The sequence below is a fragment of the Lagopus muta genome, chromosome 2, assembly GCF_023343835.1.
Source record: "Lagopus muta isolate bLagMut1 chromosome 2, bLagMut1 primary, whole genome shotgun sequence".
NCBI classification, from domain to species: Eukaryota; Metazoa; Chordata; class Aves; order Galliformes; family Phasianidae; genus Lagopus; species Lagopus muta.
Genome location: NC_064434.1, coordinates 91,165,921 through 91,238,009, shown reverse-complemented (window position 1 = coordinate 91,238,009; position 72,089 = coordinate 91,165,921). Strand labels below are relative to the sequence as shown.

Below are 72,089 nucleotides of genomic sequence, written 5' to 3'. Positions count from 1 at the left end.
AGTGACTCCACCACCTTCCTGGGCAGCCTGTCCCATTGCCTCACTGCTCTTTCTCTGAAGAAATTTTTCCTAAAATCCAACTTGAACCTTCCCTGGTGCAGCTTAAGGCCATTGGGTGTTACTGTATCACTGTTACCTGGGAAAATAAGACAACACCCACCTCAGTGCATCCTTAATGGGAGAGAGCAGTAAGGTCTTTTCTGATCCTTTCAGTTACAGAATGCTATCAGTTTCTATCAGTTTAGAAACCGGAGCTATTTATCAGCTGATGAGGAGAACTGTATGACTGTATGCAATGTGCTGTGTAAGATTTTGTCTCCATCTCCTGTTGTTGTTTGCACAACCTTCCACAGCAGAAGCCTGAACATATGCTACAGAGCCCTCAGAAGAGAAAGGATGCCTTTCGATTCAGTTGCAGGTAAAGCTAGGAGAGCCAAGACTGTGGTTTTGCCATATGTCCAAGAAAAAAAAGCAGTACGACTCTGAACAGGAGAAGGTGGAAAAGTCTAGTACCCCAGCAGATCCATAGCTTCTCACACCTACCAGTAGCAGGTGTGAGCCCAGATGCACCTTTCCAAGAGGTGGGTGTGCTGACCCCAGTAGCTGCCTGCCTTTGCAATGTTCAGCCTTGTGTTACAGGCATGCAAAGCTCAAGCTTCTTCTATTCAACCACCATAGCTGCTAACCCCAGTTCCAGCACAGCCTGGAGCCACACCGTGACCTTCCACTTGCACTCTGGCTTAACTGTGATATTTCACTCAATCACAGCATTTCCTGGTTGCCTTTTATTAGTAGGGTGGTAAATGTTACATCACACTATCTTGTTCCAGAGTACAGACTTCCCTGGAGAGCCAAGTGTGCCCCAGCAGTGCTGTAAGAAACCTTTTCCCTTCATTTTCTGTGGGAAAATAATGTGTTTTTGTCTCAGCCAAGGGGGACGTATTTTATATCTGTGCACCAGGGGGAACTCATGGGCCTGGTGAGTTTTTTATTGAGCCCTGCTGGGAAGCCCTAAAATTTACAGTGAAGGAGAAGCATGCTCTGTGCACCTATGCAACCTGTCCTGCTCAGTGATGGCTCCTTTGGGTAAAACTGAAGCCATCCATCTGAGACTGCAGGAAAACTGTGAGGAGAGGTAGAATGAGTTCCCTGAAACATTCAAGCCCCACCTCTTTTGCTTAGAAAAATAAACTAGGCTGTGCAAATACTTTACTGATCACAAAATCTACTGGCAAAATTATTGTATTCTACATTTTGTGCAAAAGGGAAAATAAATGCTTGCAAAGACCTCAGTGTAGATTTTTATGTCAAATCCAATAAAGGGAAAAAAGCCATGAGCACTAGTCAGTATCTGAACTGATATGAAATAAAAAGCCATTTTTGTTAAAGATGGTTGACATAAACTACAGCAATTTTTAATAAATCCTTTTGTATAGGAACTGCTGAGTCACGGCCTGAACCTCTGATGGATCACCTGAGGCGAGCCATGAGTCAGCCAGAGGAGCACAGGTGAAGGCAATTCACCTGTGCTGCAGGAAGGGGTGGAGCCTGGCTCCAGCCCTCCTAGACCTATTTAAGAGCTGGCTACCAGCAGGGAAGGATCTCATCTGGAGATTGCCTTCACTGGTGTTTTGGTGAGTAAGCCCAGGATGGGGTAAGCCTTCTCTTTTGTTATCGTAGTCTGTTTTGCTTAACTTTCTTGATTATTTTGTGATTATAACATCCTAATATTCTCTGTTTATACTCATTTCAACCAGAAAGAGGTAACAAATTCAGTCTAAACTTAGGGGGATTGTTTTACAGGATGAAGAAAGGGAAATTGAAAGTAGAGCTGAAGGGCAAGACAGGATACATAAGAATACACCAAGAAACAGGGTAAGAGGTTTTCTACGGGGAAACAGCAGTGATAGAGTGAGAGAAAAGAAGAAAAATAGGGAACAAGGGCAAAGGAGAGGAAGAAAAAAAAAATAAGGAAAGCAGGATGAAAGGATTTTAAACAGAAAGGAACTAGAACTCAGAAGTGAGTTCTCACCGTGACTATCAAAGCAAAAGATACCAGCGTGCCCATCACTTTCATTTCATCTGCTGTATGGTCTCATAACCATCTTTGGTGTCCTCAAAGGACTCAGTTGTTTCTACCTAGTGCTCTAGATGTGCTAGACCAGGTAAGCACGATGAAAGCTCTTCCTGAGACTCCCAGGAGAGCATCAAGTTCCCTTTCTCCCAGACTACATAAGGAAAAACACCACAGGCCAGATCTGATGCTCATGGCACTGCCAGGAAATATTATTCCAGTCATAATCTATAGTCATTGGAGAAACAGTTCACCTCATGGGAAGGTAATACATATGAGGTGGGTGATTCTTAATGTGCATTTACTATTGTGGTGCCATTAAGGTTTTTCACAGAGACAGCATGCATTCTCCAGGAGAGCTCTGAAGGCTTTGCAGTAAGTGTGGGAAGATTCATTTCCTAAATGACTAAAATGCTTATTTCCCTCACGTGTTGTCTTTTTTGCATGAAAGTTGTATTTCAGATGTTCAAGTACATGTTACACTGTAAATACTATTTTCAATTATAATATTGTAGGTCAAATCCTTCTGGTTCTTCCAGCCATGACCTAACCAGCACCATCTTACAAGGCCTGGCTTAGATTACCATATGACTAATATTTAGCTGACTTGTTTCAAATCAGTAAGAAATATTTGTTTTGCCTTGTAAACTTAATTTTTTATTTTATTTATTTATTTATTTTTTTGAAAGCCCAGCACTCTACATCCTGAACCCATCTTTCTTTCTTTGAAGTAACAAACACTGTTTGCTCATGGGATCTGAAGTTCAGCATAATGGTATCAACTGAAGTGCTTCAGTTCCACTTCACTCAATCTGAAGATTTGAATTTGTTCTTATGAAACTTCTCAATTTTCCAGAAACTGTACTTTCCTGGTGGGTTCCAATTATATCTGTGTACTGCTTGACAGCCAGGCAGAAACACACCATCAAGGCAATGGCATTTGAACTACTTTGTGGCTAGCTTTGGCAGCAGGAAAAGTTCTTCATGTCCTAATTCATAAGTCATCCATTTTCTTTCTGGAAAGCTTCCTTTAAAAGACAAACTGACTTGGCATGATGATAAATGTTCACAAACTTAAATCACAGAAGGCAAAGTACCTTCTGAACTATTTTTTTCTTTCTCTTTTTTTTTTTTTTTTTTTTAACTCAAAAAGAAAAGCAGATGACCTTTGCAAAATTTCCAGTGGGGTAAGTAAGGTTCATATTCCTCAGTCAGAAACAGCTTCTCCTTTTGCTTTGAAAATAAGTGAATAGTTGGGCAGCTGAGAAAGGCTGATAGAACTTTCCCTTAGTGTATAGAAAGAGCATCTGACCCATTATGATACAAAGATCAAATGTTTAATTGTAATATTTATGCTATAACATAGCAACATAGAGTTCTTGTCTAGACTAGTTTCATGGCTTATTTTAAAAAAATAGGGGGAAGATACAAAAGTTTCAATAAAATTCTTACCTTTTATTTTTTTCCTGTGACTAACTCATGAATAGTAAACACATAATTAGCTACACAGGGAGGAGGGTGTTTTGATCATCAAGAATATTAAGAATATATTCTCTTGCTAAAGAAAAGGGTAAGACTTGTTCTCAGATACTGCTGACTCGAGGAAAGGATCTTATTATGTGCATGTTGCTTAGCTGTCTAGATGATCTATCATGGAATCAAAGCTCTCCCTGTGATTTTGAGCAGCTAGAGCTGGAGTGCCTTGTGAATTCACTAAGAGAGGAGTTTGCTTGCTCTGTTACTAGTATTCAACTCAGAGCCTCATGAAATCAACTGAATATGAGTCTTCCACAACACATGCCTATAAACTGTGGGGAATCCCTTTTGGGACACTGTATTTGTTGATTCAGGGCTAAGTGACTCAATTTGCTGTTTATTTAAACATTCCATTCACTAGTACATAGCCACATAAAACGTGGAATCACATTCTTATGAAAATCCTAGAGGCCAAGAGGCCACTGCCCCATACACTAGGTGTAGGTCTCACCTAGTCTGTACTTCTAGGCTAAGAGTACAGACTTTAAGGATAATTTACAACATTTTTAGTCTGACCCCAGGACCTTACAATCCACACTGGACACTCTCAACATAAAAGTCTTATGAGATCTAAGGTGGTGATACGCTTCTTAAAAAGCACATTTTATAATAGGAAGTAGAAAAAGAAAAGGAAGTGTCTTTATCTTTTTTTCTAAAGAAGACTCATTTACATTTTTAAGATAATGAAGAATTGTTGAAATGAATAAGTATAACAAATATTCACACCAGTGTCACATGGTATTTTATGACAGGCGCTTTATTATATGAGAAACTTTTTTCTCAGATGTTGCTTGTTTGTTTTTTTTTTTTTTGGCCAACATGTTTTTCTGCTTAGCTGTTTGAGACAGAGAAATTTCAGGTAGGTCTTATCCTATATGTTTTGGCAAATTTTCTGGTTGTGATGGGCTGTATGTTTTGGGAGGGCAGTCCAGCTTTATCACTGGAGAATGTAAAGCAAGTAGTTGAAGAAATGGAAGAAATCGGGATGCTCTCAGGGCTACTTTGCACATAGAGCACTTTGATAACATCTTTGCTAAAATCTAATGTGCAAGAAGTTGAACAGTTCCTGTGACAGCACCTTGCAGAACTGTATAAATTTTCAGTAAATGTTCTTCTTTTCTGACAGCCTCTAACAATTGTTTTTCTCTGAAAGACAGCAGGAGCCTGGTTCTGCTTATGCTCTCTGTACCATCAGCTTGCAATACTTGGTACCCATCATCTTTTCCATGATTGACTCAAGTTACTTAAATGCAAGAAAAAAAATTCCACTTAACCACAAAAAGTGGTTCTGCTTTCACTGTGATTATAAAGACAATGAATTTTGTGGTGTCCTTCCCAGAGCTGGGACTAGAACAGGTCACCATTTTCTTTAAAAATAAATATAGATAAGACCAAAGTTCTTTTCTTCATCAAATATGTTTTAGGTTCTTAGATGGGTCTGTTAATTCCAAGTAGCTGGTGCATTTCATTTCCTGCACCTCACTGTGGATCCATACAAAAGAAAAAGGTACATGGACACCAAGAAATATTTAGCAGCTAGGAACAAGGAGAGACTGAGTCTATTTGGAAATATCTGCCATTGGCAATGGTTCATGGTCTTGGCATATAGAAAAAGATTCAACTTGTTACAAAAATATTTGTATGTGAACTTACAAAACTGTTTTTTTTTTTTTTTTTTTCATACTTGGATTTATTTGTGGTATGCTGTCAATATTAAGATGTTACAATATTCCTTATGAGTCAAAAGTGCCTTTTTTCCTTTATATAGAAACTTCACTTCAAAAAATAATAATAAAAAAAAAGCTCTTACTACTGCAAAGATCAAGTGTCTATCTCTGGGAGACTGTTATGTTCCTTTTTCAGGAGCCAGGGCTTAACAATGCTGTAGGAAAAAAAAAAAAAAAAGAATCTATATGACAAATCTTGTAGTACAAGTTTTTGTGGTTAACCGAGAAACATGCCACGAGTCAAGCCTTTGGAAAGAGTTTAGTAATTAAAGACAAATGCTATGACATAATCATTTACACGCAGCAGAAAGATTTTTAGATTAAATCTGGCCTGACCCATTGCTCAGCAAGTGTTATCTGGGATTCTGAAAGTCATTCATTTATTTATGTACTAATTTGGCCCACATGTTTTATTAAAAACAAAAGCCTACATTTCTCAGAGGGGCAAGTTCCATTCCAACCCTGGTTAATGAGTTTGGTCAAGGAAGGAATGGACCTGTTCCAATGGGTGCTATATGGCGGTGCTCATAAAAACAACTGAGAATGTTTTGGCTTTAGAGTAACTTTCTTAACCAAAAATTTATGCTCTTTAATTGTATTTTTTCACGTAAATGAATGACCCCTGCTCAGCTGCATTATCAGTCATGCACTACTACTCTACGCAAACTCTAAAAGTTTAAATGACCTCTGCAAATGTGAAATTTTTGAGAACCAAGGCCGACTGCATTGAGTAAGTTGGTCCATAAAGGTAAGTCAGTGAAGAAATCAGCTAATTTGACTGCGGCATCTGGAAACTGTATGTACATATATACAATTTTTTTCCTTCAAGGAATATGTGTATACATATATATACAGACACTTATACATTTAGAAGTGTGTGTATATATGTATATGCATATATATGCATATACACAACAGACACACCTGTGCATATGTCTAGATATTATTGGATGCAGATCATAGAATCATCATATATTGGCTTTTTTTGGAAGGGACCTCAAATATCATCCAGTTCCAAATTCCTGCCCCAGGCGGGGTTGCTGACCACTAAATCAGGCACCAGATCAGGCTGCCCAGGGCCCTATCCAAACTCGCCATGAACACCTCCAGGGATTGAGCATCCATTGCCTTTCTGTACAGCCTGTCCTAGCAGCTTTCCACAGAGATGTTGTTCCATCAAGATTAAATCTGATTTTCTTGTATTGCAGTAAGTAAACAATGCAGACATACTGATAAAGAAACGCAGGAAAGATCACGGTAGGTTATCTTTTTGATCTGGTGTAGGGAGAAGTGGGGAAGTATAGCCAAAAGACAGATGTAGGCAAAGACTTGAATAGAAATAGAGAGCAAATCTCTGGTAGTGAAATACTGGGTTAATTTCTTCCTTCCTTCCCCACTCTGCTCTTCCATTTTGTCAGAAAGATAAGTGCTGTGGGCAAATGGTAAAGAAGGGATTGGAGAACAAAATAGAAGAGGAAGAAGGACTAAATTTGAAATTTCTGCAGGAAAACAGAGGCTTTTTCCAAATGGAAACGTATTCTCCAAAGTCTGATTTTTTTTGTAGCCAGAAAGTGACCACGCTCCTCTCATGCAGGGCAATGAATTTCTGAAGCAGTGTTGTAAGCAGCTGTCAGAAAGGAAAAGTTTGGCCTTATTTTAAGTTGGTCCTCAGACATGAAAAAAAGCTTCTATGGACCTACTCAGTTTGTGCCCACTCCCACAGAGGCATCAAGTGATGGAGCAGTATCAGTGTGCAGAGGCATGCAGCCAGTGTCACCTCTTGGAAAATCTGGGGCCTTGCAGAGTGTGTGATATCAATGCTTGTGTGAGAAGAGAAGCACTTCGGAGGAGAGAAAAATGGAAAAATGAACGTGTTGCTCCAGGTATAGGTGAAAGTGCTGCTGGACTTCTCCATAGCATTGAATCCAGCTGTTAATTCTGATTGGAAGTGAAAGGAAACCAGTGCCCTCTCCTCAGCTTTGCAAATCCTCATTGCACCAAGACTGGCACACCACCTGGAGCATGCTCTTACAAGTGTAGAACCAGGGGCTTTAGCCCTGCACATTAAAAAAGTAAGAAAGTGATTGCAATATAAGCTGGTATCATCTAGTGTGTGTTTTTCACCCTTTGTTCATCTAAATTTCAAATAGAGGTGAAAAAGAGTGGCTTTTTTTTAATTTGCTGGCACAAATATTTTTTAATTCAACACTTAGAACAAGTGAAATATGACTGAAAGATGCATTCACCATTAATAAGTGTTTGGCACTGGTATCTAAACAGCTTTTTTTTTTTTTTTTTTTTTTAATCTGTGCAAATTTAAACTTCACTTAAGCCTCACAAACCCAAGATTTAGAAGCTAATGAACAGTGACTGACAATAGGTAGATGGTCCCCTGAGCTTCGCCTGTTTGCTGTAGATAACAAAGGTTTGTGAGATTACTCTCAAAGTGCTTGCCTAAGCCTGGATATCTGCTGAGATACTTTATCCTTTTATGAGGGTGAATCCAGAGTGCACTGAGTAATGGATAATAAAATTAGTTTGAGGGAAAGAGCGAGGAGAAAAAAAAAAAGGAGATAAGCACAGTAAAATAAGCTCAAATGACTTCACTGTTCAGTAATGACTCCTACCAAATAACTGCATTGTAGTTTTATCTTTCCAACCAAGATTGTGTTAATGCTCTAAAATTAAATCTCTTGTGAAAGTTATCTGGAATTTCTCAAACAAGTTTTAAAGGGGTTTATTTTTTCATCAGAGGTCATGCCTCAAGAATTTGTAGGAATTCCGCCTGGAAAGTAATAATCAGTGGAAACTGGCAGTCAAAGCTAATTTATATTACTCTTCCAGATAAAAATTCCTTCCGTCTTAGACCTGCATTTCAAAAAAGATGATTATCACTCTTGAGAGAATACATCAGTGAAAAAAGAGAAGGAATGACTTAAGAGACGTCTCTCCTGCATCTGTAGATTTGGATTTTATGATTTTTTTTTTTTTTATAATCCTGCCGAAATGTGTGAAGGACAGACAAAAGAGTAGGAAGGGCAGGAGGAGAGGTATGAATGAGGAGGAACCAAAGGAAACTTAAGAAACCAGCTGGCATGTAACTCCCCAGTGGTTTCAGAATAATTGATCTCAAAGCAGGATGATGCTTCACCAAATAGAGAAGTCATAGCCCATGCTTTGCTATTTTTTTTTTTTTTATTGTTCTGTTCTACCGTGTCTGTCACTACTGTATCTGGCTTTCTGTCAAGATTCAGTTTAATAGGTTAACTGCTGCAAGAGGAAAAATAAAAACATCTCAACTCAGCTGATGTAGGAAAGGAGTTTAAGGGACTATGTACTTACAGAGTAAGAAAAGCAGGACACAGTAGGAAGTCAAGATGATAGCACCTTTGGCAATGACACCTGAGGTGACTACTACGTGCTGGTATTTGTGCTAAACCCTACTGGGACAGCAAAGCAGACTCTGCCCTCAAAGCGCCGTGGGCTGCTCTCAGCTTGGTTTAAAGGGATGTCAGCAAGATCTGCTATGAGTTCTCAGTCATCTGCTGTGCTGGTCAATGCAGAGATTTGGGCACAGTGGACACTGGGCTTGTGTCAGACTTGTTGCTGAAGCAGAAGCCAGCAGTCAGCAGCACTGCACCATGTGATCCAAGAGTAGAAACCCACACTGAGCAACCCCATGCAGGCAGAGCAGAGGTGGTTCACTCACTGGATCTCAGCCTGAGATACTGCCAAATGCTACACAGCCCTTATGCACATTACAAAACAATATGGTTTTGCTGTTCTCCCACAGAGTCATGCTAGATTAGAAATTTTCCTGTTCAAGCACAAAGCAGAACATTTGTGAATATAGGAAGCCTTCTATTTATTATAAATTCAATCTCTATTATTGTAATGTTTCAACAAGTTTTTTAACTTAAATCTGCCAGTGTCACACACACGTGTGTATTTATTTTTTTCACAGAATTCCAAATCATACTTTTGGTGCAAGGCCATCAATAACCCCATGTGCTTCAGAGAGTAGGTAATCCTTTAGGCGTAGAAACAGAAGACAGATTTGCTTCCAATTGTGAGCTCATTCCTAGGTCACTATTGAAAGCAGAGAGAGAAACGTGCTCCAAAATAAACAACATTTTGAACTCAAAAGCATTTTTCTTTTAGGGTGCCCAGCTATGCATAAAGGAATTCCTTCAAATTCTACTTAACTATTCTGAGGGCTTATTCATTTTTCTAGGGTACTGTGAACACATACTGACTCCATGACACTTCTTGAGTAGGAAGGTTTGAAAGAAATAAGTAACCAGATCTGTTATAGGTTTGTAGTTGAAGCTGCTCTGGGGGGCAGTGGTGGGGAACAAAATCAGCTCTGAACATTGGAAATATTAAAGAACTTGACTTAGGGAGCCAGACAAACCCAAAGAAGTGCCAGAGTTTCATTTTTACTAACCTCCATTTCTGCAGTAATTATCACGTAGCACGTAACACTGTGTAGACTTCTATTCATGGGCTTTGTGAATCTTTTTCCAATTACACGAGATGCAGTTTCAGGTAGGCTGCATGAAATCAATTAATGAAAACTCCAAATTAGTTACCCTTAAATAAATCAAATAATCTGTTAGCAGAAGTTTTTCTCCCAATCCTTTTGCATTTGTGCTCTATCACTCCTCTAATTCACTAGAATCATCTTTTGTTGGTGCCAAAGTTATTTCATCCAATATCTTTTCACATCCCTGAAAACACCCACCAAGACCTACCAGGACGATTGCTCATGCTGCTGAGTTTATTGCTGTTCCCTGTTTGGAGTTTGTATGTGTCTTCTAGTGCACCATAATTGACAGATTTGTAGAGTTGCCCTTGTTTGATCGTTCTGTCTCTTACGAAGAGAAAAGGCACACTTACTTGTGAAGGCCACACATGTGAGAAGTTCCATCTTGTGTGGTACCAGATGACAACTTCCTTGGGGGGACTGCTAAACAGAATGAGGGATTTCTCTGGCAGAGGAAATCTGACAAGAAAAATAATCTGTTTTCCAGTGACTCAACTTCCACTCAAAGACAAAACTGCCTTTCTGAAATCCAGGTCGGCAAATGATGAGTTATGCTTCTGATGTCAAGGTAGCTGACAGATGGGAGTGGGAGGAGATAAAGACTGTCACTGTGCCATGGAACAAATGGTTCTTTGACATTTACAGGACAACTTGTTCTGTCAGTTAAACTTCATTTTACCTCACTAGGAAAGAAAGCAAATAAGCATGACAAAAAGGCTCAATTCTCTCTGTACAGATTGTATGGATTCCCTAATTCACCATTTAGTTCCTAAGGCTTCTGATCTGCAAGTTCTCAAATTCACAATTTGTAACTCATTACACAAGTGCCCGTGAGAAAATAATTGTCTTGCTGATGGAATAGCACTCCACCTTCTACTGTCACAGTGCAAGCATCCCACCTGTCACACCAGGAAGCATGACAGCTGTCCAGCTGACCTTAGATCTGCTTCAACGGCTTTTATTGTAAGCTGATGTACATACATCTTAAAGCTTAGAAGCTTGTTCTACGGCACTTCTATAAGCTGGTAGCCCTTCCTGTGCATAATGACCTTTGCTTTGCTCTCACTTTGACCTGATGGTACCACTCCCACCATACCTCAGGCCTCAGCAAGAATTGCATTAGTCAAAATGTGAGCAGGAACAGTCAAAAACGGCATGAAGTTACTTGGTTTATGAGGAGGCAAAACAAATGTGTGGACAGGATCTGAAATCATCAGTGGAGGAGTCTGATAGAAAAAATAGATTAATTCAGGCTGAAGACCAGAACACTGTCTTATACAACTGGTTATAGTTGAAGTTGTTTTTCCTTAGAAATATCATGCTCCTCTATTTAAGTGAAAATTTGCGAGCTTGAAACAATGGATAGAATGAAAAGGTCAAGGAATAAGAAAAGTCATTCATACATTTATGTTTCAGAAAGCATAGTGTCACATTACCCCCCTGATTCCATCCTATTTAGGACCAAGAATGCTTATGGGGGTTGAAAGCTGTGTCCACTTCCTCCCAAATGAATGCAAAGGAAGCGTGTCTTACATGCACTTCCTCCCATCCATCCATCTGCCTTGGAGACAAGAAGCGGCCTCCATCCAACTCATGCAGTGATCTGCTCTTGAATATCTTTCAAAATGTGGTGCCAAATAAACAGTTTAACCAACCAAACAAACAAAAAAACAGCAAGTAGGGAAAGAAGTGATGGGGCTTCCCCACATAGAGATTTCTTAATTCCCAGCTCTCTGACCATACCCAACATCTGCATCTCAGCCATTGTAACTATCATCTCATGATCATTTTATAAGACTACAATTTCAGTTATTAAGATTAATAAAATAATAATGTAGTTATGGGGAAGAAACAAACCCTAATGACCTACATACATTAAATTCAATAAGTATGTCAAGGCTGATGGAACAAAACATGTTTAAACAGAAGCGCCCCTACTGCATCCCATTATCAGAGCTCGGACATAGTAGTAACATCAAAGTTTTCAGAGAGAGGGGATTTGACGAGATCATTCCCATGATGTCCTCATAAAGGAAGGTTTTGTAAGTGATTTCTTGGCTTGTTCATTTCATGGTAGAGACTCCCTGAACTGTCAGAAAGAGAATGGTTTTATTTTCATTCAGTGCCAGGCAAGAGAAATGGATCACTCTTGTCATGGCAGCATACATTTTCTGGAATTATTCTCCACACTATCTTCCTTTGACTTTTCTTCTTCAGGAGTAATTGCAATAGGTTTCTCCACTACAGTCAGCCTTCATTTTTTTGATCTTTCTCTTTAAACAGCTGTCAAGTCTCCTGTGAATCACTTCTATTGAAGATTAATAAGGTGCTGAAACGAGCTGCTCAGGGAGGTGGTTGACTCACCATCCCTAGAGGTTTTCAAGAAACATTCAGATGTAGTAAGAAGGGACATCGTTTAGTGGGTAAACACTGGTGATAGGTGGATGGCTGGACTAAATGATCTGGAGGTCGTACCCAGCCTTGGTGATTCCCTGATTCTATGATTACTGAAGTTAAAAACAATGATGTAATGAGACTGAGGAAACATATGTTGAATTTCCCAGTATATGGCAATCAAACGGGTTTAGCACCAGTTGTCCTTAAGAGGTTAAATGAAGAGTTCACTGATAGCTCACGATCTCCAAAGGTTTTTGCACTACACTGTGGCAGGTCAGGACTGTAGACTTCAGCCTGAATGCTTACGCTACCTACTACCCACCTACCTGATGGATAGATATTCTGCTGAGAATGGAAAAGAGGCCACCTGGTTCCATAGGTAGGCAAACACAAAGGCAGATTTGTACTTGTTTGAAACAGGCTCCCATTGTTACAAGCACTGAATGATCATAGAGGGGATTTAAGATGTTTGCTACTGTTAACAAACAATACAGCATTCTAAAGCTCGTTTGTATCGTTTCAACAGTTTCAGAGATGACAATATTTCCTCTGCTAACATTCTCCTTTGTTCAGCCTCTGTAGGAATACACTGAACTCTTAACTCTCCCTTCTTGCACTGCCCTCACGCTCTGTGGAGCAACTTTCAACACTTGTGCCTGCCTTACAACAGAAACCTGGAGAGTCAGTTGAACAACCTATAATATGTTATTTACTGCCAAAGTGCTCTCAGCATGGTCTCCCTTGGGGTGAGAGATATTCGTCCTGGGACCTCTGGACAATATATACATATATACATACACACACGGACTACACATATATGTATATGTGGGGACGCAATATACATACATACATATATGTGGGGACACTATATATATACAGACGTATATGTATACACATGTGTGTATGTGGGGACACTGTATGTATATATATATATATACACACACATGCGTGTGTGTGGGGACACACCACACATATGTATATATATATAAATATATATATAGACATATATGTGGGGACTCTATATGTCTATTTATATTTATATATATGTGGGGACTCTGTATATATATATAAATATATACAGGGACTCTATATATATATACATACGGGGGACTCTCTCTACATATATTCATATGCAGGGACACTATGTGTATATATATATATATATATATGTATACGGAGACTCTCTATACATACAGACATAGGAGGACTCTCTCTCTCTATACATACAGACATGGGGGGACACTCTGTCACTCTGTCTATACATAAAGACATGGGGGGGGACACTCTCTCTCTATACATACAGACATGGGGGGGACACTGTATATATACGCACACAGACATGGGATACACTATGTATATATATATACACACATATTATATACCCATATCTGGGGGGGGGGGGAGGGGGAATATACCCATATCTATGTGGGGGGACAACGACACTATATACCCATACCGATGGGGGGGGAGGGGGGGGGATGACACTATATACCCATATCCAGATGGGGGGGGGGGGATGACACTATATACCCATATCCAGATGGGGGGGACGCCGACACTATATACCCGTATCTATGTGTGTGTGTGGGGGGAGGGTGGGGGGGGGGGGGGAAACACGACACTATACACCCATTTCTATATGGGGGGGGGGGGGGGGGGGGGGGAACTATATACCCATTTCTATATGGGGGGAGCACACACACTATATACCCATATCTATGTGGGAGGGGACACACACACACTGTATACCCAAATCTAATGGGGGGGTGGGGACACACACACTATATACCCATATCTATGGGGGGGGGGGGGAAAACTATATACCCATATCTATAGGGGGGGGCACACACACTATATACCCATATCTAATGGGGACACACACACACACTATATACCCATATCTAATGGGGACACACACACAAGATACACCCATATCTATACGGGGGCGGGGGACAGATGGACACGACACACCCATATCTATAGGGGGTTGGGGGACGGACGGACATGATACACCCATATCTATGGGGGGGGGGAAATGACATTATATACCCATACCTATGTGGGGGGACGACAACACTATAAACCCATATCTATTTGGATGGGGGGGACACTATATACCCATACCTATATGGGGGGGGGGGGGGGGGGACACGGACGGACACGATACACCCATATCTATATGGGGACGGACGGACACGATACACCCATATCTATATGGGGACGGACGGACACGATACACCCATATCTATATGGGGACGGACACGATACACCCATATCTATATGGGGGGGGATGGACGGACACGATACACCCATATCTATATGGGGAGGAGAAGGACAGACACGATACACCCATATCTATATGGGGGGGGTGAGGGAAGGAAGGACACGATACACCCATATCTATATGGGGGGGGGGGGAAGGACGGACACGATACACCCATATCTATATGGGGGGGGGACGGGCAGACACGATACACCCATATCTATATGGGGTTTGGGGGACGGACACTGTATACCCATATCTATGGGGGGGGTGGGGGGGGGGAACAATACTATATACCCATACCTATGTGGGGGGACGACAACACTATATACCCATATCTATTTGGGTGGGGGGGGGGGACACACTATATACCCATATGTAGTTGGGGTTGGGGGAGGACACTATATACCCATACCTATATGGGGGGGGGGGGGGGGAGGGGGGGGGACGACACAGATGGACATGATACACCCACATCTATGGGGGGGGGACGACGACACGATACACCCACATCTATATGGGGGGGACGGACGGACACGATATATATATATGTGTGTGTGTATATATATATATACACACACACACGTACGTACATACATATATATATATACATATATATACATATATATATATATACACACACACACACACATTTAAAAACTACTGATACTATCCAGTCACAGATCTTGATTTGTGGAAGAGAACCAGGATGTGATGAGCAAATTACGGCTTCCACCAGTTAGTCTAACTTCTGCTTTCAGGCAGGATCTTTGAGATCTTGATTTTGTTTTCCCTAAAGTGGAAACATTTCCTTGCTGTCATACAGAAGAACAGAGAATGCTCTCCTTTCCTTTTTCTTTTCCATTCCCTTCCGCTAAAAAACTTCTGTGAGAAAATATGGAAATATCTTGGATGTTAGTGAATTGAAACAACTATAAGATGATGGTTCCGTTTCAGTTTCAGGATATTTTAGGCAAAGAAAACTACGAACATATTAGTGATGTACAATTTTTAACTCAGTTATACATACTACCATATAGTCTCAGCTGCATACACAGGTTGTCTAATCATAGAGAACTTTTCTAGAAGGCATTTCTGGAAAACCTGACTATAAGCAAAACAGTTTTTAAAGGAATGATGGACAGATAACTTTGTGCCACAAACACTTCAGATTATTGAGGATAAAGGATTGCAGAGGGGAATTACTATTAAGAATTTATTAATACAAAATCTTGTAGTTTGACCTATTAAAAGTACTCTGAGGATAGCTCATTGCTAATTCCAAAAATCTACAATATCTTGATAAACTAATGTCTTCCTATGTAAATATATAAATTAGAATCTAACCATTTTGTTTTCCTAAATAGAGAATTCATATTGCACTATTTTAAAAATAAACAAAACCCTAACTAAAAGATCCTGCTGTTTCCAAACTCATTATGAAGATACATGCTTCCAACTTTCAGCCTGATTATTGTTCCACTGAGAGGCTAATGTCTAGACATAAAAACAAAGAGGAAAAAATAAGCAAAAACAGGTTTCCTGAATGAAACCTTGTTTCAAATAATAACAGCTTGTGTATCTTTAATTAGTCCTACATAGGAAGAAACAAACAGGTGGCTGCAGCACATTATATTTATTTTGGAAGGATCATCATCTGATTTGAGCAAGTTATGAAACAAGCATGGTGGAAATCACTGCTTAAGGATGGCATGTCGAGTTAAGCAACTTTTAAACAAGTTTTGAGCTGAAAAGGATTTTCACCTTTAGTTTATTTCAAATTGAGTCTGTTTAAAATCTTGTTTTTTAAGAAGGCACCTGAACATTTCAGCCTCACGGAAATATTGCATCTGAATGCCTATCATAAGATATCATGTAATTTTTTGGGGGAGATTTAATCATGAAAGAAAGTTTCTGGCAGTAACCTAGCTGGATAGGCCACATGCTTTAATATCTCTTCTTTGTCATCCTCTCACTCATTCTTAGAGCTTAAGAAACACTTTGTAGTGCTTTGTCAAAATCCTGCTTAAACAAAGAAAGCTATAGACTGCTCCCTGAGGGACCCAGATCTGTTTTGTGTGAAGCTACTAATGAGCTAATGTGCTGTTACTGCTTGGGGATGCTGATATATACGCCCTGACATGGCTTCAGCTGAATGACAATGTGGACTGAAGCCTGCTTTACTGCCTTGACTGAAGGCTTTTTCAGCAGGGAGGCATATACATAATAGAGACGCTAATCTACTGTACTTCTGATCTCTCCTGAATGACTTTATTGCTACAGACAACAGTCTGGCCTGTTAATCCTTGCCTGTGCCCAAATAATGCTTGGCATTAGCCAGAATTGCTTTGAAGGGTATTAATTAGCATTATGTGAAGAACTGGACTGGTGACCCACCATTTATCCAATGAGAAAGTGGATTAAGATCATTAGAGTGAATGCACCTGCAGTAATAGATGGAAATGGTCAGTCACCACGCAAATTTAATTTTAATTATCATAATCAGAGCAGCAACATTCAAGACCTATCTGGACATTTTCCTGTGCAACCTACCCTAGGAGCCTGCTTTAGCAGGGGGTTGGACTCCGTGATCTCCTGAAGTCCCTTCCAATACCTACAGTTCTGTGGTTCTGTGAAGATTTATCACAATATTAATCGTCCAAAAGATATATATTAAAGAACCTAGGTCTTGCAAAAATCACCAAGTCATTTTTTCATTTGCCGTAGTTAGAACTAAGAATATTGCTCAACATCATAGACTCTTGGTGAGATAACAGACATAGAGGGAAGAGAAAAATCTTGTAAGATAAAGACAGCTCTACCACTATTTTTTTTTCCCCAAATGAAAAGTTTTTTTTCTTGCATCCTCACTCAAATATTTACAATCAAAATTCTTGAAGTACGGAGATCAGTAATTAGATTTTGATTAATCAAAGAATAAAGTACCTAGTGAAAAATGCAAGATTGTTGGGAAAGTAAAAGTTGTTCACATCTTTTCTTGGATGCTGGTATTGTCCCTGCAAACTCCTTATGCCACTCAATAATCGCACTACAGAAGCTCCTTTTGGAACTAATCATGCTCCAGCTGAATGTAGGTCACCGTTTCACCCATTTCTCCTGGTTGCGAGACTGTTCCGGAGCCCGTATTTAAGCTTCTTCTGAAAGCTTCCCTTATTCACGAATTGTTCCAGCTCACTTGCTTATGGGCCAAAAGTGTCCTTTTGTTTAAGTAATTGTTTCCTTTCCCCTTAATCCCCATGATTGGCTCACACAAATCAGTCATCTTTCTTCTTTTTCTGTGCAGGACAAACCGAGTATTTATCCCTCCTTCACAGGAGGCGCATGCTTGGTTTTGGTTAATTTCTCCAACACACAGATCAGAGCTGTGCAGTGTAGCTTTGTTGCTACCTCACCAGCACTTTCACTTCTGATAAAGAAAGGTTGAAAACTTCGCAGTATTTTTTAAAGGATACCGACAATTTCTCATGAACTGTAGAAATTTGTTCTCCAGCTTTATTGATTTTATTTTGTATAAGACGTAACAGGCATGTTTCTAATCAGACTAGTGTTTAACAGATAAACCATTTCCATCCTAAGCAATTTAATACTTACTTTGTTTTCAGTTTTACCCATCATTTACTCGGCGCCAGAAATTGAAAGACAAGTTTTGCTTACTGGTTCTGCAGCTCTCCAACAACAGCATTGATTCAAACAAGTTTGGGGCACAGATGAGTTACTGTAGTCACATAACAGAATAACTCAAGGCAAAGAATAAGTTTACAATTTGGAAGCTCAGAAGCTGAGCTTAAAAATTTACAAGAAAAAAAAATGGAAATTAAGACAAATAGATTCCAATCAGTCATTAATGCTCTTCAAAAAAAAAAAAAAAAAAACAATTAACTAAATAGTTTAATGATCTACATGCAATCCAGCACACTTTGCTTATGCAAAAAGCATTATCAATCTTCAATTTTGGGTTAAAATTTAAGTTATTTTCTTCTCACTCTTCTTTTAAGAGTTAGGGTAGATTTTCAATTGGATCTTGATAATGAATTAGTCATGTCCAGAAACTTGAAAAAAAAAAAGAAATGACAAAAAATAAATCTGTATTTCAAAAAGTGAAAGAAAAAGTAAGGTGCTTGCGGAAGGAAATCCTGTATCCCAAAATTTTTGTAGTGAAATACTTGGATGTTTTTTAAATCACTCCTGCCCTCTTCGGGATTAGAAGTCTGTATTAGCATATAGATTTATTATCTCTAATGAAGAGAGGGTAAAAGCAACCAAAAGTAATGGGATTCTGCACCCAACCTCTAACAATTATTTCCCCCCATATCAATATATCTGCAGCTAGTCACGTTTCTGAGAGTGGTTATGAAGCACCTGAGGCAGTGTTTCTGCCCAGTGGGGGATGCCCAGAGAGCCTGCCAAAAAACTCAGTTTTGATAAAAAAGGGTTTTTAACAGCATTATTGGCCCTGGTACATCCTCATCTTTATTGTCTTAGAGTTATCCATTTCAGATATGGCTTGAAAAATAAATAATGTTTCTCAGTCATTTGTAAAATTTTTCTATTTCAAGCCTCTTCCACTTAGTTCCTTCGTTCCCCATACATACTGCATGAAAACCTTAGGAGTCATAGATTTCTAGAACACTGTTTAGACCTCTGTTATTAGGGATATTTCAACACAGGAAGCTTTTTATAAATTTCAAAATGTTACATCTCCTGTCAAGATAGAAAGACACTTGCTGAAGATTCCCTTGTGCCTTTCATTTGTTCTCCAAGAAAGCACAAATTTCCCATCAAAAACTGAAATCAAAATCAAACCTAGGCCTGTTTCAGACTCATCCCTTGATGAGGTAAAGGATGCATACAGAATTAAGTTAAGCCCTCACTGGCCAATTTCAAAACATCAGTCCTTAACACCTCTGGAATGAAGGACTGAAAATAACAAGATGCACTTTCAATATGGTGCGGATCATCATCTGTGGTAATGCCTCCATAGTCACAGTGATTTCTTTTAAATGCTTACATTACACCACAACTTACTAACGCTACCTCCATCAGACAGGACTACAAGCAGTTAACTAGGAAAAAAAAGACCTTGTTCCACTGTTCTTACTGCTTTAAAGGTTTATCGCAGATGTGGAAACATTCTTTGTTTTAAAACGTATTGTTTCTCAGTAAAACTACTGAACAGGTTAAAACAACAAATAGCTTTGATCAGGCAATGGAGAAACCACCAAAATCCTAGAGTTAGCCCATTAATACTAAGTACAGACAAAAGATTACAACCCTTTTTACATTGCAAGTAATTATGATTAATTCTTATTTCCTTCTTAACTAGAAAAAAAATCTTACACTTAAACTTCTCATTTGGCTTCTATTTTGTAATGCTTTAACACGATAGAAAACGCAGCAACGATAGCAGAATAGCAAAATCCTAGGCTGCAGCAAGTGAGGATTTGCTCAAAACACAAAACACAAAACACAAAACACAAAACACAAAACACAAAACACAAAACACAAAACACAAAACACAAAACACAAAACACAAAACACTTCTTACCTTTACAAAGCCACAGATAGGCAAAAAAAACTTCAGTGAGATGCCCTTGCCTCCACTGCCAGCCCTTAAATGAGGTCTGGGAAGGGGTGGATCCTGGCTCCTCCAGGTGCAGTCACTCAGGTGCATTGCATACAGCTGAGCTCCCCTGGCTTGGCTCGGCGTTCCCAACAGGTTCTCAATCGCTGCTTCAAGCTGTGATTTAGCATTTCTGCTATGTGTTTGTAAAACAGATGTCAAAGAGAGCAAAAAACTGCTTCATGCTGACCCAAAGCTACAAAGATTATAATCTTATTTTTGCTGGGATTTACAGCAGAAATAAGAAGATGCAGCTAGAGAGGGAGCACAAATAAATTCATAATGCATTTCTAGTGACTATGTTATGAATAAATGGAAACGAGGACTTTTCGAAGTCTATCAGAGCAATGGACTCCTCAAATACTGTATTCATTTTAACCATTTCCCTCATTACACTGTTTACTCTGAAAAAAGTGTTTCATTTATCTCTGTCTTGGTATAGGAATTAAACCACAGAAGCACCAAGGCATTATGTGTAATGTTTTTGCTTCATTTACTGATGCTCACCAAGGACAGCACTCACACCACTGGGCTGGTAATGCTCAGAGGCTGGCAGCATTTCAAAGGTTTCACTGTTTATCTAACAATAGGTCACTAAACTATATTGATTTCTGCCTCCTGATCTTGTAAACTGAGCCATCTAGCTACCACCTAGAAGTGAAAGGATTCAGGATGTGTAGCTGTTACATGGCCTGACCTATGACTAAATGCAGTATCTATCTTAAGTGTCATTCTTTGGCACCTCACCTCAGGAGCCTCAAAGCCAGTATTTCTCTGATTTTGAAAACTGGGGCAATTTTACTCTCTGCTCTTTTACAAGTGAGTTGGGTCTGTGATCACCATTTGTAATACTCTTATTAGAAATACTTTTTGGTCAAATAATCCTTGAGTCAAGATGCTGTTTGGTAACTCATACTCTGTGTGTGTAAATCTGCTTTAGAATATAAGCCCTTAGAAACCACAGAATTTTATTTTCTGTACTGCCCCATTCCAATTCACAATTATGCTGAAAGTGCCACCATCAGAAGAAGCCAGCCATAGTTTAACAGCTATGAGCTTATTACACACTAAATTTCTAAAGCAATGGCTAGACGCTAGTTTTTTTCCCCATCATACCAAATTGTTACAGAAGCATGGTAAGGTACAGTGGCAAATCTAATTAATGTTTTTGAGGGAATATGTGGATTTGAAAGATAAACCCACGTAGTGGTTGGAAAGTAGTGTGTGCAATCAGCAAGTTTCAAGGGCAACACAATTTTATTTAGTCTAGAGCAAATACTTCCGATGTTTCAGAGAAATAGAATTAAGGTGACTTATTTTTATAATCAGCAGACAGATGCACCTGGACATGCTGAAATCCTTCCTTAGAGGTTCTGATTCCCATGAAGAAAGTAATTGAATCTGTACTAAGCAAACAAATCCACAGCTATCTATTACATCCAGGATTTTCAAGCAGAATTGAAAAGAAGTGACAGCTTCCAAACAGGAGCCTAAGAAGTACTCAGAACTAATAAAAGAAATTAACAGGTTGAAGGACAAGTGAACATCCTCTGAAGTACTACAAGATACTAACCACCACCCATCACAGGACTGGGCCTATCAGTTAGTGGCTTCTGCTGAGAATTCAATTGTGGTGCTTGCCATCTGTTTCTCCATTTGCTTTTTCTCCCTGTCATTATGACTGACTTCTCAAGCTCAGCTAGCACAGTACCCTTTCATCAACTACTGTGAGAACTCATCCAGAATTTCATATTTTTTCAGTCAAAAAAACCCACCAACCCAACACAACACACCTCCACTACCTACTTTATCATGCAGAATCTTAGCTTTCCAGATAAATTACTTCCCTTTTTGCTACCCATTTCATCAGCCTTTATTGCAACAGCAGATCTGTTTCTTTCTTTCCACATTTAGATTATAAACTTTTTTCTTCTCTCATCAAAATATCACTTCATTTTTTGCTACTCGATTTTTTTCCTTTCTCAGTGACTGACACCCTGATCTAAGTTTGGCTCATCAGACTGTGTGAGAAGAAAAAAAATAGAAGTCTTGACTGAAGGAGCTTGAGACTAAGAGTTCAGAAAAGGGTGCAAGTTAGTAAAAGTTATATAGAAGAAGAGGAAGCAAAGAAGGGATCAAACTGTGATTTTACCTCAGAATCACTCTCCAAAGTGAAAAAAATAAGAAAACCTAAACACAGACTGAGATTGATACCGAATAAACGTAACAATTACTATATATATATATATATATATATATATATATATATATATATATATATATATATATCTGCCACACAAGTATACCAACAGGCAAATTGTTTTAAAGCCACAAGGTTATGCTTTGGAGAGTGTATCAGCAATAAAAATGGAGAGAACACCCAATGTGTCAGTTCGTGGGGAAACTCAGCTTGTCCCACTGGTGTCTTAAGCTGTCAACAGGTACACTACAAACACACACAAATCATATGGACACCACATTTTATATATTGCCTTTTGCTGTCGCAGGGAAAAGTGAAATCACAATGAGGCTCCCCATCATGAATGAGGGGCATTGAAGTAGCCTGCACATTCCCTGGCAGTGCCACATGACATCATAGGATAGTTCAAGATGGATTTCATGTTGACGTAAGCCACTGTTTAATTTCAGGAGTACAGGTATCGAACAGCACTTAGACTTGCTTCATGGACATTAAAAGAAATGTTTACTTTTTCAGGCAATTACTTAACTTTCCCAATTATCCAGAAAAATGACCTCATTGTAGCATGGAAATGTGCATGGAAGGCCCTGTAAGTTACACAAACATGGCTTTTAAAAATAAATATGCATCAGGATTGAAACAGTTGAGCCTGAATGTAGGTATGTACACAGAGAAGGAAAGTGATCATCCCCATGGTTGATATCACCCAAGCCTTACAAAACATTTACAAAAACAGGTGTATCTTCTTGAAGGATTTATAACTGCATCTACCTTACTTGCAAGTGATCAGGCGGATGGAATAACACAGATAAAGATTTCACATTGTGTCAAATACAACCTATCCTTCCAATTTCCTGCTGCAATCAGACAGCTCTGTCTACACTGTGCTGGCCCTTTGCTCTGTATTACCTTACCACCATAAAAGTTTTGCTGAGAGCTATGTGATGCAGATAAAAGCAGATAAAAAAAAAATAAAATCTAGGCTTAGCCTCTAAACTGAACATAAAGAAATAACCCAGAGTTTTCCTTAAGCCCTTTTAACTTCAGAAATGCTGTAGATTGTATTTGGTCTTTCCTCACTGCAGGTTTAGCAGAAACACAGCTGTAATATTCCCTATTCAGAAGATACTTTAGCATCTCATACATTGTTTGAAAGGTTGGATAGAGCTTCTGCATTTACTATCAACATAAGAAAGATTTGGAAAACCCATTCCTGGACAAGGGATAGAAGCTATTCTAAAGTTAAGCAAATGTTCGTCTAAAATAAAAGGATCCCGTCTGCATGAGCTATCCTAAGGTCAAGAAATTGGCAGACATTTCCTAAAATTTTGTCCTTGCTTGTAACCCTCAATCCTCATTTCAGCTGTGTCCTTCCTTGTAAGTCTGGCAGGCTGAATCTGTGCCAATTAGGAAAAAAAAAAAAAGAAAAAGGCAAAGGCTGGAAGACCACCAGTGATGCTAACTACAAATTGCTTCTCCCACTCTTCAGCAGCCTAAAAAAACCACGTAGGAACATGCATGAGCAATACATGTCCGTGAAAAAAAATGGATTACGTGTCTATAGGATTCAGATCACTCCTATAGGCATTCATTTTTCCATGAGACATTGCAAATATTTTCCCAAATAAAATAATACCATGGAGGCTGAAGGGATAAACTCATGGGTGGCGCCGAAAAGTATGATGCAAAGACAAGCTTTCCCACTGCCACCTTCTAGTGCCTCTCTGTAAAATATTAAAAGGGAAAATATCATCAAAAGAAGTTTGCATCCAAGGTTTCAAGAGAACTGGTTAATATGCACACTTGTCCCAATAAATTGTTAAATGTGTTTGCAGTGAATTCGTAAATCACTGTGTGAGGCACTGAAATAACTGGCACTACTGTTTTGGCTCAGTTACCAGTTTTACATCAGGGACTTATTTTCCAGTTTTTTCCTCTAAGTTGCTGTAATCATGTGCTGTAGTTGAAACTAAATTGAATGGCACGCACAATAAATACGCTCCCTCACTGAGATCATGCAAGCACTATAAAACGTAAAAGAAAACAGTGGAAGACATTGAAGTGGTTCACACTGCGACCTTCTATAAACCAAGAAGAGGAAAAAAAGCAAAAAAACAGAATTTGTCAGATTTATCTGCTCCTTTTGGCTTAATAACAGACAGTACGTTTGCTTGTCTTGCGAGGACATCTATGGCGCAGAAAAAATCCCTACCTGAGCAGAACAGAAATCCCAGCTCAGATCCCTCTTTCAACCACTAACAGATGCAACGCAACTGTGTTGGTATTTCTGTTGTTTTAAATCCTGTATCTGAGTCAATGACCTTTCCACAAAAGAAGTCAGTGGAGTGAGCAGACACTGACATGCAAAGTAAGCAACATGTTTGGAGCCAAAAGACTCCTTCTGTACCTCAGCAGCACTCGTGCCTGTCACTGTTTTTTTATTGCTTGATCTTATGCCACGTGAAACCCACAAATCTTCAGAAAGCAAAATAACTGCAAATGCCAGAAGAGACATTAGCATCTCTCAGTCTCCTCCAAAAATAAACAGTTACAAATCAAAAGCTGATCTTACAGAGTTCCCTTATCAGTGTTTAAATACAATCAGGATCCTATAACCCATGGTTACCTGCTCTTGGTTGATATTAGTTCTTGTAATGACAACAGATGCGATGAGCAGGAGAGGGAAAAGTGAGCTGGATTTGCCCACACTACAGATTTGGTTTTTCATTCCAAACGTGCCTCCTGCCCTTCTACAGGACAAAGCCTCCACAACAAGCATGCCATACTGTGCTGTGCTGCATGGATTATCCAGACTCTGGTTGTTTAGACTGTAAGTTCCACAGGGCAAGTAAAGCTAATGCAAAGCAATAAGACTTTGACTGCTGTATCAGTGATAGGAAAAGGCCAGTTCTTCATATTTTCTGCCTTCTATGATGTTGCTGATATTTTTCCTTCAGCTGAGGCACAAATCACCTTCCTTCTCATAACATTAAATGCTGTTTGGAGAGCACTGTTTTTTATTTTAAAAAACCCATTCCCAATTTTATTTTCCAAAGGAAAACTCAACTATATTAAAAGTTGCTGGAACTTCATTTCTCTTCCTTGCTTATATAGATACACCCATTTCTCTATTCTCAGGATTATTTATTTTAATACATCTCAGATCGTAGTTCTATTAAAATGAATTCAGAGTCATAGAAAAAAAATAGATTGGAAGCTCAAACTCCTTGGGGCAGTGCCAGCTTTGAAGTGAGTCCAAGTTGGAAAACAGCAACTGGAAGAAAGCAACACACCCATAGCCTTCCCCAGCTCAATCAAACCCCATTCCCTCAGCAGCTCCTAGAACCTCCCATGCTGTAGTTTCCTAACCATCATGGCTTTCTTGACTTTCTCCTGTTTATCACTGTCATTACCGGTAGCTCAGGACCACACACAATTTTTCAGACACAGCTACTAGAATTAATCTAAGTCAAGTGGAATATCTCAGTTTGTGAAAGTTAAAAACTAACTTTTTCTACAGAAGTTCATGGAGTTCACGTTACACTTCCACCAGAAGCAAGCTACTGGTACTGTAAATTCTGGCAAATAACAGGTAAAATCTACAGTAACATCTGGATGAAGAAGTTTGTCTACAGTCTGGATCTAAACTCCTTTTAGAAGGGTCAGTTCTGGAGATGCTTTATGCTTACATCCACTTATTTTAAAGAAAGAAGAGAAAGAAGAGTTGCCCAGATTCCTCATTGTTCAGTATCAGCCCTGCACCTCCTCCATAAGGCACAAAATTTTCCAGGTGACTACAAAAGAACAGTTGTGTTTTTCTCAACAACAGACTTCAAGCTTTGCCCATAAATCTAGCAGAAGGCAAGTAAGAAACAGTATGGGCATAGATAAAATTTCCAGTGGAAATGTTAATCCGACTGAAGCTAATTCACGACTCAAAAATGATTCTCAACCTACGGGATGTAAACCTTTGGGCTAATTTTCAGGCAAGCACATCTTATGTTTGAATCACTCTCATTACAGCCAAAAGGAAAGGTCCCTGCTGGCTATCAGGGTCTTCCAAAGTCCTGCTACCTTGAACAGCCTGGGGAGTTGTTGCAGGGCTGAGATAAAAATGCCAGGAGAAGACAGTTAAATACGAACCAACACAGAAAATACATTTGCCCTCACCTGTTCATACCAGGAGCAACCACTGATGCGTGATGATGTAATAACAATAGTAATAATAATAATAATAAATTCTTTTTCAAGGAAGCATGCAAAGGAGAAGAGTAAGGGTACATTATTTGGTTATTCCCTGGTTCCATAATCTTTAAGAAGAACACCATGGGAGACAAATGAGTGGCACTGCAACTCTTGTCCTGAGGACTGAAACAACTAAATGGATCATTTGCACTGAAGTAATTTAGAAAATGGCTATAAATAACCCACGTGTTGATCTTTGGCTTCCTGCAGCCAGCGCCAGCATGAGAAATGACTCCAGGAATAATTCCAGAAAAAAGCCCTGTCCACTTGCTGACTTCCCTTCTGCCTTTTGCTTTCACATCTACTTTCAGATAAAATTGTTTCTTGTTGGAACATTCTAGTGTATTGAAATACAAAAAAAAAACTCATTACCGCTCTATTTCTCCTACTTTGAGAAAGGAAAAGAACCTTAATATTCTCTTCTTAGAGTACCTTTGCGTATGCTTTTTTAGTGAGTTTGTATGGAGTCTGGAAGAACATTTCCATTCTGCAGACCAACATTGCAGAAATCCTTATCATTTCATCTTTTGTGAATCCCATATTCTGCACTCCAGACCCACTGGCTGTGTATTTCTTCCATATGGCAAAACTGTATCTTTCTTCAAGCCAGGATAATATTTTCTAGCACCCTCTGCCCTAATAAACAACACTTGGAGTATCTTCATTGGTAGATCTATTGACTGAATGAAGCAAACTGCCTAGTCAATAGGAAAAAGTCCAATGGCAACAAAGAAAGTCAGGAAACACTGGACAGATCCAGCAAAAATTACTGGGGGGAAAATCAAATGCCTGTACGGAAAGTGTTGTAATTTAGTTTTATTCCAGGTCTAAAAGTGGAAAAACTTAAAGCTTCTTACTACTTTACAGTGGCGCCGTTCAGGGTCTGCCAATGTTTCCATTATGAACTGCAATTTTCAGGGGTTTATAACTCAGCCATAAAAATTTGCTTTGGGATGAAACTAGAAATAAAAGCTCTCCACCCAAAAACTAATTCTCCCCGCCCCTAGCCCCCCTAGCCCCCCCCCCTTTTTTTTTTTTTAAATGAGAGTTAAATTCAATTTATTCTTTTTTAAGCCACTTCTGTTAAGAAAATAGTAATTTTGTTAGTTTTTGTACTAATACAAAGCATAGATCAATATAGTAGTATCTGGGGTTGTAGTAAATGACAAACCAAAAACATGTGTGAATACCACTACAATGCAAGAAGGCAAAGGGCTTTTTTGGTTTGTGTTTAAAAAAAACACAAAGAGCACCATTCCTCAGAGACAGACAATAGTTACTCTGTGCAGTTCTGCAATGGTGAGACCTTATCCAGAACACTCTATGCAATTTGAGCATCATGTGTTAAAAAGAAGTTAAGAAGAAGAATAAAAAGGATGAACCTATGAAACATGACTTATGAGGAAAGTCCAAAGAACTTAGATTACATCTAGAAATAGAATAGCAAGGGATAAGTGCTAGCAGTTTCCTAATACATACACACACAAAAAAAAAAATGGTGAGGAGGATAGTAATCAGATGCTTTCCAGGTTCACTTTATATACAGTAATAAAAAATAAGTTTATCTGCAAGAAAGAAGTTTTAAGTTACGTCTGTAAATTTTTTTCATAAATACATGGTAGTGAAGTCATGCAGTGGAATCAGCCTCATCTTGACCTGGTCAGATTACTTAGCAAATATTTCTCTTGAGGCTGGATAATCATTTTGAAGCTGGTGGTGAAACATAGCACTCAAATATGGTTCACTCAAATATATACTACTAAGTTGTAAGACCAACTTAAAAAAACACATTATCCTTTTTACTAAAGATCATTTGGAGGGCTTTCATTCCCCCTTTCCTTTGTATTTCTTGAGTTTTTAGAGCATATTTTCAAAGTTTCCCTCTAATGATATAGAATAAAGACTGGACATATTAATAAGCAAAAATCTCACATAATCGCAAGTCTATAGCAGCTACAGCTTTATAAAAATACACCACAGAACCATGAAACTTGCCACAGAAAAAGCAAGAGTTTCTAGCTCTGCATTTATCCAATTACAGAATTGGCTTACTTCTTACAGTTTATTTATAGTATCATAGAATGGTTTGAATTGGAAGAAACCATGAAGACCACCTAATTCAAAACTCCCATGTATGTATGTGTAGGGACACCTCCCACTAGATCAGAATGTCCAAAGCCTTATCCAGCCTGGCCTTGAACAGTTCCAGAGATGGGAACTCTTCTCCATGGGCCTGCTCTCAGTCCACTCATCTCCCAAGCCTATATCTATGCTTGAGATTGTCCCAACTTGGTTCCACCTCTCCAGCCTGTCCAGATTCCTCTGAATGGCATCCCTCTCTCCAGCATGTAGACCACACCACTCAGCTTGGTATTTTCATTTGAGATTGCACTTAATCTCACTGCCTATGTCACTGACAAAATGTTGAGTAGTGTGAGTTTCAATAAAGACCCCTGAAGAACAACACTCATTGCTGGTTTCCATTTGGATACTGAGCCACTGACTTCAACTCTTTGAGTCTGAACTGATGCTGTTTATTCTGGGGAAAAGGAGGCTGAGGGGAGACCTCATTGCTCTCTTCCAGTATCCAAAAGATGATTACAGCAAGAGCAGGACTGGTCTCTTCTCTCTGGTGACAGGACAGGTGACTGGTGAGGGGAAATGGCTTTAAGTTGCGCCAGGGTAAGTTTAGGTTGGATATCAGGAAAAACTTATTTACAGAAAGGGTGCTTAAGCACTGGAATAGACTCCCCAGGGAGGTGGTTGAGTCACCATCCCTGTATGTGTTTGGACGTGGTGCTCAGGGACATGATTTAGTGGAGGGTTGTTAGAGTAACAGTAATATGGTTAGGTTGTGGTTGGACTTGATGATCTCTGAGGTCTTTTCCAACCTGAACAATTCCGTAATTTCATGATTCTATGACAGTGTCTTAGCAACTTCATCCACCAGTTCCCTCAGGTCCACAGTTGGATCTCATCAAGTCCCATGGATTTATTCATCTTCATATTCCCTAGATGGTCTCAAATCTGATCCTCTCCTGCAGATGGTGTTTCTTCAATCTGTATTTAGTACAGAATGAGAAACTGAATGGAGCAGTTTCTCTTTTCTTAGAGTTTGACTATAATTTTTCTTTGTTATGCTAAATTAGTATAATTACAAGTGTCTTTCAGGTAATGACAAGCAAATTTTTATATGAAGAATTATTTGCTACATAACCAAAACTCCAGACTCCTTCTGGAGCACCCTGTACTAGTTTGAACAGATTTTGCAAATATTTTTTCAGACTTTCGGGAAAGAATTAGGAATTTGTTCTGAGATTATTAGCAAGAAATATCTGCTGGCTTCTAGTCCTTTCAGTGGTAGCTTATCAAAAAGGCTGGGGACTTAATGGTAATCTGGATGCAGTGTAAAAACATTGATCGATAATTTAAATGATTATGAAGGTCTGAAAAGTTTCTGACTAGGTTTTATATTGCATGTTATTTTACACACATGAATTTTAAATATTACTGATTCTTTCCTAAGAAGAATATTTCCAAGTGATGCTTGGGAAACATATCATTACATTGTACCCTTCTCAAAAGCTTCTGATATTTTGTACTTCCTCTTTGGTCCTTGTAAGCATTAAGCCTTCTCTGAAATGAGTTTATAGGCCCCAGGGTCTTTCCTCTGCACCATCCCTGCTGTCCTACCTCACCCTCTCCAATTGCGTTCCACCAAACTGAGTCATACTTGTACCTCTAATATTTGCTTCCCAAGTTCTGACTGCTAACACAAAACACTATCCTGACTCAAAATATTACAAAAAACAAAAGCAATGACAAATACAAGCAAAGAACCCAAACAAACAAACAAAAACAACAACAAAAAAACTCTAGACACTACATATTCATTAATGACAATTAAAGAAGGATAACATCATTTTTCTTCCTTCCAATGCATTCTGCTGTAACAGCACATTACCCAGTACACTTCAGGTTGCAATATCAGATCCAAACACCCTCAGGACTGCAATGTTTTATCTCTCTGTCTGGCTTGTGTAGGTTAAGCCCTGCTTGTCATTGATGGAGCAAGCAAAGTCAGAAACTACTCAAAATAACCCAAGCTTGCAGTATGTGGCAGGCTCACACTGCTCTGATGCTGGCTAGACTTGTCATGCTGAAGCCATTCATAGCCTAACACATCTCTGTAGAAGAAAATTCTTGAGCAGTAGGCTCCTGCCATTTCCACACCAAAGTGAATTCACTGCTCTCACCAGGTGGATCTGGAGACCAGCTGGGCTCTGATCTGAAAACAGCTCTGGGAGGGGACCAGGTATCTTTTTCCATGCCAAAAACCTTGGTGCCCTCATCTGCCAAAAGCATACACTAAATTTATGCATGTGTCATCAAACATGTGAGGACGTAGTTTGGATTTATACAGTTATATTGCAGAATGGCACAAATATATATTATCAATATGAACTGTTGGTTCTTGGAGGTCAGAAGTAACTGCGCTGCCACACAACACTATCAGGAACATGCAGCTTCCAAGGTGGCCACAAATGCCTCCACAACAGAGCCTTTTCCCAACACGTCACCTTTCACTGGCAATGAAATCTCTTGTTCTAGGGACTGCTGTGGTGGTGCCCTATTAGGAAAAATAAACTGTGCATGCTACCAAAACACTGCTCTGTGCTGCAACAATAGAAATACAACACATGACTCAATCCCCACAGATGGCTTTACCTCTTCATTTCCCTCTCCACCTCAAGATTTTAATGAAAGAGTAGGTTGCTTTATCTGCACAGAACTCCAATTTTTCAGTCAGGCACTTGAGGTTCCTAAAACCACACTTCACATTTAACAATGTTTTCAGGAGAAATAACAAAATGAAGCAGCCATATTCTAAGCAGTGCTAGGGTGGGTAACAGGTCAAGCTGTTGATGACTAAGTTTCATTAGCTACAGAGAGTAGTTACAACCCTAAAATAGTCCAAAATGCTACGAAACAGAACTTGTATGCAGAAAGCAAGGACAACAAACCTTTTAAATTACTGGAATTACAACTGTGCTTATGACTATAGTGATGGGTCAGAATGTTCCCATTACATGAATGGCTCTATAATTAGTCTCTAATTTCATTTTTGGGAGAGAAAGATAAATGCCTCTCTACTCCATGTAGCATTAACAGGTCCTAATTGTTTACTGAAAGAACATTTTACTTTCCTTCCGTGCTCTCCAAGGTGGTTGCAGTCAAATGTCTGGAGCTAGGTGTTGAGCCTGTTCTCAATGCTGGTAGGTTTGGGGTGCCACAATCCGGTAATCTTACCAGGTTTGACCAACAGGCCATAAATTAAACACATCTGAAGGACACTTGGCACTGGGCACAAATGCAGGAACATGACTTGTGCTATTTAATAGGCTCAGTAAGTCAAAACACAATTATGTCTACAAAGGACATCAGTGTGTGCAGATGTTATATGTGTAAATCATGATAACATATTCACTTCTGGTTATAGCACCAAAGGGAATACGGCATAGTAAAATCAGGCCCATCACACTTAGCTACACTGCAGCACTCGATTAAGTAGCACTTGATTAAGGTTTTAAACCAATGTCAGTGAGGTACATTAAATTTAAGTGACTAAAGGTAATTACAGAACAGTGTTTTTTAAAGTGCTATTGAGGAACAATGTGTTAAAAACTTTGACACCTGCATACCTGTTTCATTACAAAAAGAAATTATGCTGTTTTCCAATGCTACTACACACAGCCATAAAATGTAGTATGCACGGAAGTGTTTGGTAGGCAAGAATCTGTTGTCATCTGTTGATAACCAAAGGCTATTACTTCAGTTGCATGTGTAATGTGATCTACAGTGTTATCCCATTAAAGTTCTGTGGTTAAAAAGGTGATAGCTGAAGCAACTTTCCCAATACTGCTTCCTGTCAAAGAACACAGATTGCTACAAACTAAGAAAAAAAATGCAGCATTTTCTGAGTAAATAGTTTTCCAGAAATGCTTACTCCTACAGCAATAATTTAAATTATGGAAAAAGCCAAGAAAAGGTTTTTGTTTTTCTTTTTTTTTCTTTTTTTTTTCTTTTCTCCGCCATTTTCTCTTCTATCAGTTTCCAGTGGTAAAAAGGAAAGTAGAAATGGAGACAAAATCCTCAAAGAAATGGAAAGCCTTTGTGGCTTTTGAAGATAAAACAAAACTCTTTTCTCCATGGAAAGTCTGCAGAAATTAGGGAATAAAAACTTCACTCAAGTAAAATTTTTGCAACAATTTTAACAAAACAGAAATTCAAACTGATTTTTTTTTTTTCCTCCCATCAATACAATTTGTTGAATTTCAAAACCTCATACAATAAGGGCAGCCAGCCTCCAAGTCTGGAAGGGAATTCAGCATATGTTATTGGTGGATGATTTCAACATAGCCACAAGGGGAATGCATTTAAAGATCCATATGTTTGGCTGGCATCAAATCAAGTTCCATTAAATAACACAGTATTCAGCTACACAACAAATTTACTTACCATACATTTCACATGAGAACTAATTTGTTTGATAGGAATATTGCTGATGTTTATATTGGTTTACTGTAATGAAAACAGTATTTTCCAAACTATGAACAAATGCATACCAGTAGTTTTACAGTGGCTTTACCAAAGTACTGGTAGTGCTTCAAAAAGGGATTTTATACAATACGTATGTTTCTCAGCGCTGCTCACGCCACACGTAAGGGGCTCTGCTACAAAGAGGGAATGTTCTTGTAACACCAGTAGAGTAGAGCTGGTAATGGGGAGAACTGCTGAGGTCAGCAGATGATTTCAAGCTCAAAAGATTTCTGTGTCTGAAAACACTTTCAGAAAAACCAAGGAACTGTATCCAGCCCTGGTAGAGTGGACTGGTAGAACACAATACAAGGCTCTCCCTACTCATGGTGATCTACAGAAATTATGAGGACACTGCTGCTTCAACTGAGCATCAACAGCTCAAATTTTAGATGTGAAACAAGGGCCTTTCTATAAAAACACAGAATTCACAAACTGTTTCCTATTTGGTCAACAAAGTTGCCAAATATTTTTGTATACAGAAAAACATTGGTGACTGAGTTGTGCTATAAAAACAATAGAACATCTTGAGGATTTCACTTAATAATTCCATGTGGTCTGGCATTAATCAATTGGACATCTTCAGAAAATATATGTTTTCTTAGTGGGGAAAATACAGTTCTTCCAAGAAAGTCACCTTCAGTGTTTCACATGTTTATATTTTTGCTTAGAGAAGCATCATTTTAAAACAACAATTGAGAAGGAGCCAAGGATGATTTAATGATGCACTTACTGAAACCTCTGCAAATTGTCTTTTTTTTTTTTTTTTTTTGGTCAGCTTTCAATATACAAAATCTGCCTTGGCACTTGTAATCTTAATATCACATTCTTTTCTTTTCACCAGGACAGCTGACTTCTGGTTATGACTCATGCTAAATTATAAATACAAACAGAAGCATGGGCCACATTGCTTTCAAATAATATGCCGATATATTATTAAAAATAGACAGCCCCATCCTTCATTTTTGTTCTGGTTCATTATTTATAAAATTATTTTAAATCAGCACATGACACTCCATATCACCTTAGCACGTGCTACAAGTGACATCTCAGCATGAAAATCTTTACTTATAAAGACGAAACTACAGTCTCCTAAATGTAAAGCTCATGTATTGTGTCATGGAACCAGTTACTCCTCTTCAGGCTGACTGTCCAACAGGAGAAGGAATCTAATACTGAACAAACTTCTCCTTCCCCAAACCAGCAGAGAAGGTAAGATGACAGTCACTTGCAGATTCTAACTAAAAAAAAAAAGTCTGATACATAACAAATAAAGGAATTCTACGATTTCCAAACTCTGAGTTCCTCACTGGGTGTTTAATTTATTTAATTTAGACTGGGAACTATTTGATGGAAGTCCTGGAGAGCACTAATTTCTCTCAAAGGTGCAGGACCAACACCTAAATAAAGACAGATCTATGGATAAAACCTGATTTAAGATTCTGCATACTTGAAAAAATTCTACTGAGGACAATGCAATTATTCTCACCCAGAAAGTCACCAGTCATTACTACCTCTGCACAGCAAATACAATGATGGGAAATTCCATTTTAATTATAAATTAAGTTTGCTGCCAGAATGATGCATCATTTTAACATGCAAATTATTCTATCTTAAACTTCAAGAGAAAGTAAGCCTAAACCAGAGATCTTCCTCAGGGTCACATTAACTGGGCTAAAGATCAGTAATTAAAAATCACAGCTATGAAAGGGAAGGATGGTCAAGCATTTAACCATTCTTCCTACTCTGGAAGTTCTAAATCACTCCCTTAGAATTTCTGGCATACTACAGTGACCGAGGTTCATTGCTATTTTGGCTCCTTTCCACAAGACCTTGGCTACATTAAGTACTTCACCCCAAACCCTCCAATCTAAAAGAAAATAAACTCCATCTTTGAAGTCAGACATATTCATCAGTGGAAACCATAGGCTTTAAGGCAGTAGAGGTTGTTCATATGCTTGAGTATCAATTAGTATTTGGCTGAAATGTGCTCCAGAGAGGATTTTTTAATCTAAGATCAACAATGACGACATGCAAGCCTTGCAGTCTGATTTAGTTCTGCACGATTCAAAGGCTAAGAACCAGCAGAAGTCATATGTATAAATTCCCTATTGTATACATAATAGTAACATCGCTTGATGGCTTTTTTAATTCAAACTACAATTTTATGTTAGATGTTTACCAGTACACGTTCTGACAGACATCTTCAACTATACCAAAAGAGCACAGAGAACCAATTAATAACTCTTCTGTGGTTTTATTCTGAATATCAGATCACTAGATTGTAACTACTTTATGTTGCAGTTAATTGAGAACAATAAGCACTTTGCAAAACCCTGTGCACTGTATCCTCCAACCACAAAATACCAGCCCCATGAAGTACTGGAAAAACTGTAAGCGTACTCTGGTCTATTCTGACTGTCTTCAATCTGTTTTAAGACCCAGGCTATGGAGTCTCACTGGCTTTGTTCTAAAGAATCTAACTTCCTTGTCACTAGTAATTTACAGCCCTAGAGTAATGTTCAACACTCATTACACAAGTCTTTTTGAAAACTTGAGTTAATAAGGAACAATCAAAAATTTGATTGCTTTTTCAGAGGAGCCTATGATTTTACACAATGAAACCACAAAATATTTTGGGTGCCTCCTCACCAAGGCAGCATCTGCAGGCCTTACATGCATAACAGAAGAATAGGATTTCTGTACTTCAAATCCCACGCACAGCAACTACCTGAATATGCTAGGAAAATGAAGGTTGCCAGCCCAACTTGTTGTGCCCTGGGGAGTAAGAGGCCTTACTAGGTCCACATCACTTGCAATGTGACTTCTTTTTTTTTAATCCAGCTATTCAGAAACACAGTGGTCACCAAAGACACAGGGTACAAACTCACTTCCACCTCTCCCCAAAAAGTTTCAGTCAGCATTCCACACCTGCACGACATTACTCAAACTACTGGTCAGTAGACTAGTGCAGGATGCTCTGTCTTCACTACTTCATCTGTAATAGTTAACTAGTCTCTTATGAGAGATAAGGAGAATGAACATAACTCACTCCTACTACCCACCTAAGCAAAAGAAAGAAATCAGCTGAGATTTTCTTACAGTGAATGATGATATACTCAATACTAAACAGGCAACTGATAAATTGCCTATATAGGCACACAGGTGAACATGCACAGATGGGCAGAGGAATTAAAACCAGGTGTCTCATGTCTTTAGCTAACATTAACTATTGTAGTACAGAATGGTGATGGAGGAACTGCCTTTTCCTTCTGGTGCCCATTTATAAAGACAAATATTCTCACACACAGCTACGTATGGGAAAAACACTTGTCTCCCACATTCTGAGCCAATGCTACTGATCACTCAGTAACTAAGACATGAGTAGGATGCAGTAAAGTCCCATGGCAGCGTACAGAAAAACATCTGAGTACGTAATTTGATATTGAAAATAGAACTGCCAGCTGTTTCTTCTGAGCAGTCATATCACATTCCTCCAGTATAAGGGGATTAAAAAAAAAAAAGTTAGGAAAACACATGAATTGGTAATTGCATTACTTCCTTTTTCTAGAGTACCTTTAACTAGATGCATCACAAATACAGGTTGACTCCAGTAAGAAAAGTCATGGAATAGATGCTTTTTAAAATTTTTATTCCTGAGCTCTCTCAAACAGTGTACTTAGCTTTCCTGTTGACACATGTTCTAGGACAATAAAATGCTATTGCATTCCACCATCTATGCCTTAACAAATTTCACTATATCATAGTCCACTACGTTTCCGTTTCCATGTACTGCCATCTGGATCGCATCTTTATGAATGTAAGTTACATTCACCCACTTACTTGGCTCACTGAATCTGTAGAGACTTGTTAAATGGCTTTAAAATTTTACTAAAAAAATGAAAGCTAAAGATTTAACAGGAGAAGAGATTAAGTAGAAAATTTCCTACTTTAATGTCAAAATTAAATTACCAATGATTTTTGGCTTCTGGCTTTGATCAGCTGATTTCTGCTTTCTTTATTTACATTTGTTCTCTGCCTGCTTGTTCTAAAACACTGATTACTCAGAAGGCATACAAGTTCACAGCAAAGATCTAGTCATATTTCAGACATCTGAAATACAAATGTGTAATGTGAGAAAATTAAAAAGAGTCCAAATGCTAGTGCTTTGTTTCTGAAGCAGTGAAGAATACATTCACTGAGCATCAAAGAATTGTTTCATTTAAGCTGGTTCTCTTTTGCTCACTAAGTTGACTTTCATAAAAAATTACAGACTGGACAGTCCAAATTTCCTCATAGAACATGCCTGTTACAGCTTTGTTGCCCTGCACTGGATGCTTCAATCTAGATCCCTCTGTAAGGCTCCAGAGAGTCAACAGCACCCTCTAGTTTGGATCTCAGCTGCAGCTCTAAGCTTTGCTAGGGATTCATTTAACTCCCCCAATCGGATCATTAATAAAAATGGAAGTAACACTCAACAATTTTGAATAAGTAGCACACAACCTATTAGTTAAAAGAGAACTCTCTCCAATCTTTTAAGCATTCTACCAAGCACTTAAAACTCCACCCAGCAATTAAAAAGTACACCCTGCAGCTGTAGTACCTTGTTCTTTACTGAGATGCCCTTTTGGATAATGAACCACTGCTCTGAGCCCTAGTATCCATTTAAAAGTGAAATTTTAAAACTGTTGTAAAAACTGGCCAGGTCAAAAAGGTAAGTCCTTAGGCAGCCAAAAATCTATCTGGATTTCTCCTGTAACATTCTGTCAAGCAGCTGGGATAACTTCAGCTATTAAAATTCTCTTTTGACTAGAGATTTAATAGCAGGCCCGTGGTCTTCAAGGACCAATATTGCCTCTGGCTGGTTCTCAATTCCAACAGCAGTCCAACTTTTTCTAGGCAAAGTTTCAATCTGTTTGTCCAGTCTTAGCAAGGCACCATCTGAGGCGCAGCGCCATGCCACTCTCAACCAATGGGCTAAACATCACACTGCCCTCACTGTAGCTTCCTCCAAACCAAATGAAAACACTGTTGTTCTCTACTCTCCAAAATGTTCTTAGTTTTGAAGTCACTCACACTCTCAGATTTGGATCCCTTTAGAGCACAGACCTAACAGATTTCCAATCTTATGCCATGGTGTATCTTTTACTTGGCATTTCACTGATAGGCTGAGAAAGATGGAAGAAAACAGACAAACTGGGGACCTCACTGCTTTCTAAGAATTTCATGAAACACTGACCTTAATTGCTTCTCAGATTACATCAAGAGAACAAAACTAAACTATATTTACAGCTTCCCCCTCCCCCCCCCCCCAAAAAAAAAGAAAGAAAGAAAGAAAGAAAGAAACAGCCACAAACGTAGTGGCAAACTTAATTTCTGAACAGTATTCTGAATAGTATTTCTGATCAGTATTCTCTGATCTTGTTAAAATCCTCCCTGCAAAAAACTTGCCTATCTCCCATCCAGCCACAGTTGTCACCAAAACAAATTACCACCTTGCATTACCAATGGTTCAAACAGCTTCCTGGTAGAAACGGCAGGAGGAACAGAAAATGGTGCAAATCTCTAAATGATGTACCATCACTCAAATGTTAAAACTGCACTTGTGAACAACTGCAATTAGAGTTGGGCCAGGGCAAAGTTAGCTCAGCTGCTTCTGAACACACCTGTTTCAATTTAATTTGTAATTAAGAAGCCTAGGGCACCAGAGGGAAAAAAAAAAAAAAGAAAAAAAAAAAGCTTTTCAGTTACTATTTCAAACAGCAGAGATTTCATGTGCCATTTAAAATCCTGTTTTTCAGAACAGACTGCTGACTTGCTAACGCTAGCAGAATGAAATAAAGGAAAATATTTTTAGCAGCAGGAAGTTGTTACTTGCTACTGCCAATTACATGCCTTGTACTTGAACAGTGACATTTTTCCCCCTTTGCTTATTCCTGAAGATAGGTAAAAGCTGGCTTAGGTCTCCGTGCATGAGAATTTGAACAAAACTCTTAGTCCCCTTGAGCTGGCCGACACTTTTGGAGTCATAGCCAATACTGGCAACAATCTGCTGTGACAGAGCAAACAACAGTGTCCTAGATCCACTCTTCAGAAAAGGGGGAAGGAGAAGATTAAGCAAGAGACTTGGATCTATTGACTTTGGCAAAAGGCTGAATACCTTGTCATGCTAATAAAATTACTGAATTTGGGGGAGGAGAAATCGGGGCAGAGGGGGAAAAATAAGAAAAAGCATAAAAATTACATAAGAATATTTATACTCTGAGTTAATTTATCAAGCTGACACAAAGATGAATCATCCACCATTAAAATGGACACAAGGTTTCTTTATATCACAATTATTATTTACAACTCGTCTAAATGTTCATGGAGGAGTCAAATATCCTCATCTTTTAATTTAAAATGTGATCTTGCAAGCCAAAATAGAACTGTTGGCAAAACTAAGTTTCTACAGGAATAGTGCCCAAAGAATGATTTCTTCAAAAACAGGATATCTTACCAGGGATCATGGCACTTTTTTTTTTTTTTTTTTTTTTTTTTTTTTTTTTAAACCTACAGAGTGAGAGACACAGGGCTCAAGGAACTCACATAAAAGTAGGACTCTAAGAAACACCACAATGACACAAAGCAATACCAAGGGCCTGTGGTGTAGACAGACATTTGCTACTTTTGACTCATTTGAAAACTCTATCACAAAGATCAGTTATTTTTCTGAAGTACCATACAACTCTGCTTTGACACATTAATTCCCACATACCCAAATTTCTCGTGAAGCCAATACAGTTGCTCTAAGTTAACTAATCTGAATTGTACATGGAAAGGTAAATGTCCATTATTTAACCACTGCTCTCTACTCTACTTTTAAACCAGTGGACGCAACCATAGCATTGTGTTCTGAGGTTGAAAAGTATGCAAAAAAAGAAATAAGTATCTTAGAAATGCTCAACTTTACTTCCTGAATATTGTTTGGATAATCTAAGACAGTTTTTAATACTAACAGTCATTACGCCAATAGACTGACAAGGATATGTATTTAAAAAACTGTACAAGAAAACAAAAAAAGAAATCCATATGATAAAGTGGGTGTTAGTAGCCAGCACCATCAAGTCACTATTGAACTCTATGGAATATAACAGCATCTACCTGAATGTGTGCCTATATAAACCCGCAAACAATAGGAAATACATGAATACTACATCTTTTATTCATTTGACTTTTCAGCTTCAATAGGCAACTTCTTTAGAATCCAGGTTTTAAGTTCTTCTATTTCATTTCTGTTTAACTCATGATTGAGGTTTGGAAAAGTATGAAGAGAAGTTGATACTCCCAGTGACTTTAACATCTTGTTCGTTTCTTCACCCCAAGAATACAGAACTAGGTCATCAGCAGTTCCATGACACTGAAATAATTCTGGAAGAACACTTTCATTTCTTTTCAAAGCCTAGATGGAGAAGAAACACTGTGTAACACATCGCCATACATTTTCAAAGAATATTTACAATTACATGCTGACAATTTACATAACACTTCAATTTACTAACCTGCCTATTAGTGCAGATATTGTACTGTCTCTATAAAAGCAAACTAAGAAATGTTGCAGGAAAAAAAAACTGCATTTCAAGTTCCAGTGGTAAGTCTTAACTAATGATAAGGCTTAAATTTAAGACTATGTCCCTTTCCAAACAAGAGAAAGGAAATAAATTCATGGCAGCAGATGGAGCCAATGAGCATTGTAATTCACTATAAATTTTCAAAGAGCAGTTACACCTTACATGGACTCTAAAAACTACTGACAACTTTCAAAGCATTTAGTTTGTTAATTCTCTTTCTGCATTGATTTAGTCTGAAAAAAGTAGTTGTACTGTCTGTTCAAAAAGCAACAAAACATTATGTAAGGACAGTTTTAAAGCCTTATTTCTCTAACACTCTTCTTACCTGTTTAAAGGAAATGTAAGTTTAGAATGTTAATCTAATATCTCAGATGCAGAAACATGCTATATTTGATTTTAATTATCACGCTTTTCTTTAAGCCAAGCAACATTACTGTAAAAACTTTTCACACTCACCTCATATACAGCAGAATCTTTATTGAGAAAACTAGACAGTGCAAAGACTCCTGCCAGATCTTGATGAAACCTATATGCTAAATGCATTGCCATTCCACCTCCCATAGAAAAGCCTCCTATGGTGGAACAAAACAAACAAATACAGGATTTTACTATACATTTGTAATCCACTTCGATTGTTTTTATCTTCAGACCTTTTATGCATAATGCAACAGAAAACTATATTGTTATCTTGTTACTTAAACATCTTAAATCGAAAGTTGATTCAATTCAGAAGTTGGACAGCTAAAGAGCCACTACAATTTCATCACTAGGTAAGAAAAAACAAACCAAAACACTCTGACTTTAGAAGCTGTTTGCATATGTCCTATTTCAGATACTTGAACGTTATGTATATATATTTGTATATGAATAAAGCAAAATCCTATGAACAAAATTCTCCTGTTTTTAAGGTTAATACAATTTAAGCATAAAAGACCTGTTTTGCTGTTGTATATAACCAATAAACACTCACATTAAGCTACTCAGAGTTTGAGGCTTTTTGCTGTTGTTACTCTTAAAATAGACAACAAATAGGAAAAAAAACAGTGAGGTAGCCCACCTCAGTTTATAGAATGATTTATGTTGTAAGGGACCTCAAAGATTCAACACCCGTACCAATCAACAGAGGCAACTGAGTTCTAACAAGATCTCTGATCTAACAGCCTTCTGTTAAATACCTATCTTAAACTGCACTACTTTCTTATGCAAGAATTCCTCAGGGATGATTTTTACATGACAAATACTCATTAGTAAAGAAGTCCAGACCACTGCATTACTTCACAAAGGCGCGGTAGGTAAGGTACTACACTGACTGCATCCAGATAACGACTAGCATGAAGAATGATTGGCTGGCTAAAACATCTCTAGCACACAGATAACTGGCAGAAAGGTTGTGACAGCAGCCATGCTCAGAACAGCGCAAGTACACGTGTACTAATGAAATCATTAGTTTATACCAAGCTGTTAACTAGTGTTAATTAGTAGCAAAATTCTGTATCCAAATGTTAATTAGTAGCAAAATTCTGTATCCAGACCTTTTAATGCAGAAGACCTGGAGATACAGCTTGAAGGAAAAATAAAAGTAGACAAAACATGCACCCAATTAACTTAGTCTTCTGAAGTGATCAAATGGAGATGTGAAAATGAACAAAGTTCTTCTGTAAGGACTATGCGAGCCCTCTGTTTTGAGTTTGTTCTGTTGTACACTTAAGTTTCATATTCATACCGGTTGCTGTACAAAACTCAACAAGTGCAACGCCTCTTCAGTACTGAAACTGAGTCCAGTGATATTCAACTTTGATACTTCATTGGCTGCTGCAACCACATGCAATATCCTTGGGGCACACAAGCTCAGAAGCAGAAAATGCTGCACTTTGTAATTATTATTTGGTCATAGAGAGACAGCCTTGAACAGGGAAGCGTCCTCCAGTAAATATAATTGTAGGTCCCACAAGGTCTAAGACCCTTCTAGCTCACAGAACATCTTGTATTGTAACTGGAAGATCTGGCTTGACTTGTGTAGAAATTTTCCTACAAACACTAGACTAATCCAATCAATGTGTTCAGCTTCTCTCATACAATAGTATTTTTAATTTCTCATCAATTTGCGATCAGAATTTCTATTGAATTCCTGTTTCTTCTTTCTAGCTACTGTCATCTTGTAGTCCTGAGGTGAATATGATCAAAACTGTAACCGAAGTATCTCACTTTAACATGAATGTCAGGGAGAAAGAAGAACACAGTCTGGAACACTAGAGTCTGGCCTTCCTTTACAAATACGACCATCAGTTGAATCAGGTGAGTTGTATCTTCAAACTGGAAGATACAGCTGGAATCCCATACCAATATGCAGGGGAGCTGATAATACCCTAATACTTATCTCTGGTAAATAAAGACAGGATATGCTGTTTAAACTAAAGGTTGATTTCAAGGGTAATGTTAAAAGCAATATGCCTAAGTACTCTGTGGCAGTTCAGAAACACAGGTAGTTGAAGGATGCATGAGTAAGTAAATCCAAAACACAAACTTCACACAGTTCACATCATCTGAAGTTCTGAAGAAACTTTTCCTCACAAAAATACTGAAAACATCACTGCAAGCCTTTCACCTGCATCATCACTCCCCACCAGACAAGTTCTTTCATATGTATGAGGATTCAACAATGAAAAAGATCATGTTGCAAAAGACTCATAGAATAACCCCCAAAATTTCAACCCCACTAACCCCACATTCACAGAGAGAAAAATAAAGCCTGTGGAAGTACCTACAAATACAGCAAGTTACACAGCTATCACATAAACAACATCATGTATGGAGCTGAGTTTTTCTGTATTTTCTTCTGTGAAATCTCATCATTTCCTCCCTTTTCTTTTCATCAGTCTGAATGACATTATTACATCAGTCCTCTGCAAGATGAACTTTTATATTATAATAGTTTACAAAAAAGTGCAGATATGCTTTGCCCACACAGAAAATAAAGCCTGCTTTGAATGTTTTTGAATACAAAAAAGTTTGCATTGAAAACTCATTACTAGTTTGTAAATGATTTAATCTAAAATTTTGTACTGAGTTAGTCACAGTCTGGCAACCCTATCAGCAATTACTCACTAGCAGTCTTTGACAATGCAGTCACCTTCTGTTTAGAAGAATATTAGGTAATGGTTCTTTCATGTGGCTCATACTACTATAAGAAAAATGTAATACAAAGGACAGCTAGCTCTTTGAAATTGGTTTTCCAGAAGAAAACCTGAATTTTATCACTTAACACCACAATAATCAGTGAAGACACACCACGTAGTAAATACTTTGAAACAATTTGAATAAGCATTTGCCGTTGGAAGCAAACCTCAACTACAAGAAGCATGATACTGTAAATGTAAATTTGACATAATGCCAAAAAAAGGTATGAAACTACTACAGGAATTCAGGTTTCAGATTAAGGAAAAATATATTAGAAGATATTACAAGGAATAATGTATGAAGTGACAGAACACACGCAACACAGAGAAGTACAAGATGCTTATATACACTTATCATCTCAGCATAACCAATACCTAGATTCTACAGCATTGTTAAGATTGTCATGAATTAATCAAGAGAAAAAATCACACTGCAGCATTTTACCTTAGATAGGCAAGACCTTCTCTTGAGATAAATGTATATGCCAGAACAGAAAGGCTGTGAACAAAGTTCAGATTTTACTAACATGCTTTTACAGAAAACCTGTGTTCATTTTCTATTTTTTTCACTTCATATCTATTTTTTAAAGAGATTTGCAATCAATAACTAAAAAATTAAGCGACCGAGGAGCATTGTTTCTTAGTATTATGTTGCCTGCTATACAAAAGAGGTTTAGGCACAGGCTAAGTAAGCATAAGCACATATAAAACAGGCTCAATTCAGTAGAGCAGGTTCCTCTAACAAAGAAACTTCACTCAAACATGCATTTATGACCTCAAATCTGCTTCTGTGTAGTCTGGTTTCTAGGTAAGACCTACCCCTGCAATGAAAATAAAGCTGCTTGTAATTTGCTTTGTTAATTAAGAAAAATTTTTTGCTAATCACAAAAGATCTGTTGAAATCAAGGGGATTTCACACTTCCAAATTAAAGAGTGTGAATCAGAAGGAAACTCCCAAGGTCTACTTTATTAATAACAAAACATTCTTGACTGGAATAACATGTAGCAATACTAAGAAAATACCCCAACCATATGGTGATATAACACTGAAGAGAGAATGAATTACTTGTACGTAATTTATTCATGCTTGAAAAAACCAAACTTTTATCACTACTGCCACTTTTTAGTGATAAAACCATTTTAGAGTTTATAAGTAGCCTAAAGAACATTCTAAAGGTAAAGGTCTTTGTATAAAACCTTGAGCTCACTTGTGCTATGGACATTGATTTCTATTAATTTTCTCATTATTTCTATCAGTTTGAAATACTAATGCGGTTTGTGACGGTGCTTTAATATTATGTTCAGGAAACCAAATATTTATCTACTGTCACACTTCATTTTTATTCATTTCTTTGTATTAAGTAAAACAACATTTGAGTTTGTATCCAAGAAAGTGAATAAACATTATCTAGCACAAAGATTTATTTTGCTCCCTCCCTCTCAAGCATTCTGTGTACAGGAGAGAACGTTAACTGTCTTCTCTGTGCTGCACTTAGTACCTGCAATGATTCATTCCTGAATTCAGGAAGCTCTTCACATTTTCCTAGGGGAATGAAAACTTAAACAGTTTCAATACTGTTGATTCCTTCTTGATTTATAAATCTGACAGTAAAATCATAAAAATGGTTTGAACTGACAGACCTTTACCATCTAGTTCCAACTTTCTGCCCATAACATCAAATTCCACATGGCCCCATCCAACCTGGCCTTGAACACTTTCAGGGTTGGGACATCCACAGCTTCTCTGGGCAACCTGGTCCAGTGCCCCACCACCTTTACAATAAAGAATATTTTACTAATACCTAATCTAAATCTACTCTTTTAAAGTCATTATTCCTTGTATTACCTAAAGAGACTCTGATGGAGCCTCTCCCCATCTTTCTTGTAAACCTATAGGATCATATGGAATTACAGACTAGTTTGGGTTGGAAAGCACCTTGAAGTCCATCTGGTTGCAACCTCTTGAGTTTGTGATTTTCCAAGAGCCTCTTGTTTACCCATACAGGCTTCCTGGACTTTCTGACTTCGTCTTTCTTGGGATTCAACACTCCAGAGTCTGGAGGAGATGACCCTTGAACAGCAAACTAGATTTCTTGCACCCCTCCTCTCTCCAGGGCTTTATCACAAGGGACTAGACCTGAAAAAGCCAAATTATGCTCTCAAGTCCAGGATTGCAAGCTTGTTGTGAGCCTCCTCATTGCCCAAAGTATCGTGAACTTCACTAATTCATGGCCACTGAAGCTGTCCTTGAGCTTCACATTCCCCACAAGTCACACTTCAGCAAGACAAGGTCCAGCACAGCACCTCTCCTCTTTGGCACCCCTATTACTTGGAGAAGGAAGCCTTAATCATTTTGTTACATGTACTGATTATGGTGATTTACAAAACAGTGAACCAGGTCATTTTTAAGTCTTTCCCATATGATTATTAAAAAGTGATTGAAGCTGTGGTTTTGTTTTTTTTTTTTTTTCCCAGTAAAAATCACAGTGGCAGGAAACAATTTTAATTATTAATCACATTTTTACAACAATTCTGACATGCACATGGAGTGCAGATCTGCTATTTGTGGAGACAAAGCATGAACTCCTCTCTCACGAGTTACTGTTGCAGAATTAGAAACTAGTTCATTATAGCACAGCATCAAGAGGAAAAGTGGCTAAGCATAGACTTTTAACACAAGGATACAGATTTGGATGTAGGAGTGGGTTTTGAAGTGCTTATTTTAACTATTAGAGAAACAAAAGAAGAAATGTTGTTTATTTTTCATCTACCCTGTATTTCTTCAGATTTGTCAGCGCAGCTTTGGTAACAAAGTGGCAAGAGATGAATGTCACAGCATCTGTACCAGCACTGTGAAACAGAGACAATTACCCTCCTGTTCTGTTGGGCTACACCAGCAGCTGGCAATTGCCTTTGCTCATTCTGTTATCATCACAATATATTATGCGCTCTTGCCTAGTTTTCTTTTTGTTTTCATAGCATTTTTCATTCTCCATTTCTCCTTTTTGAAATTTCAACTTACAGTTGCTTTAATCAGTTTATTATCATGAATTTTCCTAAAGCTACATTTCAGTTTACTTTCTGCTCTCCCTAAGGACTTTCTGTGATTTACCTTCTATTAATGGTAACAGCAAATCCTTGTTCTACACATCAACTGCAAAGAAGCTGACTTTCTGTTCTGACCTTCCTTTTTCCATATATGAATGCAAGTATTATATGCATTTAACAGTTCTCATATATGAATATCAGAGAAGAGTACAAATATACCAGTGAAACAGCAAATTCCCTTCTCCACAAAAGTCCCAGAACACTGCTCCTGTGTAAGTGCTTTAACATGTACTTTATCTCAAGTGAATTTCCCCGTATCATCCTTTTTCTCCTTTATTTTTGGAACTTCACTAACCATTAAACTTACAAACTAGCAGGACTGAAATGAATGGCTTAACCCCTAACAGCATTTCTATTCTGTTTGTTACTCACTGTCTTTACAAGAACAAAGACAAATTCCCTTGACTGGCTCAGCCACTTCCTGTACTCTGGAATAAATTTGCTATTCAACTTTCCCACTATAAAAATACCAGCATATTTGAACGTGTATTTAAGTGACACAAGTTTTACAGTCTTCTTGTAAAAAGTATACAGCAGTTTCTGAAGCATCACATTAGTTAAACAATAATCTCATTGTGTATTTTCAACTGAAGTACGTGGTAGAATAGAACATAAGCAGTCAACGTTCAGAGCTAGAAGAAAAGTAAAAGCCATGAAGTCTCAAATGAGTTTTCATTCAGATGCTACCCTACCAGAGCTAAGGATCTGGCCACACCTCAAATGTGTTCATGATTGTTTCTGATGATGACAATATAGCACTCCCACCACACCTAGCTGTATTTTTTACACTAAGCTCAGTCTGGTAATATTGAGGTTGATTTCTGAAATACCTTTATCTGTAGACCTCATAGCCCATGCGTTACAGTGCCTAGCTTAGAGACATGTACCTCTTCTCCCTCCTCCTGGCTATAACCAGCAGTAATGGGAAAGAGGCACGATGACATAAGATACTCCAAAATCATCTTTTCTCCAACCAAGAAAAGCTTTAATTTGCTTTACAAGAGGAGCAGAAGAGGAGTACCTTTGAGGCCAAATCAGAACGAAAGAAGGGAAGAAAATTAGGTGAAAGAGCACTAGGGAAAAAAGATCATTAAACATGCATCAAGAAAAATGAATTTTAGAAAACTTGCTTTCCAACTCCTGCCATTTATCTCTCAGCTTTGCTTGCTACTCCCATCTATACATTTTTATTACCTCATGCCTTTGCTTCTTCCATGCAACCTGGTATATACTTGCAAACTCATCTGGAATGCTAATCCTTCTCTCCTTTCAACTCTCTCCTTAAAAAAAATGGAACATTTATTTTGTTTCACTGCAGAAAGTACTATCTATGACTCAAATACCAAACCTCTGGCAAATATATACTGTGCTGCTTGCAGTAAAAATACTTATCTTCTGTAAAACAGAGGACCTTAAGAAGAATTATAAATGAGATGGCACTAATGCTGTCTACTAGGAAAGGCTTACACTAGGGAAAGGTTTAAAACAGAAAAACCAGGAGAGTGATTCTAGGTTGATGTGGGAAAGTTGTAATTCGAGATCTTTTAGTAAAAAAAAAAGACAGAAAAGCAACGGTAAGGATTTGCTTAAGTAGCACTGAATCTGCACTGACATATGAAGATGGATTAGAGAACTTGACCTTGTTAAGCCTTTCTCTTCTATGACCCCATAGGCACAGATGTGAAGTAAGTGCATGTCAACGTGCACTCTGTGGCACGTCTCAAAGTAGTTCACGCTGTGTTTTAATGAATTATTGTTGATATTTTATCTTCTCATATTTACAGAATCTTCTCTCTGGGATGTCAAAGCAAAGGTTTTTCCTCCCCATCCTATTCTCACACACACTGAGAAATGGAAATGCTAATATTTACAAGAGGCACAGAACTTTCATGTTACTTCCACCATGGTTCAGTAGCTGTGTAAGAAGTCTAGCAATAAACAAAAGTGGTTGTGTGTCTTGTTATTGTTACAGTACAAGGGGTCAGGAATTGTGTGTGTGTGTTTTGGCACACAGTCAAATCTACAGGACTGTTATTGGAAGTTTATTTTCACTGGCTGCTTACACAAGTGACTACAGGTGGCAGAGCCCCACTGTGCTTGGATCAGCATTTCTGTACTACACAAAAAGTGACCTGTAAAGTAGGGAAGAAGTACTCAATCAAGAACAATAGAGAACAAAAAGATGGGCTTTCACTGAAACAGCTGACTAAAGTGAACCCTAGTCATGTGCAGCATAAGGAAGTGTCTATTTCTATCAAGCTTCAGCATATTCATGAGTAAGACTGCTTAAATACTTGGCATTTTCCACACAAGTCATTTTATAGTACACCATCACTCTGGAAGTGATGTGTGTTGCTTTGGAAGTTGAAAAACACACACACAAAAAAAGACCCACCATCACCTGAAAATTAATTCTGTTTTAAGTAGAAAATGAAATGATTGTCCCACATTTTAAAATGCTATTTACTTAATTAATGATGAATTCAGAGATAATACAGAATGATCACAACCAGATTTTAAGAAGGGGTACCAATTAAGAGTCAGAATTTGACTAATTCTTATCACGCTCTTAGCTCCAATGTCAAATAACTTTTGTGGTCATTTGCAAGAAATGCTTCAGCCAGGAGAACCAGAAAAGTAACTAAAGAGGACTGTTTACCTAGAGTCTTCAATTATCAAATTCAAGGAATGATCACTATATCTAAATATATTCTAAATATAATTATTTAGAATAAGGAATATTTCAAAGTCTTCCTTCTTTCTCCTTATGAAGTCAGAGGAATAAAATCCTCAGTGAATAAGTTTACCTCTTTTAAAAGACTTCTGCACTGACACAAAAGCAATGCAGACTATCAGGAAAAGAACGGGCAGATGAGCTATGTACCACTGCATGCTGGTTGATTTTAATAACAATTTATTCACCTCCAGTGAATTAAGCAATTTAGTTGTTTTCTTTAGAAGTAAATACACAGTGCAGCTGTTTAAAAAAATGCTGTAATGTTTTTATTGACGTAGCGTACTCTGACTTCATCCTTAGTTTCAGGGTTCAGCTCTACTGGCAGCTGCTTTTGGATTTCAGAGCTAACCGTGCTACCCAAAGTAACAGCATAGGATGTCATTTCTCTCAGAACATACGATCTTCTTGTACCCACAGTCTTCAGCCTGGTGGAAAGTTTGATTGCTCCAGAAGGAGAATCATCCCCTAGAACACCTGATGATGGGCTGCTCATTTCCACCATTTGAGTATCTTCCCCCTTCCTGCTTGCCTAACACCTAGCTTGCAATCATCTAACAATATCTGACACTCATCCTCAGCCTGTAATTTCTAGTCCACCATTCTATATAAAACCATAACCTTCAATCTTGCTATCCTCCTCATAGTTATTTCGTTTTCTTTCCACTCATTAAAACACCCACTTATTGCAAAATATAAAGTCCCAAAACCCAGTTTTCCACAAACCTTTAATACGTATCTCATTCTCTGTAACTCTCCTCCCTGCTCATGCAACTGTTCTTGGCTTCTGTGATGTACCTGAAAAGAACCCCTGCTGCTCTTCAGACTGTTGTCAATCCTCCAGTCCCTTTCTCATATATTTAAGATCTTCCTATTATAGGCTTTATAGATCTGTACAGATGAACTGAATATATCCTCATAATTAACCAGTGGTGTCACACTCTTTTGATGAAAAGTTATAAAGCTACCAAGTGCCTTTGCAGGAGTTCTGCTTTTCTGTAAGAAACAGTGCCAGAATATGTTAAACTATTTCAAGAAGGCCTATCTAAAACTACCAAGTATGTTCCATTACAGACTCTCACTGATATTAAAATCAACTTTTATTCATAGAATCCTCACAAGATCTCTTGAGCTTCAGTCTCTATTGCATCCCATTCTCATTAACCATTACAACCTGCACAGAGAGAAGGCACAAAGTTCTTGTGGAAGAACACAAAGTCTTGCACAGCCATGTGTGACAACTCTTTTTCCACTAGTTAATTTTTCTTATATATTTACACAGGCTCCTCACCTCTGTACTCTGACTGGAACTGATTCAGGGCTGCCTTATTTTGTTTGTTACATGAAAATTAGATTCACTAGGATGAAGCACCTGTTACAAACAAACAGCAACTTTCTTCAGAAGCCTGAAGCCAAAGTTCTTCAGAGTGAGGAAAACATTAACTTTTATTTATTTTGCAGACGAGGAATGCAAGTTCACAGAGAGAGACTTCCAAATACATGCTGAAGGAATTGGTGCACATCTACTTTACACTGTTTAAAACTTGTTGAAAGAAAAAAAAACACAAAAACTTATACTGCAGTGTACTACTGACTTTGAGGGCTACAGAGTAAGGGGAAAAACCTAGTAGCAAACTGGATCTGTAAACAGAACATCTCCCAGCTCACTCTGTGAAAAAGCACCTGCACTTCTTCAGCTGTTTCCAAGCCAGCAGGTATAACACAGGAAAGAGAGATCAAAGACTGTGCTGAAAGCCATCCAAAACAATGTATTCCGCAGCCAGGGCAATAAGCCAGAAAGGGAAAGTAAACAGAGGCCTTCAAAGAGTAACATTGGGCTGGACCAAGAAAACATGTAGGCTGAAGGGCAGTGGCTTCACCACGCAGGAGCTTGATGGCATGATTCACTTGGCCATAAATTTTAAAGTTCCCACATTAGGAGTTTTTTCCCCAACCTGAAATAGTCTGTGGTCTAGGGATGGGACAAGGAGCCAAGGACTCTTGAATTCTCACTCCCTCTCTCATGTAGGCTAGTCCTTTGGCCTCGACTTCTGTGCCTTGATATCCCACTCCCTATTTCACAGAACTACTGTGAAAGCAACTGGAAATCTGTGGAAATGAAGAGTGACAAGGAGATAGACATATGAATGAAATATGACAACTAGCACATAATTTGTTGTCAAGAATAAACCTTTAGCAATGTATAACATTCTATTTGTTTCCCTGTGCATTAACTTAAATCAGAATCTTTAAAGCAGCATGGAAAAGTCCAGGACAATTTATATGCTACCTCTGCACTCTCCAAAATACGAGCCTCTTTGGCAAAGCATGACAAAAGTACATCTTTTCACCCATTAAAATGGCTAGAAGCAAAAGGCTGTATTTTTTGCTTCCAGTAGAGCACTGCTCACTATGCTTTAAACTGCGATTACAAATGATCATTCCAAATTAAAATAGTTATATATTGCATTTCTGAGGATGCTGCTTGCAGTTAGCCACATTCACCATGTGATATAGGTTTAAATAATGATTGAATGTTGAGCATTGGCTTTTAGAGTGAATTAATTTCAAAGTAAATGATCTCTATGATCTCAACAGTTAGAAGCATTAAAATAAACACATCAAAAATTAAGTCTTACCTATTAGTATCCTGCCCTTTGTGATGCCATTTTTCATCTCATCATTGATCAAATCTGTAAGTTCTTGGCACATAGTGTCAATACTCTCAATGTGTTCTGGACAGTCATTAGAAATTTTATATCTGTCAAACCACACAGTGGAAGTGGCTCCCTTCATAGGTGTGTAAGGCCTATAACAGTGGAAGGAAAGGAAATAAATGATTAATTAAGCATAAGATCAAAAGCTGTCAATATAATCGGTAAATAAAAGTAATAGTTAAATAAAAGTATTTTGTTATTTGTCCAGCAAAGGAAAGAAGAAATATCTTTCAGCTCTAATTCACTTCACCCCCAATCACTTCGCATTTTCTTGCATTTAAAAGACTTTTTCAAGAGTGAAGAAGGCATTTGGCTGCTGTGTAAAACAAACTGACTGAAACTTTTAATGTCAAGGTTGATCAGTTCAGCTAAACATTAATCCTAACCCTGTCAAGAGGTTCTTAATCCCAAAGCCAGGATTGAAATCCTACAGGGAATAGAACGAACTTAAGTAACTGCTCAACAAGGTAACTTTGAAGGAACTAGTGTTATATGATTCAGTTGCCTTATTTTTATTGAAATTAACAGGACGTGCATATGTCATAAGACAGTACTTGAGCCTTCAAGTACTTCTAAGACATTTATTTCATTATTTCTTACTTCATAAATAAACACAGCCATCTTCACCTTGCTAAGGTAGGTTACTCAGAAGTAATTGAAAGAAGTGCCATGTGCTTACTGGCTGGTGCACAGACAAATTAAAGGCACAGCAATCTTTTTTTTTTTTTCCTCCACCCTCATACGGTGTTATCAGATTAATATTTTTAAGTACTGCCTAAACCTCACAATCATGAAAGCTCCAATTGAAAGCAGCCTTTTCTTTGTTTTTTTAAAAAAAAGATAAATAGAAATCTGAAATCCCAAGAAAGGTGATCTAACTGCCTTGCAATGGTTTCACAATTTAATACCAAAAATCTTGCTTTGAGATCTATGCTTCAGCTCAAAACCAAGCCCCCTAAAATCCTTAATTGCAATGTCTAATCAGGGGCACATACTTCATTTTTACTTAAGCTTAGGTGAGCTCAGATCAGATTACAATCACTGCCTACAAACAGACAGCTTTTGATAAATCTGTCTGGATGAGAACCCACTGAGAAGCTAATGCTGACTTCTGTGCTCTTCTTGTTTTCAGTACTAAGATTAAACAAAAACACAACTACCCTAAAATGAGAAAGGCACTAATTCAATTACTCTCAATGAAACAACAAATTCTGCCTTTATTAATACCAGAGAGGTTTCATACATTTCATATGACAACATCTACCTCTAAACCACAAATACTGTCACTAGCTGAAGTATGCAAAAAGCTGAATATTACCTGCATTACTCAGTTATACAAGTAAAATACGAGAGCACAGATTTTCTTCCACCAGGTGCTATGAACATGAAGTACATAAGATCCATGACTTAAAAGCTGATAAGCCAAATATAAAGAAAGACAATAAAGAGCAGGCAGGTTACACACAGACTGCTCTGTTTCACCTACTTGAGCACAGCTTCTGTCTGTGGAGAACAAAACAATCCACCAATACTCAAGATGGTCAACTTCAGTTGAGTGTGTTTAGGCTGTCCTTCATTTGCTTAATTCAAAACTAACCATGTACTTAACAACCAGAACTAATATATGTATATGTTTAAATTAGCCCTTACTTGGCCTTTAAAAATGTGTAACCACTAAATTTAAGGAAATACAGTAGAAATATTTCATACACCCAACAAGCTGAAGATAAATGAAAAAATGTTCTTTTAATTCCCTAGCATTAGGGCTGTATCCAGGACCCTTCCCTCATGAATTCTTTGATGCCAAGAAACAAGATTACAAAATTGTTAATTTGCTTATCAGTTTATAAGATTATCCACTCCAGTCAGAAACACCAATATCAGTGAAATCAATGGATTCTCCGGAAGTCTATTGGACAAAGTGCTGTACAGACTAAGCACCTAAACAGAATTTAATTCAATGCTTTAACTTCTCACTTTTACACCAGTCCTGGTAAACATGCTTAGCAGTCAGAGATAGAATATCTTATTTTCTAGTAAAACCAGAGTAACATGCATACGTGAGAAAAAAATGTGTAAGGTTATAGCATTAGTACAGGAGGTCAATCAAGGACTTCCATGTAATGAAGATGCGTTGCATTTCATGGAAAAAATGTATTACAAAAAAAATTAAAACACATTTCTGCTTAACTGAAAGACTAAATTTAGAGTCAGTACTAAACCCATGATGCAATTATAATACTTGATCAGAAGTCAAAACTCATGACTTTGCAAGTTCTTCACGCTTTCGGATGAAAGACTAATGGGCCTTCATCAAAAGGTAAAGAACCCCCAAGCAAACAGATGAGATTCTTTCAGCTGTCTCAAAAGCATCCATGCAACCACTCTTGATTTCTCAGAAATACATTGAGAATAACTTTTACATAAAGTTGGGAAGTAAGGTTCTTTTAATGGTTCACCCAACTGGCACATCTGTTTTAGTCATTCACCTTGTTCTTTATATAAATCTCTTTATTAGCTGGCACACTACAACTCAGACATTACCACGGTAAACAAATATGCTTGGCACGGAACCATCTGAACAGCTCCAAGAATACAGCATAAAATTTTTTCATACAATTAAACCACAAAAGAAAATTCCTATGTTACATGGACACAAGAGATTGGACCAAAATACACAAAAGCAAAGAAAGAGAGACTGGAGTGAAATCTTCATCTATTAAGCTCAGTATGGTCAGTTAAGGACAGTGTCAAATTGAATGGTCTAAGTTCGCATTTTTTGCTTTCCTAAGCTCAAACTAAACTTGTACAGTATTATTCCTAACGCATTTTTCTGTACCTCACTTCTCTTATTATTTTTGAATGGTAGTAAAAACAACTCCATGTCCCTAAAACACAAGCTTTGGAGATTCTGAATAAAAATACACAGCCCAGCCCACAATACAAAGCTTGTTTGTTCTGGTATTTTTTTTTTTAAAGGGTGTGTTTTTGCTTTGCTTGTTAAGCCTCTGGGGCATAAAAAAAAAAAAAAAAAAAAAAAAAAAAAGCAGATTCAAAACTATATCAGAAAACAGGAACCAAGAAACATCCTTCCAGATATATCCAACTTTCAAACATATATCCATTTGAAACAGCTTCCTACAAGTCAAACCAACTCTGTAGCAAAGAGATTGGATGGTAGAGAGACATGGCTAATAGCATTTAAGAAACTGCCAGAACTCTCAGGAAAAGAATCTTTGAAGTGCTTCCTCACATCATTCTAGATATTTTTTCTTAGTACTTGACAGGTTGTCTTTTTTAAGGGTACGTACTGATGCGTAACTCATGCACATGCTTCTTGAAGATAGCATATGAAACCACAGTTCAGGAATATTCTACACACCTACCATCTGAATGTCTCAAATGAACAATTTGTGCTTTAGTAAGTCTAACTGCCATCCTCTTAACCTTTTAAGCATGTACTCTAACACAGAGGTAATGTTTGCTGTTGCAAAATTCCAAAATAACTCCAATCAATCATGTTTTCACAAACTGAAGATAGATGTGCATCTGCTAATGTGGGTTACATACTAACAAGGAAAGTAGAATGAAAGTAGATAGCAATGCCTCCATCTTTTTCCAGCTTTCTGAAGCATGGATTACACATTCTATACCTTAATCCTATATAGATTTGTGCTAATAGCTTGCAGTGATCTTAAGTCAACAGGAGCAGAGAGGAAGCAAACACTGGCACACAAAGTTCAAATTCAGATCTAAAAATCATGCAAAGTTGTCTCCAAAATGATACTAGCATATCAATTCAAATAAAAGAACAGTTTGCTTGTTAACCTGTAAATCACTGTCCATCAAACGTTAAGTCACAAGACATAAAAGGATAAAACAAGACAACTAGCTACTTCCAATAAGAGGTGCAGAGTAGCAGACAAGCACACTGATAAACAATAAACATATTTCATTAACTCCTCCTCTTGAGTCACAGTTTTAGCACTCTCTTCACATTCAGCACTCAGATTCCTCTGCTAATAGTCACATGAAATACAGGCCACTGCCTTAAGTTCCAGACAGAAGTTCTGGAGGTATGAGACAGAATTGAGAATCTACAGCAAAGTTAAGCTATAAGATTCAAAGAAAGATACTCAGAAAATTTTGAAATCCATATTTTTGCTTCCTTCCCAAGTTTACCTCCTGTCCAGCTAGGAAGCACTGAATCACATAAGACACTGTAAAGTTGCCTTTTGGAAGTCCATCCTTTCAAGGAAATCTACAGAGCACAGTGCCAGATTATCCAAGAGTCTTGACTCTGCTAAAGCTGCTTTCATTGAAAAACAAAACTAAACAAAACATTCAATCTTACTCCCTAATCCCAAATTCTGTTTGCATAATCTCACTGGTGACATTAATAAACAACAGAACACCTGGTTATTAAGTCTGCTTTTTTAATCTCACTGTCAACCTGAAGCTGAAAGTGAATTTGGAGGAAAAAAAAAAAAAAAAAGGAAAAAAAAAACCAGGAGGTAGAGGGCAGAGAATCCACACACTCAAACCAGAAGCATTATTCAGAGATCTGATCCAAGTTACATCTTATGCTAAATCTGAGGTTCAACACAGCTTAACAATGAAGCTTTACAGTATGGTAATAGCATGAAATGTGCCAGAAATTCAAACAGCTTCAACAAGTACACAAAAAAAAAAAAAAAAAAGAGTAATCTCCACAAGGAGTAATTCCATCTGTTCAACAGAACATCCTGTGCCTCCTCACTCAACCACATCAGTGTAAACGCAAATGCTTTCAAAACAGTTGTTCTAAATCTCTGCTGCCTGAAATTGTAACAACTGAGCAGATACAAAACAGTTACCTGAAGAAACAATGTTTTGATGATTTTCCTTACTTGTAACAAATGTTTCCTGTTCAAAACAGAGGAAGCTTCAAATGCAACCGACATAAAACTCAAACTCAGCAGGTCAGGCAGATTATTTATTTATTAATTGTTTTGCCTTTTTGCTTTGAGGGGAGAGGGGAAAGGATGCCATTTGTGGGGATTTGTAAAAAAAAAAAAAATATAATAATAATAATAATTAGAAAAATAGCAATAACACTGTGGATGAGTAGACTGTAAATGACCATTCCCACCCCATGGGAAAACATTACATATATTCATATCCATGTTTTTCTCACTGAGCAGAAAGTGAGAAATAAAAGGAAGACGCAAAGCTTCTCACAATATGCTTTCATCATTATCATGCAGAATAGGTCACTTTCTGCTTAGAATGAAAGAACTACCCCACAATACCAACCAAAACCTTTCACTTGTCCCTTAAAATTCTGATTCTAAAAAAACGTTGTGTTACATTTATGAATGAGGTTAGGTCTCACAAAAGCGAGGGATTAATAACACTTGCTTGAGCCAAGCATAGTATGATAGGCACCATGCACGCTCCCTTACACAGCTCTGCCAATCCATCTCAAGTCTGACCTGCAGTACCCCTGCTGCTTTTCCAATCCTAGGCCTCTCGCTAGCAGAGACTGCCAATGGTGCTGAACGGTGCCAAACTGTCTGGTGGTTTTGCAGTATAGCCAAATGGGGACTACAAGGAGATGAAACTCATTTCCACCCGTGAGCAGAGATGCAAACCTAGGTGAAAGGATGGCGACCAGTGCGCATAACACTGAGCAGCTCACAGCAGCCACAAACTTAGCGACAACAAAAATTAGAATAGTGAAAAAATAGACAAACTCTGCAAAGAATTGTTGGCCTCAGAAAGGTATGTTGAGTGAATGTCAAAAAAGATCCACAAAATAGTCTGAGCGGTATTTATAGTTTACTTTCTGACTTGCAAAAGAAGACTGTCAGAATGGAATGCTAGACAATGCAAAGAATCTTTGACCCAGATTTTTTAAGGGAATTAAAGAAGGTAAGGTATACTTATTAAAACAAGCAGAGCCTAAATGGTTTTAACTTTACCACGTTAGCTTCTGCAATGCCAATTTAAACTATCACTTTCTATTATAAAAAAAAAGTTTAAATTGGGTAGCATTCAGTTCTGATTTAGAAACTCAATAGAAACCTAATTTTTAAGTCACAGCCATAGCAGATGAAACAGTATTTAAAGCTGTAGTCATCCTGACCCAAATAAAAAAAGGAAAAAAAGGAAAGACTTTCCCTTAAATCTATTACTGTAGACGTGGCTTTAGGGATTGCATCAGCTACAAGGGCTACAGTTTGAGATCCCACATTTTAATTAGAAGTCATATATCAGCATTACACGGGAGAAGAAATACAATTCTCTTGTCTTCAGCAAGTTATATCTATGTACGCTAGCACTGTCTTGAAAGAAAGCTAAAGCTGAAAGAAAAACAAATTAAACACATCTATGGATTTTTTAATATCCCAGTTGCCTATGTGACAGAAAGCAAGAACTCCTTAAGAAGAAAAAATTGGAAGTGTAAGTTTGTAAAGCAAGTCACTTGAACAAAATCTTCATGTACCACATTCAGGCACTTCCAAACATTATGCACTTCCAGCTACCACTGCTCTCACTGAGATTTCAAATCCCTGTATTTAGCCATTTTTTAATTTAAGTACACTCTTAACCATAGAGATTGTTTGTAACTGTAATTTGCTGTTAGAACACCTATGTATCTTCTAAGTAATTTCTGTTACTTCCAGTCAGGAAACAGGTCAATTGGAGAAACTTCAAAACACTCCAAAGTAATAGGGAAAGTGCAAAAATGCTGCACACACTTTATCTGTTTGGGGGACACATGGAGGATCATCCTCTAGACAGACCCTGAACATTACAAAACGATTAAAGAAAAGTAAGCCTTTAAAAAGGCTAAAGTATTTTACAGAGACCTTCAGAGGTACAAACCAATTTTTATAAAACATAGTTCAGAAATGTTCTGTTGCTTTTACCCACACAAAGAAAGAATTCTAACTAGTGCTTGCTGGACTCGAAGCTAATCAAACAAAAAACACATTTTAGAATTCTTCTAGCTTACATGTAGGGCTGGTTTTCCAAAATAATTTTTAAGTGTCCTGACTCTTGAATCAAAACACATCTGATGCTATAGTAATAAAGGAACCATATGTGCATCAGTGCTCAGGATAAATTCTAAATAACGTTTAGAAAACAAAACCTATCTAAGCTCTCCAAAGAACATAAGATTTAATGCCTTATTGAGAATTTTGAGCTCTGCTGCTGTTCAGAACTCTATGTGAGAGTTGGAGAGCCAAATCTAAAGAGTTACCTATCAATAGAATCATATCAGTCAAAATTTTGAAATGAAAATTTTTGAAATGCAGTTTACCCTGTGAAAGCCTCTAGCATTGCAGTTCTATTATCTTTCCTTTTACTGGCATAACTGCTTTAAGAATGTTCAATGTGTACGTGGTAAGCCATGCTGGCAAAGATAGGAGTTTATTATAGACTATGAACTACATTCACATTAGCAATCTCGCCAGAAGAGCCTGTTAGCCAAGAAATCCTGGTATGGTCTTGCCTACCTTGAAGCTTTTCTTTGATTTCATCACTAATGTAAAAACCTGCTCACAAACCTTTCTGCTCTGCTTTCTAAAACTGACACAACATTGTACCATCTAGAGATATTCTTTCACTCATCACTGCAGCTTTTCATCAGCATCTGTTTCCAGATGCTCAGAAGCTGGATCAGAACTATATTACATACTTGCACATATGCAACTGCCCACCTGCAGGTATCATTATCAGGGACACTGAATTCCCATGCTGGTGCTTGAAACATTTGGCAGTTACCAGAAGATGCACACACATAAACATAAGTATATACACATGCATACACACGTATGTACATACACAAAATCATAGCACATTCAAGTGCCTAATGCAGATTTCTCATTTGCTACTTAAATTTGGATGATCTAGACCTTGTTTTCATTTTCTGTGGATAGCAGGATAATGTTCAGATGCTGTAAACTAAGGGATATGGTTTAGTGGGCAAATATTGGTGGTAGGTGGAGAGTTGGACTGGATGATCTGGGAGGTCTTTTCCAACCCTGATGATTCTATGATTCCAAGGAGAGGAATCATTGTAAATATATTTAAAAGCATAATGTGCTTGAGCTTGAATACCAAAATAACACTGAAGGGGTCTGCAAAGGCTTCTGTTATTTCTGTTTCAACCAATAACACTTACCTTCACTTCTCATAGTTGCAAAGAGTGGTAAACATCATTGTACTTAATGATCTCTGTTTTATTTCACTGAATCATCTAATGGTGTTTATCAGCAATGGAAGGGTTTACATTAATATTCTGAAGCATAATTCATATTGGCAAAGAGAAGTAGTGCGGGTATTTTTAATTCTTTCAATACAAAACTTCTCATAATTTTGATAAGAAACACTTAACTGAATCATGCATGGTCTGTAGCTACTCTAGAAATGACTAAAAACACTCTTTGCTTTAAAAATCTTCGACATCTTCCTCCCAATCTCTTCATAAAAGTAAAGAAATCCAAAGTCTTAGAATAAAAACAATGAAAGCCCACATTATTGTCATTCATTTAGCCTTGATCTTGATTATTAATTTACACATGGCTTATATCTACAGTTATCCAAAAAGCCCCCAAGGTAAATGAAAAATGTATCCCAGAAGGGCTATGGGATGGAAAAGATAAGCACCAGCCTCACAGATATGGTCTGAAGTGCTCTGGCTACATCCAACACTTGACATTTCATACGGTAGCAAAGCTTCAACATTTCTCTAGTACTTGCTCTTGACAGGGAAGAAACAGAGCGCATCACTATGCTTGATCTGATACTGAAAATTCCATCACTTTAGTCTGTCATTAATGAAGTAATGATCACATTATTTACAGGCACTTATTATTCAATGCCTACTAACCCAAAAGACACTGCTTTAAAGGGCTTGATTTTTCTGTAACGGTGAGCATATTCACACCACAATCTCTCAATTGCTTTTCCTGCTTAAGTGGATCAAGGTCAAGGAAAGGTTTTTTACATATTAGTGATGCCAGATAAGATCTGTTATTGTACTTGTTAATCTGCTCCAAGAATACTTTTTTTCCTGACTTTCAGAACTTTCTACCTTGAAAGTTCATATCACAATATCACAATTTCTTTCCCTCAGCATTCAGCCACACACTGGCACAGAGGTCAAGGTAAAGATCCTTTAGGCCCATTACCTTTAATGAAGACATTACCTTTAAAGAAAATGTTTTTAAAAGTTATGAAAAATGAAGCACCTTTGAAATAAGACCATATCTTTAAATAGTTTCATACAGGCATAGGTGACCAACTTCTGCCCTTCATTTTGATCTCAACTTTCAAAATCACAGGGGTAAATATTTTTATCTCTTTGTTGCATACCACTGAATACACAAGTATCACTTAATAACAAGATCTTACCTACAGTGAACATTGAACACAGTTCTTTTTGACAGTTGTGTCAGAGGCAAAATTAAGGAAAAGTATAAACTTTAAATTCCCACTCCTTCCTCCAGTTGCAGATTTTTTACATCCTATTGGTCGCAAAGACCATCTACCAAGAACTGAAGCCCAGCATTAGATACAACAAAGTATTTTAGTGTTTAAATTAATACAGGTAGAACAGAGACACAGAATACAGCTCTATGATTCAATTACAGCACACAGTGGAGTATCTTCTACTGACGTCAAGGAGGTTGAAAGACTAAAGGACAATACCTGAATGTGAATTGGAAATTGTGATGTACAGAGATCTTAATCCTTCAGCATTGCAGATGCAGTGCAGCAATGCACTCTTCAGCTCTGATTTTGCCAAAAGGCATAAACATTAAGGACACATTACAGCAATCTGCACCAATACTTATAAGCATAATTCGCAGTAGTGGAACAGAATAATTTACTTGTACTGTTAAATATACTAAGCATATACTAAGCATATACTAAGCAATACCTGGCAGGAGCTGTTGGGTAAATCACTTTTATATGCTGGAAAACCATGTCTTGATTCAAAATTTGTTTTATCCATGTTCTTACTCCTTGGCCAGTATCACCTGTAACACACAGAAGAGTACAGTACAAATTACTATGTATCGTTTTCCTTCTAAATGCACGATGTCAAATGTATTTATATTAGATTGAGCTAATTTCTTAACCACAAAGTTAATTCTCCAAACTCCTACAGAAAATAACCTTTAATAACATCAGTCACCTTTAAACTGAAGATGAACTCAAATACTCCTAGACACAGACTCCTCAGGAAGCTCCACAGCATAAGTTCAATAAATACTTTACTACATCCAGCAGCTGAATACCTCCTGACATCTTATTTGAAACTTAATTGCTGATAGCAAAAAAAAAAATAAAATACCAGTGGATATTTTAAAAGTGAGTTAGAAAACCTGCTGTAGTAAAGTGTGACTTTCTCTTTTAAAGGGAACAGCATTTTACACTAACCCACTTCAAAACATAGTCAAGCAATAATGAGTAAAATTCACATTTTACTATGCTAATGTTATACATAGGCTTTAAGGAAACTGTCAGTCAAACACCCCCAACTTTCTGTAAATGTGTTCGAGTTTTAATTCAAATATCTGTCAGGCTCCTCAAAACCATTAATCCATTAATCCATTAATGGTCTATTTGAACACTGGCTGAGCTCTACTGTATGGTTTACTATTAACTATCCAAACCTAGCTTTTAGCCAAAGTCCCTACAAATAGAAGGGCTATGAACAGATATATAGAATGAATTCAAATGCAGCACGTGTTCCTTTCAAGCAAATACTCTTTCCAGTCCTCATCTTTGCTGTACCAGTAGCTTCAAATATAACCTGTCACCTGCCTCAAATTGCATGCACACAGAGGTCTCTAGTAAAGACTGAGTAACCCAGCTCAAAGAATATGGTTTCTAGGAGACGGTAACAATCTGTAGTAATTTCCAACCTAAAAATTCAGCCAGGATTCAGCAACCTGGAATCTCACTTCTGCCACTCATGCCATATTATTTCATTCTTGGCTGAAGTCAAAGATTCCTTCATATTCTCATCTCAGATCACTAATCTGAATTAAGAGCCTTCTCTATTGCTGTATTTCAGACTGGTTAGGTTGACTTTAAAACTTGCTTTATTCCATATAGTGACCAAGCCACAAGATAAACTGTCCCAATGCACACTTTCTGTCCTTTTACATGAGTTCTTCAGAACAATGACACATGAATATAACAACTTACTGGTACACTACTTATAATTCCCCAATAGACAAGGTTTTTATCTTGCTTTACCATTCACAGAAAATTTAGAGACTTCACTGTATTTAAAGCCAGTGCATTTTAAAATTAACAATAGAAAACAAGAACGATCCAAATCCAGCTTTTTGTTTTTCTGTTGAGCACATAGCAAAACCATGAAGTTCTGAGCTAAATATCCCAAGTGGCGAATAAACAACGGGGTCCCTAAACCAACACATTATTGTGCTATTTTAAAAGTCAAAGTTACATCTTCAACTCGATGCTTCAGAACACTTCAGTTCCTTAGCATTTTCCTTACATGAGTTGTAAGGTTTTTGCCAACATGAGTAGAAGCATCTACAGTTCTTGAAGCTGGTTTGCCAATGTAAGGTAGATGCAAAACTCATTAATTTGACAATGGCTTACTGTACACTAAGAGCTCCCCTGGTCCAAATGCTATGCAACCTGCAAGTACTTCTATGCATGGGTGAAAAATTTTGATTTGCTAAGAACAGAAAGGAGGAGAGATAAAGAAAACCACAGTGACACCAAATAAAACACAACAGCATGCCAAAATGTTTCTCTTTAAAGATATTCTTAGATTTCAGCACTGTTTATCCTTCTGACCAAAGAGGCAAACAGTCAACTAAGAGGCAGTCAACTCTGTTTCCAAAAGTGAAATAAACTGATGGCAGCAATACTGTCTTTCTTCCCCTCTTGAAGTAAAACAAATTGTTTTCCTTTAAAATATATCTTTCATTTTCAGATTTTCTTTTAGTATTTGTTACATAAAGTTGTAAACTTAAGTTGATCAAATGTATAATAATTTAAAGTTTGATTTACAACCATTTGCTTTCTTTGCTGAGCTACCAAACAGATCCCCCATTTGAAATTGGATGTATAATACCTGAAATTTTCTAGCTTTTTTTTTTTCTCCCATACCATTTTGTATTTACATTCTCCACTAGTCATATTTTGGCTGCAGCAAGTATTATTAACAAAATGGATTCGTGCCATTCGACTGCCACTTCCCATCACAAGCGCTGTATAGAAGGTACCAATTCAGTTTTATACATCAGCCCACAGCAGTGGCACTGTGGCTACTTCTGTTTTAAATTCTATCCTGCGGAATTGCTAAACAAAACCAAATAAAAGCACCCTCATACTTACCCCTTGCAAACTTTATGACTGAAATCATATTAAAAATGAAAAATTGTGGAGTGCTTTGACCACATGTGGAACCAACTTCTAACCATAATCTTCCCTTCCTCCTCCAACGTGAGAGGAAATTATTTCCTTGAGCATTAAAACATTAGCATCAACAAGAGGGCTGAACACACCTTAGCAACTCTCTTTCATTTTTTTGTTTTTAAACTTCCAGCATTTTAGAAAAATGCAATTAAACTATTAAAAAAAAACAACACATCAAACAAGCATCTATATCACCTAAAAAAACAAAGCCTACAGTAAGACTGAAGGAGTTAAGCATGTCATCATGTGAAAATTACTCAGCAGAACAGAGTGCAAGTCCTTGATGCAATAAAGACCTATGATCTTTTTTTTTTTTTTTTTTTTTTTTTTTTTTTTTTTAAGTTCACATGGACTTTGTGGCTGTTACTTATATTAACCTTCAGAATGAACTCTCTCCTCTTGCCCTTGGACCACTTGCTGAAGGCCTTCTGTAATGGCCAGAATGCCCACCTGCACAGGCTGGAATCTTCCAGCAGGTGCCTTACACAGCCTATTAACACACTCCTAAAAGAATCATAGAATCATTTGTGTTGGAAGGGACCCTTAAAGGCCATCTAGTCCAAGCCCCCATAATTAACAGGGACACTTACAGCTCGATCAGGGTGCTCAGAGCCCCATCCAGTCTGACACTGGACGTCTTCAGGGACAAGGCATCCACCTCTGCACTGTTTTATTCTCTTACCATCCCAACTGTTAAAAACTTCTTCCTTATATCCAATCGCTTTTAGTTTCCAAAATCCATTTCCTCTCATCCTGTTATAACAGACCCTACTAAAGAGTCTATCCCTTTCTTTCTTACAGGCCCCCTTTAGATAGTGAAAGGCTGCTCTCAGGTCTCCTGGAGCCTTCTCTTCTCCAGGTTGAACAGACCCAGCCTTCTCAGCCTGTCCTTGTAGGGGAGGTATCCCACACCTGGGATCATTTTTGTGGCTTTTCCTTGGACGTGCTCCAACAGGTCCATGTCTCTCCTATACTGAGAACTGCACACCTGGACCGAGTACACCAGGTGAGGTCCCACCAGGTTGGCTCTCTGGGCTGCAAAGGGCACATTGCTGGCTCATGCCCAGCCTGCCATCCACCAGTACCATCAGGTCCTTTCCTGCAGAGAAAGGTACCGGTACTTTGCCAGTCTGATCCTAGAAACTCCAAGAAACATTTTAATTACGAAAATCATCCTTCACAGGCAGCAACTCTCAGAAATAACAGAGTATCAAACTAACGGGAGCACAGCTTACAGGCAAAGTGAGCCGAGCAGGTATAGGACAGAACCGCACACCACAAGTGACCCAGACAAATGGGAAATTTGGAAAGCTCATACACGAAGCCCACCCCCACCCGGGGTAAGCCCCACGCTGGCTCCAGGAACGGGAAAGAGAAGCTAAAGCCGCGAGGCATGAGGCACCCGAAGCCGGATTTCCTTCCTCTTAGCCCCGCCGTGCCTGGCAGCTGCCCCGCCGGAGACGGCCGCCACGCTCCCAGCAGAGCCCCGCTGCAGAGGGCGGCTCTCCCCGCCCTTCCCAACAGGCAGCGAAACCCTGCCCCGCGCCCCGGCCCTGAGCAGCCTGAGCACCTGAGCCGTGCAGGAAGATGAGGGAGGCGGTGTGCCGGCCAGCGGGGGACACCACGCTCCTCCGCAGCGCCGCCATGCCCGTCACTGCCCGCCCTCGCCCAGCCCACAGCGCACCCATCGCGCCGGCGCAGGGCCGGCCCCGGGCGAGCAGGGCTGCGCTCGTCTATCCAGCGCAAAGAGAGGAACTGCGGCACGGCTAGGGTGTTGTTTTTTGCTGTTCGCGTCCCCCTGCGTGTATTTCTTCATCTTCTCAAATAGCGCTGTCAGTTTTAAAATGAGGTTTCCATAGGCGGTGTAAACCTTCCTTGTATTTTTTTTTTGTTTGTTTTTCAGTAGAGCAAGTAAAACTCTCACCACGCTGTTCTGATTAGAGCTGACTCTGAAGTCCTCACTTTTAATTCCATACTCCAGTGCTGCAGTCTATTTATAGAAAATAGTATATCTGCACAGACCAGACCCTATATTTAGAAATGCCATATGGTGGACAAATGAGGGATCAAAAAGCAAGAGGACTGGGGGCTGTCCCTTTTATGTAGCCATAGACGTTTGGAAAGGTGATTAAGCTTCAGCCTCACCAGGTGCATTTTTTAAAGAGTAAAGGCCCACTGGCAAATGAGCAGAAGGCAAGCAGGTGGCATGGGACTCTTTGATGGCTCTTTTGCACTTTCAGAAAGTGAGGGGCCTGGAAGGGCCAGCGTGAAACATACCCAAAAGAAATTATCTGACCTTAATTAATTTCTGAGCATAGTGGCCCTGGGTAGAATGTATTGAGTTGCTATATAGCATTAAAGAGTAGGAATTTTCACTTTTATATTAACTTTTTAGAAACATCTTAACACACACTTTCATCGAAGCCGTAAGGTTTATTTCTAGCAATGTGTAGATTAACCATCTGCCTCAGTGCTTTGAGGTCTGCAGTACTGGAATAAGGATGACCAAGCATAAGTTCCATTATTGCTATTTCACTAGCCAGGTGCAGTGTGATCCAGGGGGTGAGCAGCAAGTTTACAGATTAGCTTTGCAGTTCATCATGAAGTATTTTGGCAAGCTTTAAGGGCACACCTGTTAGTCCTTAAAAATGTAATGAAACCTTAGCCTCTTGAGGTAGCATGTTATTACCTTAAGAATGGCCTGTGGGTTAAGTAGATGAAGCATTGGTGTGTGTGTAATATGAAGAGCGTGCTGTGCTTGTATTTCTGTTCAAGTTACTGTCCTGACTACTATTTTCCTATATATCTATGTTATGAAAGCTGATTAAACCTGAAGTGACAAAAAACACGTTATGATACCCCCTTCAAAATGTGTGCAGCTGTCTTTTAAATGTACCTAGAAGAATTGTGCAGCTGGTTTGTGAAGTAAATAGAGAAAAAAAATAAAATCTGATATTTGTGGAAAATGAGAACATTACGTGGTGCGAAGGGATGAAAGATCCAACGTTTTCTACGATCCCATTTGTCCAACTCAAGAACACAAAATCTCAGCAAAACCATTTCTCCATGTCAGTCACTATTGCCACTGCCTGGTAGCGAAGAGATTTGACTTTCAGTATACCAAAGTGATTGTGCTATCTCAGACATCAAGGCTAAAAGGGTTTAGCAAAAATGTTTTATCATGATTATAGGACATATCTAATATCTTAATCAGACTTATTTGTATAATTTAATATGTGTCATTTTTCATGAGCATTATAGTTACACGAAGGATGACTGAACAAATGTACAACAGTGACGGGTGGCTTTGGACAAATTATTTTGCACATTTTTGACAGCAGGCCATCGTCATGTCATTTTAAAGCTATGGCTTGTCATTCTCAGCACTGATAAGTTGGAAGCTTGGTGGTACAATGTTTCTTAATGCCAGTAAACAAGGCTTGATGCCAGGAAAAACACAAAGGATAAAGTATCAGACCGTGTGAAAATAGGTTTCTAGAATTTAGGAATTATGTTTGTTGTTGTTTTTTCTTTTTAAGAGAAAACATCAAGTTGTAAAGTTTATTCTTTCTTTTCTATGAGAAAACAAGCAGAGGGTCCTTTGTCTTTCTCTATATGGAGGGACAAGGTCAGTGTTTTTAAAAAACTGAAGACAAAGTATCCAACTGTGTAGACAGAGAACATGAGAGCTGTGCAAAGGCATGAATGGGAAAGAGCTGAATTATGGATTATCCCAGAGACAAATCAATTCTGTGGGATTTTTAAATCTTATTAATGATATTAAAGTTCAAGGGTATTTGAAAATACTTCAGTGGTACTTAAAAACAACAACAACAACAAAAAAAAACCAGACAGATAACCACAGCACTTTCTATCTAACTATGATAGAGCTGAATCAAATGCTCAGATATTGTCAGGAGATTATTTTTAATTCTGAGAGTATTCTGTTGCCAGACTGTCATCTCTGTCATCAGTTCCTCCCTCCACCCTGGAGAGGAGGAGAAGGTGGGAATATGCTTGGAGTATGGTTTAGGAAAGTGCTATAGCTCTTTCTCTGGGCTAATCACGTGAAGCATACAAAGCAGTCAGACATAACCCATGAAACTCACAGCTGCTGCTAAAACTGGAAGTACTATTGTGAATGAATTAACAATATGTTAATAGCTTTAGAAAATTACAGGCAATATGAAAATAGCTTGCCATTTTTTTTAAACTGGCATCTGCTAAACTTCTGATGCTCATATTTTTTTTACAAGTCTTTCACTGCTGACACAGAACATCACCAAAAGGAATTTATTATATTTCACAATCTCAGTAAGCTGTCTACTCACACCCTTAAAAGCATATTCTGTTGCAATTGCTTCTCTCTTTAAAATTTTCCTGGCCTCAGAGAAATAAATGGATTAAATTTTTGATTTAAATACTACATAAAAATTGAAATATGAGTGAGATACTTTTAAGTTTTCTAAAGAAAGTAGCTGTTAAGTGTGAACTGTTTTCTGCCTTATGAAAGGCTGTTGCTCACAGTGCTCTCTGTTCAGACTGTTCTCTCATACTGACTGTATTCAGAAGAAACCACAAGAGTGTAATTTACTTGCAACTGTTTTGATATTTTTCTCATTTAAAATGGTTTTGCACTTCAAGATTAACTTTAGCTGAAAGCAGTATGTTGCAGTTATTTTTATGTACAGCATGTGTACATATCCAGAAACACTGCTTATAATGCAGAATTAATGCCCTTGAATCCCACATGGAAAAACAGTTTTTAGGTATTCTCCGATTACTGCAGGTTTTTTTAATAGCTGTTTTGGATTGAGGTAGAAGTAGATGGCTACAAACAAGCAGAAAATAAAATACATCAAATATTTGGATCTGTGCAATATTTTTACACTAAAGTTATGTGGCACGTTTTATTTTTAGGTCTCCTCTTGAAGTCTCCACCTTTCCATAGGTGATATTAACAATTTCTTCCAAGAGTTCTCTGCTAACCTTCATGCCCTCATCAAGCCAAACAAACAAAAAAACCCGTATGTATTAATACTGTATATATATTATATATATAATATATAATATAATATTATATATATATAAATATATAATATATATATAATATATAAATATATATATATATACTGTATATATTTATACTATATATTTATATATATAATAAAAAGTTTGATTCTTTGAAAAATTTTCAACATTCAAAATATATGGATTTTAAGAGGTTTTGTTTTTATTTTCTGTCCAATGAGAAATATATTTTGGTACCTTGTTCTCCCATTCCTTACTAGGAAAAAAATTATTTGTCTAAACTATATCTCTTTTCTTGTGAATACAGATGCTATTTACCGTGCAGATAGGGGAGGAAATCAATCCACAAAGAAAAAAGCAAGTTGTGTTCAGCAACTGAACACTCTCTGGCACAATGGGATCTTGATCCAACGTTGCTAGTTACCACAGCAAGGTAAACAAGTGATAAATAAACAAATCTTGTTCTTTTTGGCCCAATAGATAATTAGCATTTGGGGTCTTGTGAGATAATTTTTCTAGCAGAAGCCAGATATTTACTGCATGCCATCCAATTAGTTAAAAACAAACGAGGGCACAGTCCCAGGGACAACAGGAGGCAGTTCTCCTCTTTAGAGATTGGAGTCTGCAGCTCGCCAACACTCTGCCAAAACAAATCCAGTCTTGGCTATGTCACTGGGGCCAGTGTGTTTCTTCTGCTCGTTCTTTGCAGTGGGTTTGCTGCTTCTGAGTCACTTGGATGTCCACACAACTGCTGCATCTGAGCCATCTCTCAGGCAAGTGCCTTCATCCATCTTGTTCAGCTTATAGCCTGCTGGAGCCTGAAGGGATGTTCCTCAAGCAGAATTCCCCCAGGAATCTCACAGACATGCTCGGAGCTCACCAAAAACACATTAACAGAATTCTCAGCAAACAGCAAAGCTGCTTTCTATTAATGCAGAGACTGGTGGTATCTGCCTTTTCTTTAATATGTTACTGATTAGAGCTACTAGCTGGTATGGCTGGTTTTATATTGACTTGACTGCTGCTGGCAGAGCTGTGTTATGCACCATACAGTACTCCAGAAATGCTTGCCCTGGGTACTGAACTAACCTTGGCAGCAAGATGTGAGTTGAGGGCTTTTTGGAGTAATTTGAGATGCTTTGGATCCATTGGAGTTTCAGTGTGGAATAACGGAGGTCCTGGGAGCACAATATTATCCCAATCTTCAGAAAAATTTCTGATCTCAGAATGAAAGATCCTTTGTTACTCCTTGTGATTTCATTGTGTGCTTTGGTATTTCTTTTGAAAACTATTTCTTACATATACGTTAATAAGTGTGAACCACAGGTTCTTATTTCTTTAAAAGAACAAAAAATATCTTGAGTAGAGGAAAAAGCTTTGAAAACATGAATCTAAACTCCAGACACACATGAAAAAGTCCCCAAGACTCCTGTTTTTAAACTCCCATAATTTTTATTTATTTATTTATTTATTTATTTATTTGAGTTCTGACTTAGGATTGCGAATTCTGGTTATTGCATGGGATTTCATAAATGAGTGTGCCCAGATCTATGCTGCCCCATTCTGTGTTCAAGGGTATGGGAACTGGGAGTGTTAAACATATTGCGCTCTCAAATAACATAGCTGTACTAGCAGTCCCTCTCATTTTCTCTACAGAAATGCAATCTGTCCAACCAAAGTATCTCATGTCAATGTGGAGTACATTTGCCAGTATAAACTGGAATTCTGAAAGAAGGCTCTGCTCATATAAATATATTGGCAAGTCTTTATACAGTCATGACAAAATCTAAATTAGCTTTCTTAATGCTAAAATCTGGTTTTGGTTATATTACTATCAATCTGGAATAATCCTCTGGTTGACCCACAGCTAAATTGGACCAATCAAGAGAGTCTTTCGGGCTCACAATGTTGTCACGGCATTAGAATATGGAAATGGTAGAAACCACCTTTCTCTGTCTGTGGAAATTACCTGTGTTCACATTTTCATTGTTTTTTGGTTAATTTACTCTTTCTAAACCTCAGCAAATA

General features: G+C 38.0%; 1 protein-coding gene across 2 annotated transcripts; it reads right to left on the bottom strand.

Annotated features, from left to right (window-relative positions):
• Nucleotides 1-33,971: 33,971 nt before the first annotated feature.
• LYPLAL1 (lysophospholipase like 1) lies at nucleotides 33,972-66,730 on the bottom strand. Of its 2 annotated transcripts, none has more exons than XM_048935880.1 (5): nucleotides 66,601-66,730; nucleotides 62,506-62,605; nucleotides 52,494-52,663; nucleotides 41,293-41,408; nucleotides 33,972-40,667 (listed from the first exon to the last, which is right to left on the bottom strand). In XM_048935880.1, the coding sequence occupies exons 1-5, from the start codon at nucleotides 66,716-66,718 to the stop codon at nucleotides 40,428-40,430; spliced, it is 744 nt and encodes a 247-aa protein (XP_048791837.1). In that variant the 5' UTR covers nucleotides 66,719-66,730; the 3' UTR covers nucleotides 33,972-40,427. The 2 variants fall into 2 exon arrangements, with proteins under 2 accessions (XP_048791837.1, XP_048791838.1); XM_048935881.1 differs by lacking the exon at nucleotides 66,601-66,730 and adding an exon at nucleotides 64,950-65,282.
• Between the last annotated feature and the right edge of the window lie 5,359 nt (nucleotides 66,731-72,089).

Bases quoted from the DNA above. Each gene is read 5' to 3' on its own strand.
- LYPLAL1 (XM_048935880.1), bottom strand. From the start codon at position 66,718: ATGGGTGCGCTGTGGGCTGGGCGAGGGCGGGCAGTGACGGGCATGGCG. The intron at 62,606-66,600 runs GTGCTCAGGCTG...TGTGTGTTACAG, and splicing joins CATCTTCCTGCACGGCTCAG to GTGATACTGGCCAAGGAGTA. The intron at 41,409-52,493 runs GTAAGACTTAAT...GTTCCACCATAG, and splicing joins AAAGGGCAGGATACTAATAG to GAGGCTTTTCTATGGGAGGT.